Raw genomic sequence first — 60,948 nt, 5'->3', positions numbered from 1 at the left:
TAATGTTTATATACATGTGTAGTGATCTGTATTACTGGGTAGTGGTTTTAATGTTGATATACATGTGTAGTGATCTGTATTACTGGGTAGTGGTTTTTAATGTTTATATACATGTGTAGTGATCTGTATTACTGGGTAGTGGTTTTAATGTTGATATACATGTGTAGTGATCTGTATTACTGGATAGTGGTGTTTTAATGTTTATATACATGTGTAGTGACCTGTATTACTGGGTAGTGGTTTGTAATGTTTATATACATGTGTAGTGACCTGTATTACTGGATAGTGGTTTTTAATGTTTATATACATGTGTAGTGATCTGTATTACTGGGTAGTGGTTTTAATGTTGATATACATGTGTAGTGATCTCTATTACTGGGTAGTGGTTTGTAATCTTTATATACATGTGTAGTGATCTGTATTACTGGGTAGTGGTTTGTAATCTTTATATACATGTGTAGTGATCTGTATTACTGGGTAGTGGTTTGTAATGTTTATATACATGTGTAGTGACCTGTATTACTGGGTAGTGGTTTCTAATGTTTATATACATGTGTAGTGATCTGTATTGCTGGGTAGTGGTTTTAATGTTTATATACATGTGTAGTGATCTGTATTACTGGGTAGTGGTTTCTAATGTTTATATACATGTGTAGTGATCTGTATTACTGGGTAGTGGTTTTAATGTTGATATACATGTGTAGTGATCTCTATTACTGGGTAGTGGTTTGTAATCTTTATATACATGTGTAGTGATCTGTATTACTGGGTAGTGGTTTGTAATCTTTATATACATGTGTAGTGATCTGTATTACTGGGTAGTGGTTTGTAATGTTTATATACATGTGTAGTGACCTGTATTACTGGGTAGTGGTTTCTAATGTTTATATACATGTGTAGTGATCTCTATTACTGGGTAGTGGTTTGTAATGTTTATATACATGTGTAGTGATCTGTATTGCTGGGTAGTGGTTTTAATGTTTATATACATGTGTAGTGATCTGTATTACTGGGTAGTGGTTTCTAATGTTGATATACATGTGTAGTGATCTGTATTACTGGATACTGGTTTTTAATGTTTATATACATGTGTAGTGACCTGTATTACTGGGTAGTGGTTTGTAATGTTTATATACATGTGTAGTGATCTGTATTACTGGGTAGTGGTTTGTAATGTTTATATACATGTGTAGTGATCTGTATTACTGGGTAGTGGTTTGTAATGTTTATATACATGTGTAGTGATCTGTATTACTGGATAGTGGTTTGTAATGTTTATATACATGTGTAGTGATCTGTATTACTGGGTAGTGGTTTGTAATGTTTATATACATGTGTAGTGATCTGTATTACTGGGTAGTGGTTTTTAATGTTTATATACATGTGTAGTGATCTGTATTACTGGGTAGTGGTTTTAATGTTTATATACATGTGTAGTGATCTGTATTACTGGGTAGTGGTTTGTAATGTTTATATACATGTGTAGTGATCTGTATTACTGGGTAGTGGTTTGTAATGTTTATATACATGTGTAGTGATCTGTATTACTGGGTAGTGGTTTGTAATGTTTATATACATGTGTAGTGATCTGTATTACTGGGTAGTGGTTTTTAATGTTTATATACATGTGTAGTGATCTGTATTACTGGGTAGTGGTTTGTAATGTTTATATACATGTGTAGTGATCTGTATTACTGGGTAGTGGTTTGTAATGTTTATATACATGTGTAGTGATCTGTATTACTGGGTAGTGGTTTGTAATGTTTATATACATGTGTAGTGATCTGTATTACTGGGTCGTGGTTTTTAATGTTTATATACATGTGTAGTGATCTGTATTACTGGGTAGTGGTTTGTAATGTTTATATACATGTGTAGTGATCTGTATTACTGGGTAGTGGTTTGTAATGTTTATATACATGTGTAGTGATCTGTATTACTGGGTAGTGGTTTGTAATGTTTATATACATGTGTAGTGATCTGTATTACTGGATAGTGGTTTATAATGTTTATATACATGTGTAGTGATCTGTATTACTGGGTAGTGGTTTGTAATGTTTATATACATGTGTAGTGATCTGTATTACTGGGTAGTGGTTTTAATGTTTATATACATGTGTAGTGATCTGTATTACTGGGTAGTGGTTTCTAATGTTTATATACATGTGTAGTGATCTGTATTACTGGGTAGTGGTTTTTAATGTTGATATACATGTGTAGTGATCTGTATTACTGGGTAGTGGTTTTAATGTTTATATACATGTGTAGTGATCTGTATTACTGGGTAGTGGTTTTAATGTTGATATACATGTGTAGTGATCTGTATTACTGGGTAGTGGTTTTAATGTTGATATACATGTGTAGTGATCTCTATTACTGGGTAGTTGTTTTTAATGTTTATATACATGTGTAGTGATCTGTACTACTGGGTAGTGGTTTGTAATGTTTACATACATGTGTAGTGATCTGTATTACTGGGTAGTGGTTTGTAATGTTTATATACATGTGTAGTGATCTGTATTACTGGGTAGTGGTTTTAATGTTTATATACATGTGTAGTGATCTGTATTACTGGATAGTGGTTTGTAATGTTTATATACATGTGTAGTGATCTGTATTACTGGGTAGTGGTTTTTAATGTTTATATACATGTGTAGTGATCTGTATTACTGGGTAGTGGTTTGTAATGTTTATATACATGTGTAGTGATCTGTATTACTGGGTAGTGGTTTTTAATGTTTATATACATGTGTAGTGATCTGTATTACTGGGTAGTGGTTTGTAATGTTTATATACATGTGTAGTGATCTGTATTACTGGGTAGTGGTTTGTAATGTTTATATACATGTGTAGTGATCTGTATTACTGGGTAGTGGTTTGTAATGTTTATATACATGTGTAGTAATCTGTATTACTGGGTAGTGGTTTTTAATCTTTATATACATGTGTAGTGACCTGTATTACTGGGTAGTGGTTTCTAATGTTTATATACATGTGTAGTGACCTGTATTACTGGATAGTGGTTTTTAATGTTTATATACATGTGTAGTGATCTGTATTACTGGGTAGTGGTTTGTAATGTTTATATACATGTGTAGTGATCTGTATTACTGGGTAGTGGTTTTAATGTTGATATACATGTGTAGTGATCTGTATTACTGGGTAGTGGTTTTTAATGTTTATATACATGTGTAGTGATCTGTATTACTGGGTAGTGGTTTTAATGTTGATATACATGTGTAGTGATCTGTATTACTGGATAGTGGTGTTTTAATGTTTATATACATGTGTAGTGACCTGTATTACTGGGTAGTGGTTTGTAATGTTTATATACATGTGTAGTGACCTGTATTACTGGATAGTGGTTTTTAATGTTTATATACATGTGTAGTGATCTGTATTACTGGGTAGTGGTTTTAATGTTGATATACATGTGTAGTGATCTCTATTACTGGGTAGTGGTTTGTAATCTTTATATACATGTGTAGTGATCTGTATTACTGGGTAGTGGTTTGTAATCTTTATATACATGTGTAGTGATCTGTATTACTGGGTAGTGGTTTGTAATGTTTATATACATGTGTAGTGACCTGTATTACTGGGTAGTGGTTTCTAATGTTTATATACATGTGTAGTGATCTGTATTGCTGGGTAGTGGTTTTAATGTTTATATACATGTGTAGTGATCTGTATTACTGGGTAGTGGTTTCTAATGTTTATATACATGTGTAGTGATCTGTATTACTGGGTAGTGGTTTTAATGTTGATATACATGTGTAGTGATCTCTATTACTGGGTAGTGGTTTGTAATCTTTATATACATGTGTAGTGATCTGTATTACTGGGTAGTGGTTTGTAATCTTTATATACATGTGTAGTGATCTGTATTACTGGGTAGTGGTTTGTAATGTTTATATACATGTGTAGTGACCTGTATTACTGGGTAGTGGTTTCTAATGTTTATATACATGTGTAGTGATCTCTATTACTGGGTAGTGGTTTGTAATGTTTATATACATGTGTAGTGATCTGTATTGCTGGGTAGTGGTTTTAATGTTTATATACATGTGTAGTGATCTGTATTACTGGGTAGTGGTTTCTAATGTTGATATACATGTGTAGTGATCTGTATTACTGGATACTGGTTTTTAATGTTTATATACATGTGTAGTGACCTGTATTACTGGGTAGTGGTTTGTAATGTTTATATACATGTGTAGTGATCTGTATTACTGGGTAGTGGTTTGTAATGTTTATATACATGTGTAGTGATCTGTATTACTGGGTAGTGGTTTGTAATGTTTATATACATGTGTAGTGATCTGTATTACTGGATAGTGGTTTGTAATGTTTATATACATGTGTAGTGATCTGTATTACTGGGTCGTGGTTTGTAATGTTTATATACATGTGTAGTGATCTGTATTACTGGGTAGTGGTTTTTAATGTTTATATACATGTGTAGTGATCTGTATTACTGGGTAGTGGTTTTTAATGTTTATATACATGTGTAGTGATCTGTATTACTGGGTAGTGGTTTGTAATGTTTATATACATGTGTAGTGATCTGTATTACTGGGTAGTGGTTTGTAATGTTTATATACATGTGTAGTGATCTGTATTACTGGGTAGTGGTTTGTAATGTTTATATACATGTGTAGTGATCTGTATTACTGGGTAGTGGTTTTTAATGTTTATATACATGTGTAGTGATCTGTATTACTGGGTAGTGGTTTGTAATGTTTATATACATGTGTAGTGATCTGTATTACTGGGTAGTGGTTTGTAATGTTTATATACATGTGTAGTGATCTGTATTACTGGGTAGTGGTTTGTAATGTTTATATACATGTGTAGTGATCTGTATTACTGGGTCGTGGTTTTTAATGTTTATATACATGTGTAGTGACCTGTATTACTGGGTAGTGGTTTGTAATGTTTATATACATGTGTAGTGATCTGTATTACTGGGTAGTGGTTTGTAATGTTTATATACATGTGTAGTGATCTGTATTACTGGGTAGTGGTTTGTAATGTTTATATACATGTGTAGTGATCTGTATTACTGGATAGTGGTTTATAATGTTTATATACATGTGTAGTGATCTGTATTACTGGGTCGTGGTTTGTAATGTTTATATACATGTGTAGTGATCTGTATTACTGGGTAGTGGTTTTAATGTTTATATACATGTGTAGTGATCTGTATTACTGGGTAGTGGTTTCTAATGTTTATATACATGTGTAGTGATCTGTATTACTGGGTAGTGGTTTTTAATGTTTATATACATGTGTAGTGATCTGTATTACTGGGTAGTGGTTTTAATGTTTATATACATGTGTAGTGATCTGTATTACTGGGTAGTGGTTTTAATGTTTATATACATGTGTAGTGATCTGTATTACTGGGTAGTGGTTTTAATGTTGATATACATGTGTAGTGATCTCTATTACTGGGTAGTTGTTTTTAATGTTTATATACATGTGTAGTGATCTGTACTACTGGGTAGTGGTTTGTAATGTTTACATACATGTGTAGTGATCTGTATTACTGGGTAGTGGTTTGTAATGTTTATATACATGTGTAGTGATCTGTATTACTGGGTAGTGGTTTTAATGTTTATATACATGTGTAGTGATCTGTATTACTGGATAGTGGTTTGTAATGTTTATATACATGTGTAGTGATCTGTATTACTGGGTAGTGGTTTTTAATGTTTATATACATGTGTAGTGATCTGTATTACTGGGTAGTGGTTTGTAATGTTTATATACATGTGTAGTGATCTGTATTACTGGGTAGTGGTTTTTAATGTTTATATACATGTGTAGTGATCTGTATTACTGGGTAGTGGTTTGTAATGTTTATATACATGTGTAGTGATCTGTATTACTGGGTAGTGGTTTGTAATGTTTATATACATGTGTAGTGATCTGTATTACTGGGTAGTGGTTTGTAATGTTTATATACATGTGTAGTAATCTGTATTACTGGGTAGTGGTTTTTAATCTTTATATACATGTGTAGTGATCTGTATTACTGGGTAGTGGTTTTAATGTTTATATACATGTGTAGTGATCTGTATTACTATAAGATAAACTGATAGAAGTCTTATTTACAGTCTAACTTTTTGTATGGATTAACTTAACATGAGCAAGTATTAAATGAATTATATTTTCAATTCTAAACGACAAATTTTCATCTGGTTATTATTTATTAGACTTTAAGATAATATGCCTATTGGGCATCTGACATTGTTCAGTTTGGTTTGCTTTATTTTGTTTACAGCCAGAGTCTTTATAGGGATGTCAGGTGTTGAATGTATAGAGGAAAGCCTGAGTACCCGAGATAAACCAAAGACCTATGATCAGTACCTGGCAATTTGCAATGTGGGTTTCGGACTCGCAATCCAGAAGTGAAAGGTTATAATTAAACAATGTTGGGACACATTAACCACTCGGCCACTGCGGACCCTGATATGACACATTCTGAGTTGTAATAGAATTGTTTGAGAATTATCTAGTACATTTCTAAAGGAATTCCAGAACAATTCAAGACTTTCGACTGCTGACCGGTCAATATTTTTGACCGTTAAGTGGCGAGGAACATCCGCACGCGCCCAAACACTAAACTGATAATTTTTATCGTGATTTGTAAACAGTATCTGTAGCAACGGCTAGATTCAAAGTCAGAAAGGCTCGAAGATATCTTCAATCAGAGTTTGTTGTATCTGATTGAAAACAGGGATTCGGCTACCACGTAAAATGTCATTAAGGGTCTGTATGAAGTCTTACAGCGTACTACGAGGCCGAAGGAACATAAACTTTGGAGTAAGGGATTACTGAAGACTTTCTATGTGTTCCTCAGCCTAATAAAATAGCATATAAGTGAAATCATGTAAAATATTCAGGTAACAAAACAGTTGTTTCATGTCGTATCAGCCTGCGGCCTCAGGAAATAGTTCATCGGAGAAGAGTTTGGACTGTTGACTGATAAGGCATGAAACAACTGTATGATATTAAACGGGGTTAAACAATCGACCTATCTATATATCTAGAGAGAAAATATGGCTGCCTATCTCGTATGTCTTTTCCTATGTCTAATCCAACGTGGAACGCAATAACTATAATCATCACTAATTGATACAATAACCGACCCTATCACATGTAAGGCCAAGGGCCTTTTTACAAGTTATGGTGCTTAAAAACAAAATATGACTAAACTATAATTAACATACTTTAAAAATTAATATATCTGAAATCGATTTAAATACTGAAAATTTGTGATGTTTTAGAACCTAATGGCATTTTGCGATCAACGAATATAAATGATACGTTAAAGAAGGTCGATAAACTTACTACATAACTCCGCCCACATACCAGAGGGCAGCTGTCGTACAGGCTTGATTGACGTATAATCTCATTTCACAAATGACGTACGATTCACCACCGCAAAGCTCATAAATACGTACTGCAGAGTAAGGAGAACACATGTATTTCATTTATATCACCATCATATTTTATTCATTGTACAGTTAACCTCGGTCACAATGTTTATTTGAAAACACTGTTATAAATCCATATCCGTCGTAGACCGTATCAGTATCCATGTACCAATGTCGTCGACTAATTGCCGTTATCTGTCAAACATACAGACAAACGGTTTACCAGAGACAATACAGGTTATATCAATTCAAATGTCTCAACAATCGAACCCAGGGATACCGGACTATACTACCGCGCTAAACCAGTAAACTTAAAGACAGTGTGTCCGAGCGTTATATTAAGGCAATCCTATTACAAGGTTACCAATAGTCAATATTAGTAGCAATGATGAGTCATCCCTTACTTTAGCGTCAATTTAGGGGATACAGGCGCTCTGCGTTTAACAAATGTCAGGAACACACTACAATGTATTAGTTACAAACTATGACAGTCATGGACACACTACAATGTATCAGTTACAAACTACGACAGCCAGGGCCACACTACAATGTATTAGTTACAAACTACGACAGTCCTGGACACACTACAATGTATTAGTTACAAACTACAATAGTCAGAGACACACTGCAATGTATAAGTTACAAACTATAATAGTCAGGGACACACTACAATGTATTAGTTACAAACTACGACAGCCAGGGACACACTATAATGTATTAGTTACAAAACTACTTCAGTCCTGGACACACTACAATGTATTAGTTACAAACTACGACAGTCCTGGACACACTACAATGTATTAGTTACAAACTACGACAGTCCGGGCCGCACTACAATGTATTAGTTACAAACTACGACAGTCCTGGACACACTACAATGTATTAGTTACAAACTACGACAGTCCTGGACACACTACAATGTATTAGTTACAAACTACAATAGTCAGAGACACACTACAATGTATTAGTAACTACGACAGTCAGAGACACAATACAATGTATTAGATACAAACTACGACAGTCCTGGACACACTACAATGTATTAGTTACAAACTACGACAGTCCTGGACACACTACAATGTATTAGTTACAAACTACGACAGTCCTGGACACACTACAATGTATTAGTTACAAACTGCGACAGTCAGGGACACACTACAATGTATTAGTTACAAACTACGACAGTCCTGGACACACTACAATGTATTAGTTACAGACTACGACAGTCCTGGACACCCTACAATGTATTAGTTACAAACTACGATAGTCAGGGACACACTTCAATGTATAAGTTACAAACTACGATAGTCAGGGCAGCACTACAATGTATTAGTTACAAACTACGACAGTCAGGGACACACTTCAATGTATTAGTTACAAACTACGACAGTCCTGGACACACTACAATGTATTAGTTACAAACTACGACAGCCAGGGCCGCACTACAATATATTAGTTACAAACTACGACAGTCGTGGACACATTACAATGTATTAGTTACAAACTATGACAGTCAGGGACACACTTCAACGTATTAGTTACAAACTACGATAGTCAGGGACACACTACAATGTATTAGTTACAAACTACGACAGTCAGGGACACACTACAACGTATTAGTTACAAACTACGATAGTCAGGGACACACTACAATATATTAGTTACAATCTACGACAGTCGTGGACACATTACAATGTATTAGTTACAAACTATGACAGTCAGGGACACACTTCAACGTATTAGTTACAAACTACGACAGTCCTGGACACACTACAATGTATTAGTTACAAACTACGACAGTCCTGGACACACTGCAATGTATTAGTTACAAACTACGACAGTCAGGGACTCACTACAATGTATTAGTTACAAACTACGACAGTCAGGGACTCACTACAATGTATTAGTTACAAACTACGACAGCCAGGGCCGCACTACAATGTATTAGTTACAAACTACGACAGTCAGGGACTCACTACAATGTATTAGTTACAAACTACGACAGCCAGGGCCGCACTACAATGTATTAGTTACAAAATACGACAGTCAGGGACACACTAAAATGTATTAGTTACAAACTACGACAGTCATGGACTCACTACAATGTATTAGTTACAAACTACGACAGCCAGGGCCGCACTACAATGTATTAGTTACAAACTACGACAGTCAGGGACTCACTACAATGTATTAGTTACAAACTACGACAGCCAGGGCCGCACTAAAATGTATTAGTTACAAAATACGACAGTTTGGGCACACTACAGTGTATTCTAACCCGATTCGTTTGCAACGCGTGTTTTGATTGGCTGCGGACCGACTTCTAATCTGCGATAGAACCATGATATATCGTGTTAAGCCCCGCCCCGTTTCTAATCTAAACAATATGGCGTCAAGTTCGACTCGTAGCGAAATTCAACACTGCACCATTTATGATTGATGACCCGTGATATTGGAATCGAAAGTGAAGAAATCGAATAGAATGAATTAACTAAATAAATTTAACAAAAATCGTTAACATCATTATTACCGTCATTTATTGATTGAAACGTTCATTTCATCCGTGTGTAAGCATCTTAGGTCAAGTAAAATCCGAAATGAAATGGAACAAGTGCACACAACTTCACATAACGGTTGAGCCTGTAGAAACACATCAACCCTGACTTTGTTAAAATGCACATGTCGTTAAGCATACTGCGTAAATCCAAATATGTCTTTAAATCTTCGGAAACAGGACTTTCACAACAATCCAAATACCCCGCTTCGTTAACATACAGACCGAGCTCTCGCCAGTATGGGCGTGGCCAATTGACCGACTTTGATAGCATCTCTCAGATTGGTCTATCCGCCACAGTATGACACGTCACTAACGGAGGTCACAGATCTAGAGTACTTAACAGCGTACTTGTAGCGCTGTGAAACAATGTTTCTAAATATATGCGATAGTAAACGTGTTAGAATGGGGATAGTACGTTGTTTTGAGTGGCTATACTGGCGATTAAAACATGAAATTTGGTTTGAACTCGAGACCGTTAGGGTCTCGAGTTCAAACCAAATTTCATGTTCTAATCGCCAGTATAGCCACTCAAAACAACGTACTATCCCCAAATTAGTTACAAACTACGACAGACAGGGCCGCACTACAATGTATTAGTTACAAACTACAATAGTCAGAGACACACTACAATGTATTATTTACAAACTACAATAGTCAGAGACACACTACAATGTATTAGTTACAAAACTACGACAGTCAGGGACACACTACAATATATTAGTTACAAACTACGACAGCCAGGGACACACTACAATGTATTAGTTACAAACTACGACAGTCCTGGACACACTACAATGTATTAGTTACAAACTACGACAGTCAGGGACACACTACAATGTATTGGTTACAAACTACGACAGTCCTGGACACACTACAATGTATTAGTTACAGACTACGACAGCCAGGGCCACACTTCAATGTATTAGTTACAAACTACGACAGTCAGGGACACACTACAATGTATTAGTTACAAACTACGACAGTCAGGGACAGACTACAATATATTAGTTACAAACTACGATAGTCAGAGACACACTACAATGTATTATTTACAAACTACGACAGTCAGGGCCACACTACAATATATTAGTTACAAACTACGACAGCCAGGGACACACTACAATGTATTAGTTACAAACTATGACAGTCCTGGACACACTACAATGTATTAGTTACAAACTACGACAGTCCTGGACACACTACAATGTATTAGTTACAAACTGCGACAGTCAGGGACACACTACAATGTATTAGTTACAAACTACGACAGTCCTGGACACACTACAATGTATTAGTTACAAACTGCGACAGCCAGGGCCACACTACAATGTATTAGTTACATACTACGACAGTCAGGGACTCACTACAATGTATTAGTTACAGACTACGACAGTCCTGGACACATTACAATGTATTAGTTACAAACTAAGACAGTCAGGGACACACTACAATGTATTAGTTACAAACTACGACAGTCAGGACCGCACTTCAATGTATTAGTTACAGACTACGACAGTCAGGAACTCACTACAATGTATTAGTTACAAACTACGACAGTCCTGGACACACTACAATGTATTAGTTACAGACTACGACAGCCAGGGCCACACTACAATGTATTAGTTACAAACTACGACAGTCAGGGACACACTACAATGTATTAGTTACAAACTACGACAGTCAGGGACAGACTACAATATATTAGTTACAAACTACGATAGTCAGAGACACACTACAATGTATTATTTACAAACTACGACAGTCAGGGCCACACTACAATATATTAGTTACAAACTACGACAGCCAGGGACACACTACAATGTATTAGTTACAAACTATGACAGTCCTGGACACACTACAATGTATTAGTTACAAACTACGACAGTCCTGGACACACTACAATGTATTAGTTACAAACTGCGACAGTCAGGGACACACTACAATGTATTAGTTACAAACTACGACAGTCCTGGACACACTACAATGTATTAGTTACAAACTGCGACAGCCAGGGCCACACTACAATGTATTAGTTACATACTACGACAGTCAGGGACTCACTACAATGTATTAGTTACAGACTACGACAGTCCTGGACACACTACAATGTATTAGTTACAAACTAAGACAGTCAGGGACACACTACAATGTATTAGTTACAAACTACGACAGTCAGGACCGCACTTCAATGTATTAGTTACAGACTACGACAGTCAGGAACTCACTACAATGTATTAGTTACAAACTACGACAGTCCTGGACACACTACAATGTATTAGTTACAAAACTACGACAGTCCTGGACACACTACAATGTATTAGTTACAAACTACGACAGCCAGGAACTCACTACAATGTATTAGTAACTACGACAGTCCTGGACACACTACACTGTATTAGTTACAAACTACGACAGCCAGGGCCGCACTACAATGTATTAGTTACAAACTACGACAGTCAGGGACACACTACAATGTATTAGTTACAAACTACGACAGTCCTGGACACACTACAATGTATTAGTTACAAACTACGACAGTCAGGGCCGCACTACAATGTATTAGTTACAAACTACGACAGTCCTGGACACACTACAATGTATTAGTTACAAACTACGACAGTCAGGGACACATTACAATGTATTAGTTACAAACTACGACAGTCCTGGACACACTACAATGTATTAGTTACAAACTACGACAGTCAGGGACACACTACAATGTATTAGTTACAAACTACGACAGTCCTGGACACACTACAACGTATTAGTTACAAACTACGACAGTCCTGGACACACTACAATGTATTAGTTACAAACTACGACAGTCCTGGACACACTACAATGTATTAGTTACAAACTATGACAGTCAGGGACACACTTCAACGTATTAGTTACAAACTACGATAGTCAGGGACACACTACAATGTATTAGTTACAGACTACGACAGTCAGGGACTCACTACAATGTATAAGTTACGGACTACGACAGTCCTGGACACACTACAATGTATTTGTTACAAACTACGACAGTCCTGGACACACTACAATGTATTAGTTACAAACTACGACAGTCCTGGACACACTGCAATGTATTAGTTACAAACTACGACAGTCCTGGACACACTACAATGTATTAGTTACAAACTACGACAGCCAGGGCCGCACTACAATGTATTAGTTACAGACTACGACAGTCAGGGACACACTACAATGTATTAGTTACAAACTGCGACAGTCAGGGACACACTAAAATGTATTAGTTACAAAATACGACAGTTTGGGCACACTACAGTGTATTCTTACCCGATTCGTTTGCAACGCGTGTTTTGATTGGCTGCGGACCGACTTCTAATCTGCGATAGAACCATGATATATCGTGTTAAGCCCCGCCCCGTTTCTAATCTAAACAATATGGCGTCAAGTTTGACTCGTAGCGAAATTCAACACTGCACCATTTATGATTGATGACCCGTGATATTGGAATCGAAAGTGAAGAAATCGAATAGAATGAATTAACTAAATAAATTTAACAAAAATCGTTAACATCATTATTACCGTCATTTATTGATTGAAACGTTCATTTCGTCCGTGTGTAAGCATCTAAGGTCAAGTAAAATTCGAAATGAAATGGAACAAGTGCACACAACTTCACATAACGGTTGAGCCTGTAGAAACACATCAACCCTGACTTTGTTAAAATGCACATGTCGTTAAGCATACTGCGTAAATCCAAATATGTCTTTAAATCTTCGGAAACAGGACTTTCACAACAATCCAAATACCCCGCTTCGTTAACATACAGACCGAGCTCTCGCCAGTATGGGCGTGGCCAATTGACCGACTTTGATAGCATCTCTCAGATTGGTCTATCCGCCACAGTATGACACGTCACTAACGGAGGTCACAGAGTACTCAACAGCGTACTTGTAGCGCTGTGAAACAATGTTTCTAAATATATGCGATAGTAAACGTGTTAGAATGGGGATAGTAAGTTGTTTTGAGTGGCTATACTGGCGATTCGAACATGATATTTGGTTTAAACTCTCGACCTCCATGTTCTAATCGCCAGTATAGCCACTCAAAACAACTTACTATCCCCTAATTAGTTACAAACTACGACAGGCAGGGACACATTACAATGTATTAATTACAGACTACAACATTAAGGGCCGCACTACAAGTAATAGATACATAATGGGTACGAGTGATGTATCGGATATATCACACGAGTGCGTAGCACGAGTGTGATATATGCGATACGTCACGAGTACCCATTTTGTATCTGTTTTATCCAATGACAGCCGAGGTTTTGTCACCCACGTGCCTAGGGGTGGAGCTATAAAATTGATAAAAACCTGTCACTGTGATATGTTTCCCGCCAATTTCTGACACGTTTCATTATGTCACAGTAGCCTATTCATTTCTAGTGAGACTGTCAACCATGGCGGATCAGGTACTGATCATTGATGTCGATGTGTTTACCGACCTCGACCAAGTATGAGTAGGAACTGGAAGATAGTGACACGGTAGCTACTGACATTGGATTATTTGATACCAAGGAATTAACGCAACCAATTGTAAATAAACTGAATGGTAATGTGAAAAACAAGATTGGCGATATGTCGACAGAAGTGAATCAAAATATAGTTAAGCTTTTAGAAAAATAAATTTTAGTGAATGGACCTGAAAAATGACCCGCTTGATGACACAGACTGATTAGGCCTACAGATGGATGTTATCCACGATCCAATAATCAGTCAATCACCAAAGCACGAGTGTGATATATGCGATACGTCACGAGTACCCATTTTGTATCTGTTTTATCCAATGACAGCCGAGGTTTTGTCACCACGTGCCTAGGGGTGGAGCTATAAAATTGATAAAAACCTGTCACTGTGATATGTTTCCCGCCAATTTCTGACACGTTTCATTATGTCACAGTAGCCTATTCATTTCTAGTGAGACTGTCAACCATGGCGGATCAGGTACTGATCATTGATGTCGATGTGTTTACCGACCTCGACCAAGTATGAGTAGGAACTGGAAGATAGTGACACGGTTAGCTACTGACATTGGATATTTGCTATGTGAAAGACTGCAGGATTCGAGGGAAATTACACAAACGGTAACTGCTCCGGAAAGAGGACCTGCGCTACTTCCCTTTACCAAGCAGGTAAGTCTAAAATCATATCGTTTGAACAAATTGTGAAATGAAATATTTTTCGTAAATTTCGACGTTCACGATGTCACGAATCTTTCAAAGTCCATGAAATTGTTTAAATACATTGATGAATCGGTTAATCGGTATTTTTATCCACTCGTCCTGTTATTATTTTCATCACTAATTTGTTTATGATAAGATTTTTGTGCAACGAAAATGTATGATTATATTTGGCGTAATCTGTATAACCATTTTTTTTTTTTTAAATGAATGAAATTTTATATGTAATCATGAATGCGGTTTTTTTTACTGATCTGTTAAAATATACTGAACAGGGTTTTATATTCTGTTTCGTCAGGTTTTGATGAACAACTCAATATGGACAGGACGGAACATCGCAGCACGGCTGTACGTTCATACAAGGTGAAGAAAGAAGACAACAAAGAACATTTCTAAACGGCACTCGTATTTCATTAAATTTTGTTTAAAATGTATTTCCTGTCTTTGTTCATTTGTCACGCCCACATTTGAAATTGGCCCCGCCTCAAGACTGAGGCATGGACCAATCAGACATGCCATGTGATATTTCAGATATCACATATGTGATATTTGAAATATCACATAGTATGCAATATATCGCCAACAAAAGATCAAAGAAAAACCGAGGCGTCATTGGACAATGTATTAGTTACAAACTACAATAGTCAGAGACACACTACAATGTATTAGTTACAAACTACAACAGTCAGGGACACACTACAATGTATTAGTTACAAACTACGATAGTCAGGGACACACTTCAATGTATAAGTTACAAACTACTACAGTCAGGGACACACTACAATGTATTAGTTACAAACTACTACAGTCAGGGACACACTACAATGTATTAATTACAAACTACAACAGTCAGGGACACACTACAATGTATTAGTTACAAACTACAATAGTCAGAGACACACTACAATGTATTAGTTACAAACTACAATAGTCAGGGACACATTACAATGTATTAATTACAGACTACTACATTAAGGGCCGCACTACAATGTATTAGTTACAAACTACAATAGTCAGAGACACACTACAATGTATTAGTTACAAACTACGACAGTCAGGGACACACTACAATGTATTAGTTACAAAACTCTTACAGTCAGGGACACACTACAATGTATTAGTTACAAAACTACTACAGTGCCAGTATTCTCTGACAGGAGTGACATTTGGCAGTCTGAATATCTACAAAGTTTTGCAATATACAATGCACACCTAGATTGTGTTTATGATTTATTTTCTTATATATTGTTCACAAAAGAGTTAAGACGTGCTTGTTATCACAATTCTGTGAGATACTCCCAGTGATAGTTAACATGCTAACTAATAACCTGGTTATTTGTGCCATGGCATGTTATGAAGAACATGTGTATATTACTTATATTCCCTCCGCTGGAATATCATTTTGGATATATATAGGGGATCTTACATGAGTGGCTATGTCATAGTGATTTTTCTAAACGAACTTCGATAATCTTACACCGCCACGCGTGAAAGATTCTATTTATGATATAACTAAGGAAGCTACGGAAGCCAAATAGGACCAATAAAAAAAATTAACTTAGCAGGTACATGTATCATTAAAAAAATAAATAAAAAAATTTCGTATATACGAGTTTATTTCTCGTATATACGAGCTTCTTCAGTTCTCGTATATACGAGATTATTTCTCGTATATACGAGATTATTTCTCGTAATAACGAGTTTCTTTCTCGTATATAAGAGATTATTTTTCGTATTACATGTAACAGTGTGCTCCATCATGAAGTCGGAACTAATTTAGTACAACTCTACGGAATGGCAGTTGTAACCGACATTGTGGAATGTTGCTCTTACAAGGGATTTAGTAACGATGATATACTGTCGTCTTTGGCGATTTCGTCTTACTGTGTTATTAGAAGATAGACACAGAAAAGGTTCTTATGACAGCAACATTTGTCAAGAATGAAAAAAACACTCATATACATAGACATATCTACAACGCGTTAAACATAACATTAAGATTTAACGAGTCCTTTAAATACGTATAGATATATGAAACAAGGTATTCGATTGTTTCTGTAATATTAGTCATTTTAACGCGTTAAAACAAAAGCTACGACTTTAAACGCGTTAAACGAACAAAATTAAACGCGTTAAAATTCCAAGAAAACATCGTGTTAAGATTTACCGCGTTAAATGTGTTAAACACGTTAAATGCTAACGCGTTAAATGTATCTCGTTTTTGACATGAACGGCCTTTTATAGAATACGATCTGGAAATGAGATTTGAGGTTGATGACTTTGGCGAATATTGTCGACAAGAAGTCGGAATCCAACAATATAAGTTTAAGCTTTTAAGAAAAATAAATTTTAGTGAAATGGACCCTGAAAATGACCGCTTGGATGACACAGACTGATTTAGGCCTACAGATGGATGTTATACACGATCCAATAATCAGTCAATCACCAATACACAAAATATAAATGTATTTACCATTCCTTACTCTTTACTTTAAAAAGGAACACCGCATCAACATTAGTTTTTTTGTAAAATAATATGTAATTTTATTCGCAAATTAATATTCAAATAAACATACCAACAATACTACAGTTCTGGATACTCTGGTTTGTGTGACAAGACGATACACACGTACAGTAAAGTTATTCATTGTATTCTATACAAAAACCCGTTTTAAGTCATGAAGGGCACTACTTTCAAAAAGTAAAAAAAAAAAAGTAATGTATTTGTATTATATAGATTCATGGTGTGATCTACAATAGACTAAATCTCTCTCGTATAAAAACCAGTGTTGGAACCTACAACGTACTTCAGCAGATGCAGATCAATTTTAGACAATTCTTTAAGTGGATTTCCAACGTATCCATTGCTGTTTTGGCTAGTGAGAATTCAAATTCTTCAGCATTTATTTCACATCATGTACGAATTGCATTTTAAACTTCTATTACTAAAAGTATTGTAAGCGAAATAAATATTTGTGTGCAACAAACCATGCCATCATAATAAAGAATATAATATTAATGTAAGTCATTACATATGTTGTAACGGCCCGTTATAATAGAACATTATTCTTACGTTATGCATGTTATATACGACCCGTTGAAATAGAAAATAATAAATTTTACATGTTATATACGACCCGTTATAATAGAATATTAGTTAGATGATACTCGTCGTATTTGGCCCGTTATAATAGAAAATAAGTAAGATGTTACATGTTGTATACTGCCCGTTATAAAAGAAAATTGTCCCTGGTTTCGGTAGCACTTAACTTATTCACAAATATAACTCAAAACGTTTATCCAGCACTTACATGATTTTTGCCTAATTTGTATTAATTGCAGGCACGTGTTCACGTTTTGTTTCTATATATTTTCTTTCTGGTGGCTCTGATTCCATTAAACATGTGACGTCACAGGACATAGGTCACCGAAACGAGGTAAACGACTTTTTGCTTCAGGTGTGTTTTCGAGAAAAATCGCAATTACTCTAAAACTGAAGTCATGCGGGTGCAGTCACTGTATAATACGATTTACATTTTGTTAATTCTATCATAAATGTAAATTGTGATTTTTTCCATCATCATTGCGTTTTTCCTAAATATTTGCTGTTATCTTACATTTTTTTTTATGTTTGACGGGAGAAGACGGACCATACGTTTTTAGCTTCGTGTCTGATCCCACTTGTAGATTTGAAGAATTTTTTCAGCCGTTCCGTTGTCCGTCTCCGTGATTTAATGAAACCAAACAAATACGAGTTATCCTCCTTCATACTGTAAATAAGGCGGAAACGTACACACACCTTGTAGTGTGAATAGTGTCTAACGCTATTTCGTGATTATTACTTAAATTGTTTCAGTTGTTGAAGTTAAATTCTTGAGGGGTAATTATCGAACCGCAAAGAAGACGTTTAAGACGGGACGGCAGGCTACAATTGTGTATCTTATGTTTGGGTGACAGTGGATCGATATTCTTCACAGGGTGGCCTCACCTCGGGTAGGGAGAATAACAAAGAACGGAATGCGGATTTAATCTTGATAGCGTTTTGATTTACTGCTCCGTTAAGACTGCAATAATACCTAGAGTTTTTATTTATGTCAGATTGTGAAGCTAATGCAGATAAGTTAGTATGTGTGACACGGAATGTAGTGAGCGACACGTGGACATCGTAATCGTCGGGGCCGGACTGTCGGGACTGACGGCTGCTTACCACATTCACAAAACAGACCCGGGCCTTAACATATGTCTACTTGAAGCAAAGGGTTTGTAAATAAAATTAATTGCATTTCGATATGGAACATGATGTATATTTCTTGTACACACATAGATGACCAAGCTCCATATCGGGGTTTCTATACTGTGAGCACGGGGACCTCTTATCTGAAACGATAGATAGTTAACCTCAAAAAACTCACTTCATTTATTTTTTATATAACGCACGGGCCGCACTGATATTTCAGTGATGTTTTAACTTAATGATTGTGTCTGAATACCGCATGGTTATTTCAAACACCTCTGCACAGTTTGGCCAGTCGGAGTAAATTTTCAGATTTGACTTTCAAAATCACTTTTTCTCGATTACAAAGCAATTTTCCCTGGAAATCTTATGTTGTAGGGAAATTTACCATACCATACATTCAGTCATACACAATGTAAAGAAAGTTACACAATACAAAGTCGTACAAAAATGTGGGAAAGTTTCCTTATACAAAGTCATACACAAAGTAGAGAAAGTTACACAATACAAAGTTTCCTTATACAAAGTCATACACAAAGTAGAGAAAGTTACACAATACAAAGTCATACAAAAATGTGGGAAAGTTTCCTTATACAAAGTCATACAAAAAGTAGATAATGTTACCCAATACATTGTACAAAGTCATACAAATGTAGAGAAATTTACCCAGTTCATTGTACAAAGTCATACACAAAGTAGAGAAATTTACCAAATACACTGTAAAAAGTCATACACAAAGTAGAGAAGTTTACCCTATACAAAGTCATACACAAAGTAGAGAAATTTACCCGATACAAAGTCATACACAAAGTAGAGAAATTTACCCAATACAAAGTCATACACAAAGTAGAGAAATTTACCCAATACAAAGTCATACACAAAGTAGAGAAGTTTACCCTATACAAAGTCATACACAAAGTAGAGAAATTTACCCAATACAAAGTCATACACAAAGTTGGGAAATTTACCCAATACAAAGTCATACACAAAGTAGAGAAATTTACCCAATACAAAGTCATACACAAAGTTGGGAAATTTACCCAATACAAAGTCATACACAAAGTAGAGAAGTTTACCCTATACAAAGTCATACACAAAGTAGAGAAATTTACCCTATACAAAGTCATACACAAAGTAGAGAAATTTACCCAATACAAAGTCATACACAAAGTTGGGAAATTTACCCAATACAAAGTCATACACAAAGTAAGGGAAATTTACCCAATACAAAGTCATACACAAAGTTGGGAAATTTACCCAATACAAAGTCATACACAAAGTAGAGAAGTTTACCCTATACAAAGTCATACACAAAGTAGAGAAATTTACCCAATACAAAGTCATACACAAAGTTGGGAAATTTACCCAATACAAAGTCATACACAAAGTAGAGAAATTTACCCTATACAAAGTCATACACAAAGTAGAGAAATTTACCCAATACAAAGTCATGCACAAAGTTGGGAAATTTACCCAACACAAAGTCATACACAAAGTAGAGAAGTTTACCAAATACAAAGTCATACACAAAGTAGAGAATTAATGGTAAAATCAACACACTTTAGATATACATCTATAAGGTTTAAACTTAAAGCACATATTGTAAATTCCATTACCCTGGGGTCGCACGTTTCCCCGAGGGGCTGATGGGCGGGGTCAGTATTGGTCGTGTTAACTGAAAGATATTAAAACTCATGATCAGCTGCCCGTTAAAGGCAATGGGCCTCTTGGTTTTTTTTGGTTTTTTTTTTTTTTTGTTCTCAAAAATCTTATATGAAATAAAAAGTGATTTAAGATACAATATGTAGGACTTATTTTACATTTCCACTCCTCAAAAAGACAGGGTCGGTGGCAGAACGCTGACGTTACCGTTGAAGACTAAAAATGGAACTACAGACGATTTTGATCTTGGTGGTCATTGGGTCGGAAGGTAAATGATCTTATACGTATTTGTACTGATCTTATACGTATTTGTACTGACCTTATACGTATTTGTACTGATCTTATACGTATTTGTACTGATCTTATACGTATCTGTACTGATCTTATACGTATCTGTACTGATCTTATACGTATTTGTACTGATCTTATACGTATTTGTACTGATCTTATACGTATTTGTACTGATCTTATACGTATTTGTACTGATCTTATACGTATCTGTACTGATCTTATACGTATCTGTACTGATCTTATACGTATCTGTACTGATCTTATACGTATTTGTACTGATCTTATACGTATCTGTACTGATCTTATACGTATTTGTACTGATCTTATACGTATTTGTACTGATCTTATACGTATCTGTACTGATCTTATACGTATCTGTACTGATCTTATACGTATCTGTACTGATCTTATACGTATTTGTACTGACCTTATACGTATTTGTACTGATCTTATACGTATTTGTACTGATCTTATACGTATTTGTACTGATCTTATACGTATTTGTACTGACCTTATACGTATCTGTACTGATCTTATACGTATCTGTACTGATCTTATACGTATCTGTACTGATCTTATACGTATTTGTACTGATCTTATACGTATTTGTACTGATCTTATACGTATTTGTACTGATCTTATACGTATCTGTACTGATCTTATACGTATCTGTACTGATCTTATACGTATCTGTACTGATCTTATACGTATCTGTACTGATCTTATACGTATCTGTACTGATCTTATACGTATTTGTACTGATCTTATACGTATTTGTACTGATCTTATACGTATCTGTACTGATCTTATACGTATCTGTACTGATCTTATACGTATCTGTACTGATCTTATACGTATTTGTACTGACCTTATACGTATCTGTACTGATCTTATACGTATCTGTACTGATCTTATACGTATCTGTACTGATCTTATACGTATTTGTACTGATCTTATACGTATCTGTACTGATCTTATACGTATTTGTACTGATCTTATACGTATTTGTACTGATCTTATACGTATTTGTACTGATCTTATACGTATTTGTACTGATCTTATACGTATTTGTACTTGTTCGTTTCACTGACGATCGATAACTGGATGTATTCAGGCCAAACTGGCAACACCAGAAAAAGACATTCACAAAATATATATACCAAATTAGACAACAACAAAAAATGGTAAAATTTCTTACCAGTACCACAATATATATGTTCATAACATTAAGATATAATTAATTTTTCTTTGTTTTCATGGTAAATACTCCAATGTGATTGGTCGAAAAATTCTTGTCATTCTTCTTTGAAAGAAATTCCGAGAACGGCGCGAAAAATGAGACGTCACAATACGAAAATTGACGTTGCGTATTGATTTGAGAAAAAGAATCACATTTAAAACCAGAAAAATTGTACATAAAACATGTTTTAAATTAGGAAATCATTTTCAAAAATTAATTATAAGCGTTGATGTCAATTTGTTTTTAGTTTCATCGGGGTATGAAACAAATTTTGTTTACAAACTTCTGTAAGAATCCGCTGCGCTACGCGGATTCTTACAGAAGTTTGCAAACAAAATTTGTTTCATACCCCGATGAAACTAAATAAAATGACATTAATGCATAAATATATAGTATTGGTTGTTAACAAATCATATTTTATGGTAAAGAGCAATTAATGTACATAATCCAATGTCAATAGCAGAGAAACAGAGAACGTTTCCGTTGAAGTAACGTTACATAACCTATTATGTAATTGTTTAAAATCTACACAATCAGTATAAGTGAAACTGTAAACTGTTGATCACAGGCGTGGCAATAAGGTTGGTCCTTATTTCATTACAAGAGGCATATAGGGTCTGTATCCTTCACCTGGCTATTATAGTGATTATGTCAAAACACTACATTTTTACTTAATGACCATCTCATTTTATTCCTACAGAAGAAGGATTGCTTTACTTTCCCTATTTGGCGCCGTCCTACGGAACTTTGGTGGACAAAACCCTAGTTAATTTGACTTTATAGAAGTTATATCGATCACGAGTTTTCAGGGATTGTCCCTCCGCTTCGTTCTAAGTTTCCACCATAAAATGAACATTGTCTAAACTAAGTGTAAGCCGAGTTTATATCGAAAGAACTTTTTTTTTGTCGATCTCTGTTACACTATTGTATGAAAACATTTTCTCAGAAAGACAATTATAGAAATAAACCGTTTCATATGTTTCACGATGTGACCGATATCAACACAATGATCATGATAACTCGGAAGAGGACACCCTCCTCCTCTCGTCGGTATACAGGCAGATTCTATTAATCAGCCATCAATGATCGCTATGAAACATAACCTAATGGTCTATACAAACTGATAACTCTTTTTTTTCGCCTGTGATACGATAGAGAAGTTACTTATTACAAAATAATATATGACGACCAGTTTAATTTTATTTGACGTTCTATCATTTATAGAGGATTCATTGGCTTAAAAACAACCTCATTTTGTCTGAACTCGGACACTCTTGTTGGTTGGATATAAGTGGAAGATGTTTGTCTAAGTACTTGGAGAAAAACAGGTTTTTGGTCGAGATATCCACATTTCCGATCTCTTACAAGTAAAATTGATACATATTAGATACTGTTGTTACAAAGCAAGAACTCAACTTTGAGTGTGTGAGAGTTGAACGGAGGCATTCCTTGTACGTGTATGTTTCCTTTCTTAGACCACAGAAAGCCATCATGGAACTGTTGGACGAGCTCGGCCTGGAGACATACCCACAGAGAACAGAAGGCACGTACCTTTTACAGATCGGCGGGAACAAAATAACATCCTATAGCTCTGACATCCCCTCTCTACCAGTCCTCTCCCTGCTCGACCTCAAAGTCTTCACCGATAAGGTGAGTTTATGTCCCGTAACCTAATAGCAGATTTCATTGGACGATATTGATAAAATGGCTGTAAATCCCGCTTAGCTCTGACGAGAACAGCTGAAATACTGAAAAATAAGACCAAAGGGGAACATTGTGTTGTGTGATGTGTTTGAGTAGGGAAACACGCTTGTTTATCAAATTTAAACGTGAGGTGCCCATGAGTATTTTCGGCCACCTGGGTTCTAAAAACACATCTGCATATGCTGATAGATGGCTCTTTCATTTACGGGTAAACTAAGATTCAAGATAATTGACCCTTGTGAAAGAACTTGGTTGTCCTTCATCCTAGTATATTGGCCAAATACCACGGTCCTAGACATAAACTGCAAAGCGTCATAGCTATTAACATCAAATCGATCCAATTGAGGAAATTGCTGAAGATTTTAGTGAATTAAAGCTCACGTAATACCAAATTTTATCAAAATCCGTTCATATACACCCAATTTATGCGAACAAGATTGAATGGTTATGAAACTACAGAGGGCCAAAAATCTGTAAGTTACATCGAATCAGTCCAATTGTTGAACTCAACAGACCTCTTAACTATATAAATCTACATACCAATTTTCATCAAAATCCTTTCATATTTGTTCAAGTTATCTTGTTCACAAAGTCCAATGGTAATAGAACTACAAAGGATCATACATCTGTAAGTTATAATTAGATCGAACTGATTGTCGAACTCGTCTAAGATCCTATTAATATAGTCTGCATACCAAGTTCATCAACATCCGTTCATATTTATTCCTAAGTCACTGTGTTCACAAGAAACATCACTGCCGAGGTCCTTTTCAATATATCACCATACGCCTTCGTCTCAGTTGACCTAAGCATTCAGATCTGATCAAGTATAGTCGACTATTGTTTATGAATAGATTGAGAAATTCCGGAAGACTGTAGATCCCGCCCATCCGTACCGATGTCCAAAAGGCGAGGAGTGGGACAACACCAACCTCGAAACATTCCTACAACATAATCTGTGGACGAAAGGTAATGTTGCCAATATTTATCCGCGCCATTAAATAGTCTATCGACATGTATTACGTGTAATTACAATCCGGCGGAATGACGTTGAATGCTGTAAGAGTATCTATATAGTATTCCAAAATAAGTTTTGGTATTGTTTATCGCCATATCAAAATTATAAGGGTATTTAAGGTTTTTACTTGAAATGGGAGGATGTTGATGACTGCCTGGGACTGTCTTTTACGGTCATGTCCAGTTAGATGTTTTCCGGTCCCTTATGGTACCATGAAAAGCTTCCTCTTAATTCCTCTACAGTGCTCAGCGTTGAGACTAAATCCGTACTCTTCGCAGTGTGACCGAACGCCCAACTAAATGCCAAATATCTGGCGTCCTATCATCAGCTATTATCATTTAAGAACGCCATTCCATATGTTCGAGCTGCATGGGTGTTGTTGTTTTTTTTTGGGGGGGGGGGGGGGGGGGGGGGGGAGACTGGTTTGAAAGGCAAAACGTGATTTGCCGTATAATAAGGAACTTCTCTAGTTTATATTTGTAATGTACTAACAATTCCACACAATTTATATCACATATCAGAGTGCCGACTAAGACGATTATCTTAAAGTCTGGGAAATCTTAACAACCAATGTGATATCCATATCCTAATTTCAAATTGATCCTTGACTACTTTCTTTCATTAATATTCTCCACCGCTTATATTTGGTACAATAGCTGTATACCTTAACATACGTTTTGTAAGGTATTCGCTTGATGAAAGATACCAATGCAAACTCCGCATACGGAAAAAAATAAGGAGCTAATATGAATTGAAAATTAGCCACCAGAAGGTGACAAGTGTATTACAACAGTCGAAATAACCTGGAGAGGATTGTCTTTTTAGTATTTGCTTAAACAGCTATTTCCCCTTTTATTCAATGCGTTTTGAAAAGTATTCTCTTGATTAGAAATATTCTTATAATTTATATTGTAACTTTTCAGTCTGATTTTCGATACATAACCCAAGGAATGACCTACCGATTATTTTAATCTGATTTGATGAAAGAAATCGATCGACAAATTGACAAGTGCTCGCCCAGCTATTTCCCATCTACCATCATCACTTACAATATAGGGTAAAATGTTCCAAACTTTACAAAGAACTATGTTGCATGTACAGGGACGTAAGTTTTCGACATTTTTGAAACGTCGTGATAATCCGAATGTTCTTCTCCTTTTAGAACTCTGTCTGTTATAGACAGCAGACACCACTTTAACGTGTTTAGTTAAACAGACAAGTAACACTCTTTTGACACATTTGTCGGAAAACAACAGCCTCAAAAGCAGTTAAACAGAGGGACAAATAGTTGTATAAAATCCGTTTTATATTCATGAAAATCGGAACCGAGAAACGAATATTTCGCATTCCAATGTCACCTATCGACATCATATGTAAGACGTTCCGCTACAGAAAACAACTTTAAGAGCGGGAGAGTTTTGTTCCGCTACACTAAACAAGCGGGAGAGTTTTGTTCTGCTACAGAAAAACAACATTGAGAGCGGAAACTTTTGTTCCACTACAGGAAAACAACAGTGAGAGAGAGAAAGTTTTGTTCCACTACAGAAAAACAACATTGAGAGTGGGAGAGTTTTGTTCCACTACAGGAAAACAACAGTGAGAGCGGGTTTATTTGAATAATAAGGGAGTTACACGAGGGAGTTACACGAGGGAGGATGTTACACGATGAAGCTACATGAGGGAGTTACACGAGGGAGTTACACGAGGGAGTTACACGAGGGAGTCACACGAGGGAGTTACACGAGGGAGTTACACGAGGGAGTTACACGAGGGAGTTACACGAGGGAGTCACACGAGGGAGTTACACGAGGGAGTTACACGAGGGAGTCACACTAGGGAGTCACACGAGGGAGTTACACGAGGGAGTCACACGAGGGAGTCACACTAGGGAGTCACACGAGGGAGTTACACGAGGGAGTTACACGAGGGAGTCACACGAGGGAGTCACACTAGGGAGTTACACGAGGGAGTCACACTAGGGAGTCACACTAGGGAGTTACACGAGGGAGTTACACGAGGGAGTCACACGAGGGAGTTACACGAGGTAGTTACACGAGGTAGTTACACGAGGTAGTCACACGAGGGAGCTACACGAGGGAGTCACACTAGGGAGTCACACGAGGGAGTTACACGAGGGAGTTACACGAGGGAGTCACACGAGGGAGTTACACGAGGGAGTTACACGAGGGAGTCACACGAGGGAGTCACACTAGGGAGTTACACGAGGGAGTTACACTAGGGAGTCACACTAGGGAGTCACACTAGGGAGTTACACGAGGGAGTTACACGAGGTAGTTACACGAGGTAGTTACACGAGGTAGTCACACGAGGGAGTCACACGAGGTAGTTACACGAGGGAGTTACACGAGGTAGTTACACGAGGGAGTCACACTAGGGAGTCACACTAGGAGTTACACGAGGGAGTTAACCGAGGGAGTCACACGAGGGAGTCACAGAGGGAGTTCACACGATGGGAGTCACACGAGGGAGTCACACGAGGGAGTTACACTAGGGAGTTACACGAGGGAGTCACACTAGGGAGTTACACGAGGGAGCTACACGAGGGAGTCACACGAGGGAGTTACACGAGGGAGTCACACGAGGGAGTTACACGAGGGAGTTACACGAGGGAGTCACAACGAGGGAGTCACACGAGGGAGTTACGCGAGGGAGGTCACACGAGGGAGTCACACGAGGGAGTTACACGAGGGAGTACACGAGGGAGGCACACGAGGGAGTTACACGAGGGAGTTATGGGAGGTGTTACACGAGGGAGTCACACGAGGGAGTCACACGAGGGAGTTACACGAGGGAGGATGTTACACGATGAAGCTACACGAGGGAGCTACACGAGGGAGTTACACGAGGGAGTCACACTAGGGTGTTACACGAGGGAGTCACACTAGGGAGTTACGCGAGGGAGTCACACGAGGGAGTTACACGAGGGAGTCACACGAGGGAGTTACGCGAGGGAGTCACACGAGGGAGTTACACGAGGGAGTCACACGAGGGAGTCACACGAGGGAGTTACACGAGGGAGTCACACGAGGGAGTCACACGAGGGAGTTATGTGAGGGTGTTACACGAGGGAGTCACACGAGGTAGTTACACGAGGGAGTTACACGAGGGAGGATGTTACACGATGAAGCTACACGAGGGAGCTACACGAGGGAGTTACACGAGGGAGTCACACTAGGATGTTACACGAGGGAGTCACACTAGGGAGTTACGCGAGGGAGTCACACGAGGGAGTTACACGAGGGAGTCACGCGAGGGAGTCACACGAGGGAGTTACACGAGGGAGTTACACGAGGGAGTCACACGAGGGAGTCACACGAGGGAGTCACACTAGGGAGTCACACTAGGGAGTCACACGAGGGAGTTACACGAGGGAGTTACACGAGGGAGTTACACTAGGGAGTCACACTAGGGAGTTACACTAGGGAGTTACACGACGGAGTCACACGAGGGAGTCACACGAGGGAGTCACACGAGGGAGTCACACGAGGGAGTTACACTAGGGAGTCACACTAGGGAGTCACACTAGGGAGTCACACGAGGGAGTTACACTAGGGAGTCACACTAGGGAGTTACACGAGGGAGTTACACGACGGAGTTACACGACGGAGTCACACGAGGGAGTCACACTAGGGAGTTACACTAGGGAGTCACACTAGGGAGTCACACGAGGGAGTCACACGAGGGAGTCACACGAGGGAGTTACACGAGGGAGTCACACGAGGGAGTCACACGAGGGAGTTATGTGAGGGTGTTACACGAGGGAGTCACACGAGGTAGTTACACGAGGGAGTTACACTAGGGAGTCACACTAGGGAGTCACACGAGGGAGTCACACGAGGGAGTCACACGAGGGAGTCACACTAGGGAGTCACACGAGGGAGTCACACGAGGTAGTTACACGAGGTAGTCACACGAGGGAGTTACACGAGGGAGTCACACGAGGGAGTCACACTAGGGAGTTACACGAGGGAGTTACACGAGGGAGTCACACGAGGGAGTTACACGAGGGAGTTACACGAGGGAGTCACACGAGGGAGCTACACGAGGGAGTTACACGAGGGAGTCACACTAGGGAGTTACACGAGGGAGTCACACGAGGGAGTTACACGAGGGAGTCACACGAGGGAGTTACACGAGGTAGTTACACGAGGGAGTCACACGAGGGAGTCACACGAGGGAGCTACACGAGGGAGTTATGGGAGGGAGTTACACGAGGGAGTTACACGAGGGAGTTACACGAGGGAGTCACACGAGGGAGTTACACGAGGGAGTTACACGAGGGAGTTACACGAGGGAGTCACACGAGGGAGTTACACGAGGGAGTCACACGAGGGAGTTACACGAGGGAGTTACACGAGGGAGTTACACTAGGGAGTCACACTAGGGAGTTACACTAGGGAGTTACACGACGGAGTCACACGAGGGAGTCACACGAGGGAGTCACACGAGGGAGTTACACAAGGGAGTCACACTAGGGAGTCACACGAGGGAGTCACACGAGGGAGTCACACGAGGGAGTTACACTAGGGAGTCACACTAGGGAGTTACACGAGGGAGTTACACGACGGAGTTACACGAGGAGTCACACGAGGGAGTCACACTAGGGAGTTACACTAGGGAGTCACACTAGGGAGTCACACGAGGGAGTCACACGAGGGAGTTACAGGAGGGAGTTACACGAGGGAGTCACACGAGGTAGTTACACGAGGTAGTTACACGAGGTAGTCACACGAGGGAGTCACACGAGGTAGTTACACGAGGTAGTTACACGAGGTAGTCACACGAGGGAGTTACACGAGGGAGTCACACGAGGGAGTCACACTAGGGAGTTACACTAGGGAGTTACACGAGGGAGTCACACGAGGGAGTCACACTAGGGAGTTACACTAGGGAGTTACACGATGAAGCTACACGAGGGAGCTACACGAGGGAGTTACACGAGGGAGTTACACGAGGGAGGATGTTACACGATGAAGCTACACGAGGGAGCTACACGAGGGAGCTACACGAGGGAGTTACACGAGGGAGTCACACGAGGTAGTTACACGAGGTAGTTACACGAGGTAGTCACACGAGGGAGTCACACGAGGTAGTTACACGAGGTAGTTACACGAGGTAGTCACACGACGGAGTTACACGACGGAGTCACACGAGGGAGTCACACTAGGGAGTTACACTAGGGAGTCACACGAGGAAGTCACACGAGGGAGTCACACGAGGGAGTTACAGGAGGGAGTTACACGAGGGAGTCACACGAGGTAGTTACACGAGGTAGTTACACGAGGTAGTCACACGAGGGAGTCACACGAGGTAGTTACACGAGGTAGTTACACGAGGTAGTCACACGAGGGAGTTACACGAGGGAGTCACACGAGGGAGTCACACTAGGGAGTTACACGAGGGAGTTACACGAGGGAGTCACACGAGGGAGTTACACGAGGGAGTTACACGAGGGAGGATGTTACACGATGAAGCTACACGAGGGAGCTACACGAGGGAGTTACACGAGGGAGTTACACGAGGGAGGATGTTACACGATGAAGCTACACGAGGGAGCTACACGAGGGAGTTACACGAGGGAGTCACACTAGGGTGTTACACGAGGGAGTCACACTAGGGAGTCACACTAGGGTGTTACACGAGGGAGTTACACGAAGGAGTCACACGAGGGAGTTACACGAGGGAGTTACACGAGGGAGTCACACGAGGGGGTTACACGAGGGAGTTACACGAGGGAGTCACACGAGGGAGTCACACTAGGGAGTCACACGAGGGAGTTACACGAGGGAGTCACACGAGGGAGTCACACTAGGGAGTTACACGAGGGAGTCACACGAGGGAGTCACACGAGGGAGTCACACGAGGGAGTCACACGAGGGAGTTACACGAGGGAGTCACACTAGGGAGTCACACTAGGGAGTCACACGAGGGAGTCACACTAGGGAGTCACACTAGGGAGTCACACGAGGGAGTTACACGAGGGAGTCACACTAGGGAGTCACACGAGGGAGTCACACGAGGGAGTCACACTAGGGAGTCACACTAGGAAGTCACACTAGGGAGTCACACTAGGGAGTCACACTAGGGAGTCACACTAGGGAGTTACACGAGGGAGTTACACGAGGGAGTCACACGAGGGAGTTACACGAAGGAGTCACACGAGGGAGTTACACGAGGAGTCACACGAGGGAGTTACACGAGGGAGTCACACTAGGGAGTCACACTAGGGAGTCACACGAGGGAGTTACACTAGGGAGTCACACTAGGGAGTTACACGAGGGAGTTACACGAGGGAGTCACACGAGGGAGTCACTAGGGAGTTACACGAGGGAGTTACACGAGGGAGTCACACGAGGGAGTCACACTAGGGAGTCACATGACGAAATTGGATTTCGGATTGGAAAAAAAATACAAATGTCTTTAACAAGTAAAAATACTCGTGTGCATGTCTTTAATATAAACATATCAATGTTCGCGCGAATAGTTCAGGTTTATGTACATATTATCTATAACGAAACGTACACAGGTAGTGCATTTCTTATATTAACCAGGCAGGATATGATAGCGTAGTATCCTCGTCACTTTCTGTTCCGGATCATTCCTTACTGGAGTTCTTACTATCCACAGAAACTAAATCACTCTTATCAAACCAAGTAGATAATTACTTGGAAAACAAAGCCCCAAGACGTTTCAAGAATGATACAATACCGAATAGTGATGATATTTTAGAAGACGAATCTATATGAATAAATAAATAAATTTAGAAGCAATAGAAAAATTCGAGACTGGTCAGTAATCGGCAAAACGTAAATAAGGCATACTGTGGTTTTAAAAATCTTATTATCGAGGGAATGGAAAATAAGTGTAGGGAGATAAAACCGAAAAATAGTAAACAGACTTATAGTTATCGCAAGCCATACTGGAATGAGGTCTTACAGAATAAACGTGAAAATGTGTGCGAGGTAGAAAATAAATGGTAAAGGTGCATGAACCGAGAAAAAAAACTAGATTTCGTTCGATATTCTTACATACTTGGAAATGAAATAAAAAAAGATTTTATCAACGAAGAAAGCAAGACAAAATTCATGATTTAAGTGTACATGGTAATGCCCGTGAATTCTGGAAGTACAGACTGTATATTGGAAATGTTGGTCTGGCAAATGAACGTAAAATGACCATATATTCCAAATTCGTGATTCCGATGGGAATACGATATCTGACAAGGCTAAAGTACTCTATAAATGGAAAACGGACTAATAATAGCGCAGATGGGATGGACTGTTTTGACGACGAATTTCTTCAACAACTACGAGAATAATCAGATCACAATCTAACTCTCAATAACATTGATAATTCAGTGTAAAACAGGGAAATCAGTGTTACGAGGAAGTTAAAAGGCTGTGTTCAGAGCAAATATGAAAAAACCCCGTTTGTATCGATGAACTTCAAAGTGAGATTCTACGAAATCAAACTAGCATTGACTTACTTGATAAATCATTTCATATTGTTTTAGTGAAGGCTAAGTACCTGTAGAGTGGCACCAATCCCCAAACCAAAGACCGATACCTTGGATTCCATTTACGTATAGGCCTATTTCTCTTAAATCGATTCCGTGCAAAATATATTCGGTCATTTTAAATCAACGACTCTGTAAATGGCTGGAACAGAATTGACTTCGACTGTAAACTTAAAATAGAAGAATACAGCAAAAGGATACATTCGTGGGTTTTATTAATGAAAAGCGAGCTGTAGTCCTTGTTAAGAAAACGAGTGGTGAATACAGGTTTGCTATCGATTACAGAAAAGTAAATCTAGTAACGAAACCAATGATTTCTCCCATACCACGCTTTGAGGACATATAAGATATCATAGGGCAAACCAAAGCAAATTTGTATTCAAGTCTAGACTTAAGAGCAGGTTTCTGTCACCTGATAATTTTTAAGATTACCAGGATTCAAACTTCTTCTTATCATCCCCAAACAAACGCTACATGTGAGCGTATAAATGGCAATATAGCAAATTGTTTCAGACGTTTCCGTATTGAAAAACAGACAAATTGGCATAACATTTTACCTAGCATCATGCTAAGTTACAGGGCAGTGCCTTCGACACAGTCAACGCAATTCTCGTCCATCTTTCTCTTATTTAGAAGAGAATGTCGTATTCCTATAGATACTGTTCTTACACCTACTTCAGTGGGAAAAACAGCAGAGTCACATCTGACTAAGATATTAGAAAATCCTGAGACATATGAACAGATAACTAAGGACAATATTTTGAAAGCGCAGGCGAAATGCAAAGAGAATCATGATAAGAATGATAAAAGCCATAATTCAGAATAGGAGAGAGGGTTTTGTTGCATTTCCAACGAGTTCCTGTCGGTTTATCGCCGCAAGTATGCCAGAAATGGGTAGGTATATTCTACATCACAAATACCATGGCCAACCAAAGATTCAGGATCAGGAACTGCCAGAAAAATAAAGTAGTCCAGAACTAAGGCCTATAAATCCTAAAATGAAAATAAAGAAGCCAATCCTGAACTCATTACTGACTCAGATGTTGAAGCATAGCAACAAAGCGAAAACACTGAGAATGCTAGTCAGACTCAAAAGTCTGATAACACTGTCAGTGAATCTAACAGTGAGCAGCCAGAATCTGGAGGCAGTGACAGTGTTTGCCTGACTGTTGGCAGAATTCTGTGTTGTAAGCCTAGTGGCAAAGTAAAATGGTACCGTGTCAAATGAAAGGAAAGAGGAGAAACTTCTTGGGTGAAAGAGGAAGACTTACCTTCTCATTTAATAAGGAAATTCCATATTCAACAGACACAGAGGTACGCTTAAGAAATGAGCAGAAAGAAAATGGAAAAGTAGGTTGTATAAAGTAGTACAGAACAAAAATATGCAATGTATATATTAATGCCATTCCTCTGTAGGTTACATGTATAATGGAGTTATAATTGACAAAACATCCAGTTAGGATGGGCAAATAAGTATGTAGGTACATGTATATGTTTAGTACATGTAGGGCACCAGAAAATGTTAATTAACTTTATATCCTTTTCTTATACTGATCTATCTTGACCTTTAGCAACTTGAGTTTTGAGATGTCTAGCAGTTACAAAACTGTTCATGAAACTTGCTAGCAAAATATTTGGAAACTTGGAATGACTTTAGTTTTTTTAACTGTTTAGATTTTAGTATTTTGAGCATTGCTATAGATATGGATTTATTTTGTTAAGAATACGATAGCGAGATCCCTTCGAATATTACATTATTTAATGTATTGTATAATTGTGCTGGTATAAATACTCAAATGGTTATAATTAGAACATTTCCAGGTACAGGGGTGTCTGTAATTGGGATACAGGAGATATCGACTAACCAAAGTACAGTGAAGGTGTACGGTTAACTTGCAAGCTAGCAGTAGCAAGAAAAGAAAGTTTGAGTTTAGCACCTCAGTTATGTTCATGGGTTTAAAAAGGTCTAGTGGGATACACATTTTTACAAAGGTAGAAAATGTATTATTAATATAGGCAACTACAATGTTTAAAGTGTTACTTAGACAACACAAATAACATTGTTCTGTAGAGCCAAACAGCTAAAGGAAATAACCAGATAAAGCTGTAGTGTAACATTTTATTCAATAGATAGATGAACAATTACTCTTGTTTCGGAGATGGTTTAGTAATTGTCCTATCATTTAGTTCTATCGCTTAAAATCTATTTTGCTTAAGACTGTTGCATGAAACTTACAATTTGTGTGCAATTTGTTGATAATCAATGAAACTTGCGCGATTTCAACTGTGACAGCTTTAAATATGTGTGTGGTAATAGGGCAACATTGGACTGGTGTGATATTTTGGTGACAAGTTATAACTATCGTGTGTCACATAAGGTGACATCATCATGAGGCACACTTACATACAGTACTAATTATGGCCGACACCATCAGCTGGTGGCCCAGTAGGCACCTCTACCTACATATGTATACATTGGACAGGCTTATCCTGTTATCTATATACATATATGTAATGTTTATTTACATAACATTATTTAGACTATTTCTATCTGTCATATTCACCGCGATTTACTGTGATACAAACTAATGAAAATTGAAATTGCTGGTCCTTTTTTAAACGCTATAAAATCGTTATATACATCTACGAGGAGTGCTCTAAAGCTAGGAAATTCTTTAACTGATTTCTTCACTTCGGGATGAAACAAGGATGTCAGTTGTATCCGACACTTTTAGGTCATGTGACCAAAACTGTCAGAAGGACTTGAATAGCCATCGTGCTTCGTCCGTCGCCGTGCGCCGTCTGTAATCTTTTAACATTTTAAACTTCTTCCAAGTTCCACCAGTGCTATTGAGCTAAAAACTTGCCAGAAATGATCTTGATATGATCCTAACCAAGTGTTGTTATTTTTCGGGTCCGTCCGAAATCCAAGATCGCCGCCATAGCCGTTATCCTGAAAACACTTTTTAAACTTCTGCTCAAGTTCCACCAGTGTAATTGAGCTGAAACTTGCCAGAAAGGATCCTGAGATGATCCAAACCATTTTTGGGGGTCCGACTAAAATTCAAGATGACCGCCATGGAAGCCATCTTGAAAACACATTTTAAAATTCTGCTTCAATTCTACTGGTGCCATCGAACTGGAAATTGATGAAGATGTTAAGAAAAAGGAGTCAACAAAGTGTTGTTATTTTTCGGCCTCGTAAAAACTTTGACATGGCAGCCACGGCAGGCATTTTGTAACATGCTTGCGCAATCATGGTTTTCCTGAACAACTCCTATTTCAAACTTCTTCTCAAGTCCCACCAGTTGGATTCAGCACTAACTTACCTGAAATGATACTGTAATAGTCCTTACTCAGTTCTGTTAATTTTCTGGTCGGTCCAAAATCCGCAATGGCCGCCATGGCCAACAGTGCAAATCTATATACTTGCTACTGCGTATGTATACTACAATAGTACACTAGCCTTTATATTCAGATGACCGTTAAGGCCCTTTGGGCTCTTGTTTCTATATACACTGTATAAGCTTACGGCATTGTCGAGGAAATCAATTCTCTGAACTGTGGAACGAGTATAAACGGACAAAATCTAGTAATACAATTATATGCAGACGACATTGCATTAATTGCTGAAGATAAAACAAGTTTACAAAAAAAATATTAGATGTGGCTTACTCCTGGTGTCTATAAATACTGAAAAAAAACCAAAGTTTTACACTTTAAGAGAAATGCTTGCCCAGATTTAATTTCATGTACATATTTAAATGCGGAGATCAACATATTGACTATGAAACCTCATATCGTTATTTAGAATTAACGTTCAATGAATTTATGGACTTCAAGTTCACAGTAAAAAAAATATCACTAAAGCAGCGAGCAGGGCGTTGTCTATTATATATACAAAGTTCCTCTCAAGTGAAGGTTTTTCGTTTGATGTGTTCGAAACATTATACGGTACTCTCGTGGAACCTGTACTCTAATAGGCGCATGGATATTTGGAATATCAAGTTACTATGTAAACAAATGTTAGCAATAGGTATCATAGAGAAATTTTGTCTAATTTTGGAAGTGGTTCTCTGCCATTAGCTATTGCAACTGGAAGATACGTCAGGCCTAAAATATCTTTACAAGAAAAGAAATGTAAATATTTTACATCAAATTGGTTGAAGTTTTTATTGATTGTGATATTCTGATAATATTTCAATATCTATTCAAGTTGGACTCAATGAAACTACCAAACTTAATCTCTTTCATTTGCTCATGAATTCGACCAGATTAACACTGATTAGTGCGTATGAATACATGTTTAAATCCTTCCGCGGAACGATTTCATTTTTTTCTACATTGTTTTTTATAAACATGGAATAATTATTAAAATTATCAAATTTATCATGTATTCTTGTATTTTAAGAAAGACCAGATTTAAGTAGTACGGATAAAAAATTATCTTTCTTATGAAAGAAGATTATTTACCAAAATATGTCGCAAAATCATCATTTTATGTGTATCAGCGAAGACAGAACTTTTATCAAATGTTTGTTAAAGTGGTTATCATAATAAAATATAACATGTAACGTAAGTGTCTGATAAGCCAAATGTGTCTGGGTATTGATTATTTCAGTGTTTTAATGAAACTATATATTTTATGCATACTGTACATTTGTATGTATCAATACGTAATTTTGATAAACATATCTGAATCTGAATCTGAAACTATCGGTATAGAACGGTTTGTGTCGCGAAGATGACAGAAGCCTGGCCAACCGAACGTGAAATTAACACCTGTGTCGATTGTCCTCGTAACCTTTGGGTATACGCGTGTAGCATATGTAGGTAAAATGATGCATTATACATACGTCTAAGGATCGTTAGAATTTAATTGCGTACTAATCAAAACTGTCAAGTTAAATCACCACGCATCATCGAGGCGGTACGGTCTTTTAACAAACACTAAACAAGTAAACTAGTAAGCCGGATGTTCTAATTCATATGAAGTACCGTGTGGGCTAATTTGGCAGCGGACAAATACGCACGTGATAAGGAAATTTGGGATAGATCAGGTCTCACCATAAGATGCAATATCGATGTCCTGAATACATTCGGTAGTAATTCGCTAATGTTTTAAATTATTGTTCTTATTTTAATTAGTTAAACTGCTCTAGTTTGCAATAAACACCCCTTATCCTGTCCCAAAATACAGAGGTGTAGTGTCAGGCTGGTGTAGCTCAGTGCCGATCGATGTCAGCATTGCGAAATCAGAAGTGAACTGAAATAAATCATGGCATACGTTTTGAATCAGTATAATAACTTATTTCATGAGTCGAATTAGATAGGTCCGGTAACCTATGAATTCATTAACTTCCATACTACCATACTATTCACACGCATTTCTTCAAAAAACGTTATCTGATCAATATTACCCCGAATCATGACCTGTCAAAATAGCTCACCGGTTTAGGGAGGGCTCGGTTTCAATAAAACCGAGCCCTCCCTAAACCGGTCTAATATCTATATAACGTGCGTGATCTGTTTAGAGAAATTTCATTGTAACATTGTCCTGGTATTCTGTTGATACTCGTTCTCTGTTTTTTTACAGATATATTTTGACCTTTTTTAAAGAATATGTCATGTTTCATTTAAGCGGCCAAAGAATATATGCGGGTAACCATTCGGAGTATTTCGTCCATGGAACCTTCCCAGCAGTCCGTGCTGTCTCTCATGATGTCGGTAGCGGGGTCTGGGGGTTTAGAACCGATGCTCGAGACAACAGAGGACTCGGCGCAGGGGTTAAAGGTCAAGGTTAGTAAATCAAAGTATCAAATGAAAAAAAACATATATAGAGGATATGTAACAGTTTCTCATATACTTCACTGGGTTATCTGGCGGTTGCTAGGGGAAAATAAATCGATCTTACACAGGGGGTGGGGGTCGGGGGTAAGGACAGCCGACACGCGCTATATGACGCTGGTCACAATAACGTAACGTCATCATACCAAGTCGTAAATGACGACGTCATAATTGTTTATGCAAGGAGCATTGAAGATGGAGCGATGAAAAACTGTCATAAAAACTTAGATTTGGTTTCAAATACGTGAGAAAGATAATCAAGCATGGGTCTGTTCAACGAAAAAGGATATCTCAACCCTCGTGTATGAGTTTGGCTGGCTAACACTCGGCAAGCCTCGTGCTGCCTGGCCAAACTCTTACACTCGGGTTGAGATATCCCTGTCCACGGAACAGACCCATGATATATTCTATTACAGTAGTCTCCAATAACATATTTCAGTGATGAAAAAAAAAATCAAAATATTAGCCACACAAGTGTAATATATTTGGTATTACTGAAGGTACAGCTAAATATTTTGTTTATTACATTTTAAAGCAAAATATACCGAGGCAGCTCAATCTTCCCCAGAATTTATTGCGGTCCCCTGTCAACGGCTCACAAATGTATGCCAAAGCATGACGTTATTTATTCTCTCTTGCATTATATGACGTCATATCACATGACGGAGAGCTATTTGCAAATCTTAGTTTTCCCCATTGTCGTTTGTAAGAAGTGTTCTGATTTGTCAAACCAGCAAAAGTGACTAGTGAAAAATATCAGAAGGAGTGTGGTAAAATGAAATAAATAAGCATATTTACAACAAACAAAAACTCGTTTCATCATTCGTTGGTTAGAATATGGATATATTTTTGTTTGTGCGGTATGTAACGTCCTCGTAACTGCAAGGACTGCGTCATGTGATGGTCAGGGGTGCAAATATATACACTTATAAGCTCACCTGGTCCAAAAGACCAATGTGAGCTTATGCCATACCGTGGCGCCCGGCGTCCGGCGTCCGTCTGTCCGTCAACAATTGAGTTATTTGACTTCTTCTTCATAACCGCTGATCGGAATTTGGTCAGAAGCATTCTTACGGGTAGGGGACTCAAAATTGTACAAATGATGGGGCTGACCTCCTGGGGGACTCTGGGACGGGGCCAAAAGGGGTCAATTTGGCTATATTGATATAAACGACTTCCTCTCTGAAACCCAACAATATATATCGCTCATATTTCTCTGGTAGCATCACTATTGGGTGGGGATTCAAAATTGTACAAATGGCAGGGCTGACCCCCAAGGGGCCAGAGGGGCGTGGCCTAAAAGGGGCAATTTGCCTATATTGATATGAACACCTTCTTCTCTGAAACCAAGCAATATATATTGTTCATATTTGACTGTGAGCATCCCTTTGGTGTCGGGATTCAAAATTGTACAAACATTTGCGTGGTAGCATCCCTATGGGGTTGCCCCAAAATTTAATTTAATTTCATGCATTAATACATTTTTTGGCACAAAAACCTCATATGATATATTGACATAGCAATACCAATGACAAATATACTTAAGCATCATTCTTATTTCAAATCTCATGAAAACCAGGTGAGCGATACAGGCCTTCTGGGCCTCTTATATACATAGAGTTTATTGAAATCCTGCCTGTCTTAAAACAAAAGACATACGAAGCATGCTATAATTCGTTGACGGAGTTTTCTTAATACATGTGTGTTTGAGAAATTAAGTCAAAGTAGCTTTAAAGATATGATTAAAGGATTTTTTTATAAGTTTATTACATTTGTACTTTGAGTCTGTTCATGCCCTCTCGGAATCAACTGGTAGTCCGAACATTTACAAGGTACATCATCATTGTTTATGTGTATATTGCCGTCAAGTTCGAATGAAAATCACACCTGAAACAAAGAAAACTTGATTAAACATGTAATTTTTAATCACAATAATATAAAAGGAGATACAATGTACATGTAAATAGTCATCAATTGTTCCAATTTACTTTGGTGACAAGCACATTTTATGATATATACATTTTTAAACATATCAACCTGGCCTGTGCATGCCACAGGTGCTTGGGGTAAGATATTATATATATACATATTATGTATATGTACTCTATCCTTTTATTACTGTATAAAATGTGCATGCTTGTTTTTGAGCAGTTTCTTGAACATTACAAAGAATAATATCTTAATAATTATCAGGATTGCAAGCAAATTTAATACATATATCAATAGCAGTATATCGTTCATATTTTACGCATCCAAAACATGAAATGGTATATGGTGCATGTATATACAATAATGTATTATCAGTAGACGATAGTTTTTGGTTTATACGCACTCGCCTACCATTGCTTTGTTGTGCAGCTTCCCGTTTCTTTATCGATGCCGCTGGGCGTAGTTTTTCATTGAAGTTATTCCATTGGAATAAAGTTGGAATAGCACTCGTTCCCTCAAAGTGCCGACTACATATCCTATGCCATGACTCTGGTTCATAATCAGCTGGTCGTCTGATCATGGATAACCATTTTTGCCGGAGTTTTAGATTATAATCTTTGAAGGAAATGAGTGAAACTTGATATTCATCATGAATGGATACCGACTGACCTTTTTCCTCTTGTCGGACATGCAACCGGGAACCGCACACCAGCTTTTTGGCATTTTGTTGGACCGTTTTGTTTGACAACTCAATCTCTGTGTTAACACTTGCGTTAACCGGAAGTTTACATGCCCCCCTAAACAACGTAATCACGTGACTTGCGTATCTAAAATCCGGCCGAATCCGGAGAGGAAAAGTATCTCGGAAACGGCGTATTATTAATAGACACTATGTTTGAACTACTACGCTATAAGCTATCTCATAAGAATTAATTTCCTCGGGGTTTCTCCTCTCAGTGGCACAGGCACATATTTCACATACCTCACATATTTTATGCTTCACATATTTCACATGCTTCACGTGTTTCATGTTACTTTTCATATACAGGGTGGAACTCAGCAGATTTCGAAAATACTTGCGGACAAAGTAGGTGTGGACAAAGTTCTACTGAACCATCCGGTGGGGAAAATTAGCCAGGTTTGTATAAAAAGTACTACATGTATTAATGCATTTTACGGAGAGCGACCATTTTTTAACGTCAGGGTGCCTTTGGCACCTGCCGTTATAGGCGTGGTGGGAAAATGTTGTTACTGACAGATCTGTTCCGGCTAACTATTCCTCTTTTCTGTCATACAAATGATATACATCCGCAGCCTAATATAGTTCCTATTTTGATAGCAATTATTGACTCAATTTAAGTGATGTAAACCGTGTTTACTGCAATTATTTAAAATGAAATGTGAATATTTGGTGTTCTAGACTATTTTAGAGTATAAATATCAACCCTTTTCCTCGTCAGTATATGCAATTTTGTTGGCGTAGGATTACGTAGTTCTGTCTCGATACTGCCTTGAAAACGAAAGTAGAAAAATCAGTTTGATCGTCGTGGAAATTTACTTGCATTCACAGAGAAACTTTCCACATCTGTTCATCCTGAGTTCATATGCAGGAACATCTGATAGCTTAAAACCAATCCTATTTACGTAGTCAAATGCACCCGAGCATTCCACGAGATAACTTCAGCTGTCACGTGACTCATCACTAGTCAGCCAAAATGGCGGTTATGTCTACTGTAACTAAACCAACGACCGTTCGCAGTTTCATATTCATTTGTATGTCGCTAGAATACGCAAGAAATATGACCAGGAATTGAGGGCAAGTTGTAACAAACTACATTGCCGTTTTTCGAGAGGATTTTATTAAATAAGGTTATTATTTTTGTTTGAAATGAATCTAATGATTGTGATCCGTGACTGATGTACTGGCGTCGGTGTCAAAACTAGATATGTCTCGTCGGACAACGCGACCGCAGTTTTCTATCGGAGTGAAAATGTGTTACTACGAGTCATAAAATAGATGTTTGATAGGTCTTATTAATGACTTATAGTATAAATAAAATTAAAAAAAAAAATTCGGCTGTTTACATCTTGGATTTTATCTTTAGACCGATTTGTCGTTCAGTTGATTCTTTTTCAAAGTTTACAAGCAGCTTTACTGATTCAGGAGTATATCAATAATCTTCCACAAGCATTAAAGAAATGGGGAAAGAACTATACTCAGCTATTGTAAAGTTGTCAGCTAATATATATGTTATACAAGTTTTCTTGAATATATATAGAATAGGAATACCAGGGCCAGATGAAGACATTTCATCTGATACAAATGTAACTGTCTGACTATAAAATCCAATTTTAAATTTCTTATATGACCTCAGACCCTGACGTTTCTCAGGGCCTTTGGCCCTTTGATTATAAATTTTGGTACAGAACAAACACACGGATCGATAGTTTAGCTCATATTCACTCATTTTTGTCGAATTAAAGTTTCAGTGACCGTGAAAATTTTCAATTGGTATATATGTGTTCATTTTATAATACATAATGATAATGGTGACATTAAAATGTATACAGTAATACATTGCCATAAATAAATATTATAGGTGTAATATTTGGCACGGAAATAAACTAAAAGAAAACGCAAGTAGAAATTGTCTGGTGTATGAGAAGTAAAGGTGTTATAGAATATAGTATTGGTGTTAGTGAATGATAAGAAATACCACGCTGTCGTATGTGGAAATGCCATCCGTGTACGATTAGTACTCCATTAAATTTCAATTTGTTGTGACCTCTCCCCGACAGTAAAATCATGGGACGGAAAATATCTCATGAAAAATGGACACTGTCCCTCAAATACGTATCTGTATACTTATGTGTATACGTTTTTATTGTTTACGTCGGACCAGGATTAGCTACTGTCCAAAAGTACTGGTGTTGGAAGGTAGTAATATGCGAAAAGAAGAATAGAATTTGGGAATGTCAAGTTATATTAAACCATGATAATGGCTAACCGCGCTAGAGTTATTGACACACATACAATCGATAAAGAATGAAATGTTGATTATGTTACAGGATGAAGATAAAGTGATCGTCTGGTGTCAAAATGGTCTACAAGTAACAGGCCAGCGACTTATCCTCGCCACTCCACCTCCAGCTGTAGGTAGGTAAACACGGATATAAGTTTATCAACAGTTGGTATATATTATACCACATAACCTTATATAATCATATTATTTTTATTGTTTTAATATCAGTTTTCATTCTGTCAAACAGTTGGGGAATAACATTATTTTATATGATGTGTAACGTCATCGGTTAACCTGACATAATAACCTAAATACTACATTTTGAATAGTATTACATCTACTTTGATTTTTTTTCTTTTAGATAAAATCACATTTGAACCTTTACTTCCGGTTGAGCGAAAAGAAATCAACAAGAGATACGTGTTCGGAGATTACATCAAAATCATTGTGACGTATGAGGAGGTAAAGGCTCTAGTCATGAGTCATGGAAGGATGACATTTAGATTTGTTTCCTTTGTATTGTTTAACGTGTGTGGTGAACGTATAAAGTGTATGTGTGTAGTTTATGTGTGTAGTGTACGTGTGAAATGTATGTGTGTAATGTATGTGTGGTGAAACCGTGTAATGTATGTATGTAGTATATGTGTGATGTGTGTAGTGTGTGTGTGTGTAGTGTATGTGTAATGTATGTATGTAGTGTATTTGTAGTGTGTGTGTGTAGTGTATGTGTAATGTACGTGTGTAGTGTATGTATGTAGTAAATGTGTGTAGTGTATGTGTGTAGTGTATGTGTAGTGTATGTGTGTAGTGTATTTGTAGTGTGTGTGTGTGTAGTGTATGTGTAATGTACGTGTGTAGTGTATGTATGTAGTATATGTGTGTAGTGTATGTGTGTAGTGTATGTGTGTAGTGGATGTGTAGTGTATGTGTGTAGTGTATGTGTGTAGTGTATGTGTGTAGTGTGTGTGTAGTGTACGTGTAATGTACGTGTGTAGTGTATGTATGTAGTGTATATGTGTAGTGTATGTGTGTAGTGTATGTGTGTAGTGTATGTATGTAGTGTATGTGTGTAGTGTATGTATGTAGTATATGTGTGTAGTGTATGTGTGTAGTGTATGTGTGTAGTGTATGTGTGTAGTGTATGTGTAGTGTATGTGTGTAGTGTATGTGTAGTGTATGTGTGTAGTGAATGTGTGTAGTGTATGTGTAGTGTATGTGTGTAGTGCATGCGTGTAGTGTACGTGTGTATTGTATGTGTAGTCTATGTGTGTAGTGTGTGTGTGTGTAGTGTGTGTGTGTAGTGTATGTGTAATGTATGTATGTAGTATATGTGTGTAGTGTATGTGTGTAGTGTATGTGTAGTGAATGTGTGTAGTGTATGTGTAGTGTATGTGTGTGTGTGTAATATATGTATGTAGTATATGTGTGTAGTGTATGTGTGTAGTGTATGTGTGTAGTGTATGTGTGTAGTGTATGTGTAGTGTATGTGTTTAGCGTATGTGTGTAGTGTATGTGTGTAGTGTACGTGTGCAGTATATGTGTGTAGTGTATGTGTAGTGTACGTGTGTAGTGTATGTGTGTAGTGTATATGTGTAGTGTATGTGTAGTGTATGTGTGTAGTGTGTGTGTGGTGTATGTGTGTAGTGTATGTGTGAAGTGTATGTGAAGCGTATGTGTGTAGTGTATGTGTGTAATGTACGTTTGTAGTATATGTGTGTAGTGTATGTGTAGTGTATGTGTGTAGTGTATGTGTAGTGTATGTGTGTAGTGTATGTGTGTAGTTTATGTGTAGTGTATGTGTGTAGTGTACGTGTGTAGTGTATGTATGTAGTGTACGTGTGTAGTGTATGTGTGTAGTGTATGTGTGTAGTGTATGTGTGTGGTGTATGTGTGTAGTGTATGTGTGTGGTGTATGTGTGTAGTGTATGTGTGTAGTGTATGTGTGTAGTGTATGTGTGTAGTGTATGTGTAGTGTATGTGTGTAGTGTATGTGTGTAGTGTATGTTTGTGTTTTAGAGTCTACAGTTTATTCATGTTTTCCTCCTCGTGATACAGCGAGGATGACTGTGTAGTACACTTATACTTAATATCACTGGGGAAATAACGTGACAAAGAATTTTGACTTAAACTAACTGTTTGTTGGTTGTTGAAGGATTTTTGGACCAGAAAGGGCTTTGTTGGCGAGATAGAAACGAATGGTGGACCGAGCACTGTACCCGGATGTGATAATGGGCCTATCACAGTTACACTGGACGCCACGTCTCATACAGGGAGCCCCGCGCTCGTGGTGTTTATAGCGGGAATACAAGCCCGTCAATGGGGGCAACAAACGGTTAGTCTCCATTTATCCCAGTACTCATATTAAAACACGTCTTCATGTTAACCATCAAATAATTTTGGATTGTTTATCTACAGCTATCGTCATTAAAACTATGTCATGAAAGTGATGGGGGGGGGGGGGGGGGGGGGGGGGGGGGGGGGGCCTCATACAAATATATCTTCACCTCAGTAATCAGTACAGTTTTGTCTAGAAACCCATGACATAGCATATGGACCAGCTCTTGCTATTTGGAAGGCTGTTAATTGCGTTAAGTGATGTTTGGCCGGACACACCCAGCAGGACATTCCACATGGTCACATCATACTTATCATTCTTATAGATGTCTAGACTCTGGTACATGATTGTGCAGTCAGAGGACAAAAACTAAAACCTTTCTCACAGGGGCGAACACTCAATTAAAGGCCAAAATTGAGGCAGTGTCAAGAGAGACATTAGGAAAATGAAGTTTTTTTTAGAAAGAAACTATATTGAAGCCAAATTTAGTCGTCTCTTACGACAATGCGATAGGGGGCAGCAAGTGCAATTATCACGCCCTGCCTGTGCAGCGTCTGGGTGATGACCACCAAAATCTAATCAGATGTAAGATCTCATGTTGTGATGGACAGAATCTGTTAAGGAGATACATGATAACGTTTAAACAAGCATTTGATTAACCCACCATCTATCTATCAACATATTATGGACTGTTCAAATCGCCTTTCGTCCGTGGCCTGTCGTCAGTCTGTACTCACTCAACATCCTTTTAGGGTGCAATCACCGATTTATTGGGTCAAAATATCTTCGTCGCCTATAAGAGACGAATTTTAAAGTATTGTTATTTTTTACCCATAAATCAACTTTAAAGAGCACTGCGCATGTGCTTTTTTAGCGACGGAATGAAAGGAAATAAAAACAGAATTTGAAATTCTGATCGACTTGTGCTGTTGACAGACAAAACACTTCGCCGCCCCACAAGTCGACTTTAGCCGTTCGTCCGTCCGTTTGTCCGGTGAACAATCCTAGTTTTCTAAATTTTGAGTGTGATATGGAATCTTGGATATTGACATTTAAATTGGTTATTGCTTTCCTTGAGAAGAAGTGGGATGATTTTTCTCAAAATGTAATGATAGGTTCCCCTAGTTCAAAACTGAACAAAGAGTCAGCTGACCAAAGATAAAGGTCATGGTGGCAAAGGTCCTTTTTTTAACAGTTCGTTGATGAACATTTTATGAAGGAAGCAAAGCAAGGCAAAATTAAACAAGGAGTCGATTGACTAAAGGTCAAGGTCACTGGGTTAGAGGCTGAGGTAAGGTGTTGTATATTTTACTTAGGGACATTTTGACTAGTGAACATTTTGTAAAGACATCATGAGGCAACGTTTTTTTCAGAATTAAACAAAAAGTACCTGACTTAATGTCAAGGTTATTTGGTCAAATTTAATCGAATTAAATGTAATGGTCGTATTTAGTATATTTTACTGATGACCATCTTATTATGACATAATTAAGTTAGTCAGAATTCACGACGACATAAGCTTACTGAAAGCTACCGGGTCAGAGGCAAAGGTCACATTTTGTGTCTTTTCTTGACGGACATTTTGTGATGATACCATGCACAAAGTCTGTCCTAAAATTTATTAGAAAACATCCCAAATTAAGTCGCCTCATTGAATGAGCAGCAGGTACAATGTATTATTAAGGACACTTTCGTACGTATGGTGAGTGATGGTCGTAAAGATAAACGTCCTACCAACAGGGGGGTCTCCCCTGTGTGCGAGCTGATTGGTTGATGCTGTGTAAAGAACATGTATGAGATATGCACAGATACTATGAATAATAAGTGCATCCGTCACGATTGCCTAACAAATCACGTTTAGGTTCGGTAGCACGCGACATTGCGTTCTAAAATATTAATTTAAAAGACATAGTCCTACCCTACCCAACATCGTTATTGGAATGGTTTGGTATGGTGTTGTTTAACGTCCTATCAACAGCTATGATCACTTAAGGACGGCTTTCTCTGTGTGTGAGATACATACGTGTAGTGCGTGTGGTCTGGGAGGTTGTGGTATACATACAGATTGTTTTTTTTTTTTTTTGTGTGTGTTTTTCCATACCTGCATCGATGTGTATTTACATTGGGGTAACTTACACATTGATTCATGTTTACAATAAGAAACCATGGCCTTTAATGAATTACCATATAGAGTTGTGGGTTTAGTAGAGCTGGCATATCATATCGGAAGCAGTAGCTAGCGCTGCTGGCGTGGTCATTTTTAATTTTGGATGAAACGTGCATCGAAGTTCTGAAGCTAAGTGTATATTCTAAGGTAAATTATGAGGTAACGAGTAGAGAAGAGACCATACTGAGATCGCTGGTCTCATTATACTGACATCGCTAGACTCATTATACTGACATCGCTGGTCACATTATACTGACATCGCTGGTCTCATTATACTGACATCGCTGGTCACATTATACTGACATCGCTGGTCTCATTATACTGACATCGCTGGTCACATTATACTGACATCGCTGGTCATATTATACTGGCATCACTGGTCGCAATATTCTGACATCGCTGGTCTCATTATACTGACATCACTGGTCCCATTATCTGACATGGCTGATCACATTATACTGACATCGCTGGTCTCATTATTCTGACATGGCTGGTCACATTATACTGACATCACTGGTCTCATTATTCTGACATCACTGGTCGCATTATTCTGACATCGCTGGTCTCATTATACTGACATCACTGGTCTCATTATTCTGACATCGCTGGTCTCATTATACTGACATCTGACGAACCAGTCATATCACTACGAAAAGTAACTTCCGTTTTAGAGATTCTTGTATTACTCGGCTAGGGGATAGAATCCGAATTCAGATTGTCAGGTGCAAACGCTCAGCTAAATGTCAAACTGTAGGATTGTCAAGGAGATATCAAGAAGAATAAAATTGTTTACAATTAGGAGAAATGACAAGTTTCAAAATGGAGTTTCTTCTTACGATCATGAAATGGTAAAATTCCTACGCCCTACCCGCAATGCATGATCAATGGGATAAATATTAGATGTTTTTGTTTCTTTCTAGCCCGGACATTATCCTGACCCAGTAGAAATATTTGTGCCTTTTTTACAATAGTATCTCTATATCCTTTCTTCGTTGACATACAGGCAATATAGAAGCTTTGGCTTCAGTTTACAAATTCATCCTGTCTCGAACAATAAGTGGATAGGACCCGTAAATAGATTAAGAAGAACAACACACATTTTGCGTACTTGTTTTATATCAAGCACACATTACCTTTTGCTGTTGTAATTTGCACCAATAATATCAAACTAAGTTCTAATCTATTTATCTTTATTAATATACAGATAAGGATTTCATTTCTTTATAATATTTACACTACAGAGACGTTACATGAGAGACACTAAACAATAACCCTCTCTAGATCATCAAAGTGAAGACATTGTCCCAGACTGTATTTAACGGAAGCGTATTAGGGCCACATTTAAAAAAAATTTAATTTTTAATTTCCACACTTTGATGTGTAAATATACACTTTAATGTGTAAATTTGACACTTTAATCTGTAAATTATACACTTTAATCTGTAAATTATACACTTAAATGTGTAAATTATACACTTTAATCTGTAAATTATACACTTAAATGTGTAAATTATACACTTTAATCTGTAAATTATACACTTAAATGTGTAAAAATTTACACTTTAATCTATAAATTTTACATTTTAATCTGTAAATTATGCACTTAAATGTGTAGATTTTACGCTTAATCTGTAAATTATACACTTTAATCTGTAAATTTTACACTTTAATGTGTAAATTATACACGTTAATTTGTAAAATTTACTCTTTGGCTTTTACTTACTTTAACCCTCGATAAAATACTCAATTTCGCCTCATGTATATTGCTTTCAACAAGGTCAAATAGCCTATCTTCTGATCTCGAAGACCTCTCAGAGTATCGAAATGACTCAATGAAAGGCCAAAGATTAAATTTTACGGATTAATGTGTAAAATTTATAGATTAAAGTGCATAATTTACAGATTAAAGTGTAAAATTAACAGATTAAAGTGTATAATTTACATATTAAAGTGTATAATGTACACATTAAAGTGTGGAAATTAAAAATAAAAAAGTTTACATGTGGCCCTAATACGCTTCCGTAGTATTTACATAAAAACAGTCATAACTCTACTGAAGGTATCGTGTTGTCGTGTTGCAGGAAGAGGTCAGACGCACAGCCGTGTTACAGTCTCTGTCAACTTATTATGGAACAGAAGCATTGGAGCCTCTCGATTACTGCGAGAAAGATTGGAGTAAAGAGGAGTTTATCGGTGGCGCGCTGGCATCGTTAGGGACAGGGGCCATGAAATATTTTGAAGAAGGAATAGGAGGAAAATTTATGCGGTAAGCAATGTGCATTGATGGCTCTTATTGCAGGATGATAGAAAGGTATACCCATCCGAAAGTGACGAGGGCTTTCTCGTAGGAAATTGCGCATCTTATGGTAGATTTGCATTCATAATTATACCCCTAAAACCAGGGTCATAACTTGTAAAATATACAGCAAAATAACAAAACTGATTCATTCAGATTAGCAAACCAATGTTTATTAAAAACAGCCAGAAACCGACAGATCTATACCAATAAATACATTCAGAAACCGACAGGTATGTACTAATATAATAATAAATTAATGAAAACATCCAGAAACTGTGAGGTGTGTTTTTATCAGTTTGCCAATAATGAAAAAAAAACTATAACAATTTCATTGTAGAATGTTAAGTATGGAAAACGATTAAATACCAAAACATATTTAAATCAACGTTATCAACTTGTTTCCCCGGATGTAAACATATGATTGTTTGTTACAGTTCCATCATACACGTAGTATGTTATAATAGCTTTCATATTTGGACCAATTATCACTTTATTTTGAATACGGGACATTGTCGGCATTGTGATCAATTTTACGTTGTACTGTTTTTGTCTGCAGTTTTAAATTCATTTTTAACCATAGTTTAAAAAAAAAAAAAAAAAAACTAGCTGGGTTGTCATCAATCTGTTTTTGTTTCTTAGAATACACTTCGCCGGAACTGAGACAGCCCTTGAATGGGACGGAAACATGAGTGGAGCAGTTGAGGCAGGCAAACGGGCTGCCAATGAGGTCTTAAATATATTACAGTCTGGCAAATGAAACGATTTCGTGAAAGATATTAGGTTCTTCAATATGCACGTTGATCAAAGAAATCATTTAAGTGTGCACTTTGAAAAAAATGGATTTTTCTCGGACTCTTTTGTTAAGTAGACTTTAAGAGACTAAAACAGATCTTCTGGCCGGTTGCAAAACTGTGATAATTAGTTTAATCAACCTTCTAGTTTTTCCCTCTCTGTCCTATGTTTTTATATTTTAATTCCAGACTGTGTCGACATTTGTCGATGGGTAGACTTTAGAACAGAGTGTATTGACAGTTGTCGATGGGTAGACTTTAGAACAGACTGTGTTGACATGTGTCGATGGGTAGACTTTAGAACAGACTGTGTCGACATTTGTCGATGGGTAGACTTTAGAGAACAGAGTGTATTGACAGTTGTCGATGGGTAGACTTTAGAACAGAGTGTATTGACATTTGTCGATGGGTAGACTTTAGAACAGACTGTGTCGACATTTGTCGATGGGTAGACTTTAGAACAGACTGTGTCGACATTTGTCGATGGGTAGACTTTAGAACAGACTGTGTCGACATTTGTCGATGGGTAGACTTTAGAACAGACTGTGTTGACATTTGTCGATGGGTAGACTTTAGAACAGGCTATGTTGACATTTGTCGATGGGTAGACTTTAGAACAGAGTGTATTGACAGTTGTCGATGGGTAGACTTTAGAACAGACTGTGTCGACATTTGTCGATGGGTAGACTTTAGAACAGAGTGTATCGACAGTTGTCGATGGGTAGACTTTAGAACAGACTGTGTTGACATGTGTCGATGGGTAGACTTTAGAACAGAGTGTATTGACAGTTGTCGATGGGTAGACTTTAGAACAGAGTGTATTGACAGTTGTCGATGGGTAGACTTTAGAACAGCTATTTAAAACGTGCACATTTTTCGATGGGTAGACTTTAGAACAACTTGTCGACATTTTTTCGATGGGTAGACTTTAGAAACAGACTGGTGAATTTGTGATGGGTAGACTTTAGAACAGCTGTTAAAATTTGTGAGGGGTTTTTTTGAAATTTTGAAGGGGGGGAAAAGAAAGGTGTTGCATTTGTCGAAAGGGTAGACTTTAGAAAAGGTTTTGCATTTTTGATGGGTAGACTTTTAAAAAAAAAAGTTTAATTTTTCGATGGGGAGACTTTAAACAAGTTGACATTTTTCGAGGGTAGATTTTGAAAAGATGTTGACATTGCGTGGAGACTTAGAACAGACGTTCGACTTTGTCGTGGGTTTGAAATTTGAAAGCGTTTTTGTAAATTTCGAAATTTTTCGATGGGTCTTTTGAAAAATGTTGACTTTTTCGAGGGTAGATTTAAACAGACGTGTCGATTTTTGATGGTAGATTTAGAACAGGGAAAGGGAGGGGGGTTTTAAAAGTTGTCGATGGGTAGACTTTAGAACAGATGTATTGACATTTGTCGAGGGTAGACTTTAGAACAGGCTATGTTTGACATTTGTCGACTGGGTAGAGCTTTAGAACAGACTGTGTACGACATTTGTCGATGGGTAGACTTTAGAACAGCCTAGTGTCGACATTGTCGATGGGTAGACTTTAGAACAGACTGTGTCGACATTTGTCGATGGGTAGACTTAGAACAGACTGTGTCGACATTTGTCGATGGGTAGACTTTAGAACAGACTGTGTCGACATTTGTCGATGGGTAAGACTTTAGAACAGACTGTGTTGACATTTGTCGATGGGTAGTAGACTTTAGAACAGGGCTATGTGACATTTGTCGATGGGTAGACTTTAGAACAGAGTGTGTATTGACAGTTGTCGATGGGTAGACTTAGAACAGACTGTGTCGACATTTGTCGATGGGTAGACTTTAGAACAGAGTGTATTGACAGTTGTCGATGGGTAGACTTTAGAACAGACTGTGTCGACATTTGTCGATGGGTAGACTTTAGAACAGAGTGTATCGACAGTTGTCGATGGGTAGACTTTAGAACAGACTGTGTTGACATGTGTCGATGGGTAGACTTTAGAACAGACTGTGTCGACATTTGTCGATGGGTAGACTTTAGAACAGAGTGTATTGACAGTTGTCGATGGGTAGACTTTAGAACAGAGTGTATTGACAGTTGTCGATGGGTAGACTTTAGAACAGGCTATGTTGACATTTGTCGACGGGTAGAGTTTAGAACAGACTGTGTCGACATTTGTCGATGGGTAGACTTTAGAACAGAGTGTATTGACAGTTGTCGATGGGTAGACTTTAGAACAGACTGTGTCGACATTTGTCGATGGGTAGACTTTAGAACAGACTGTGTCGACATTTGTCGATGGGTAGACTTTAGAACAGACTGTGTGACATTTGTCGATGGGTAGACTTTAGAACAGACTGTGTCGACATTTGTCGATGGGTAGACTTTAGAACAGAGTGTATTGACAGTTTGTCGATGGGTAGACTTTAGAACAGAGTGTATTGACATTTGTCGATGGGTAGACTTTAGAACAGAGCTATGTTGACATTGTCGATGGGTAGAGTTAGAACAGACTGTGTCGACATTTGTTCGATGGGTAGACTTTAGAACAGACGTGTCTGACATTTGTCGATGGGTAGACTTTAGAACAGACTGTGTTGACATTTGTCGATGGGTAGACTTTAGAACAGACTGTGTCGACATTTGTCGATGGGTAGACTTTAGAACAGACTGTGTCGACATTTGTCGATGGGTAGACTTTAGAACAGACTGTGTTGACATTTGTCGATGGGTAGACTTTAGAACAGACTGTGTTGACATTTGTCGATGGGTAGACTTTAGAACAGAGTGTATTGACAGTTGTCGATGGGTAGACTTTAGAACAGACTGTGTCGACATTTGTCGATGGGTAGACTTTAGAACAGAGTGTATTGACAGTTGTCGATGGGTAGACTTTAGAACAGACTGTGTCGACATTTGTCGATGGGTAGACTTTAGAACAGAGTGTATCGACAGTTGTCGATGGGTAGACTTAGAACAGACTGTGTTGACATGTGTCGATGGGTAGACTTTAGAACAGACTGTGTCGACATTTGTCGATGGGTAGACTTTAGAACAGAGTGTATTGACAGTTGTCGATGGGTAGACTTTAGAACAGAGTGTATTGACAGTTGTCGATGGGTAGACTTTAGAACAGGCTATGTTGACATTTGTCGATGGGTAGACTTTAGAACAGACTGTGTCGACAGTTGTCGATGGGTAGACTTTAGAACAGACTGTGTCGACATTTGTCGATGGGTAGACTTTAGAACAGAGTGTATTGACAGTTGTCGATGGGTAGACTTTAAACAGGCTGTGTCGACATTTGTCGACGGGGTAGACTTTAGAACAGGTGTATTGACAGTTGTCGATGGTAGACTTTAGAACAGACTGTGTTGACATTTGTCGATGGGTAGACTTAGACAAGGCTATGTTGACATTTGTCGACGGGTAGACTTTAGAACAGAGTGTATTGACAGTTGTCGATGGGTAGACTTAGAACAGATTGTATTGACAGTTGTCGATCAGGTAGACTTTAGACAGACTGTATTGACAGTTGTCGATGGGTAAGACTTTAGAACAGACTGTGTCGACATTTGTCGATGGGTAGAATTTAGAACAGACTGTGTCGACATTTGTCGATGGGTAGACTTTAGAACAGAGTATTGACGTTGTCGATGGGTAGACTTTAGACAGAGGTATTGACGTTGTCGATGGGTAGACTTAGAACAGACTGTATTGACAGTTGTCGATGGGTAGACTTTAGACAGACTGTGTCGACATTTGTCGATGGGTAGACTTTAGAACAGACTGTGTCGACATTTGTCGATGGGTAGACTTTACAACAGAGTGTATCGACAGTTGTCGATGGGTAGACTTTAGAACAGGCTATGTTGACATTTGTCGACGGGTAGACTTTAGAACAGACTGTGTCGACATTTGTCGATGGGTAGACTTTAGAACATAGCGTGTCGACATTTGTCGATGGGTAGACTTTAGAACAGACTGTGTCGACATTTGTCGATGGGTAGACTTTAGAACAGAGTGTATTGACAGTTGTCGATGGGTAGACTTTAGAACAGAGTGTATCGACATTTGTCGATGGGTAGACTTTAGAACAGAGTGTATTGACATTTGTAGATGGGTAGACTTTAGAACAGAGTGTATTGACAGTTGTCGATGGGTAGACTTTAGAACAGGCTATGTTGACATTTGTCGACAGGGTAGACTTTAGAACAGACTGTGTCGACATTTGTCGATGGGTAGACTTTAGAACATAGCGTGTCGACATTTGTCGATGGGTAGACTTTAGAACAGGCTATGTTGACATTTGTCGACGGGTAGACTTTAGAACAGAGTGTATTGACAGTTGTCGATGGCTAGACTTTAGAACAGACTGTTGACATTTGTCGACGGGTAGACTTTAGAACAGGCTATGTTGACATTTGTCGACGGGTAGACTTTAGAACAGAGTGTATTGACAGTTGTCGATGGGTAGACTTTAGAACAGACTGTGTCGACATTTGTCGATGGGTAGACTTTATAACAGACTGTGTTGACATTTGTCGATGGGTAGACTTTAGAACAGACTGTGTCGACATTTGTCGATGGGTAGACTTTAGAACAGACTGTGTTGACATTTGTCGATGGGTAGACTTTAGAACAGACTGTGTTGACATTTGTCGATGGGTAGACTTTAGAACAGACTGTGTTGACATTTGTCGATGGGTAGACTTTAGAACAGGCTATGTCGACATTTGTCGATGGGTAGACTTTAGAACAGACTGTGTTGACATTTGTCGACAGGTAGACTTTAGAACAGAGTGTATTGACAGTTGTCGATGGGTAGACTTTAGAACAGAGTGTATCGACATTTGTCGATGGGTAGACTTTAGAACAGAGTGTATTGACATTTGTAGATGGGTAGACTTTAGAACAGAGTGTATTGACAGTTGTCGATGGGTAGACTTTAGAACAGGCTATGTTGACATTTGTCGACGGGTAGACTTTAGAACAGACTGTGTCGACATTTGTCGATGGGTAGACTTTAGAACAGACTGTGTCGACATTTGTCGATGGGTAGACTTTAGAACAGACTGTTGACATTTGTCGACGGGTAGACTTTAGAACAGACTGTTGACATTTGTCGATGGGTAGACTTTAGAACAGAGTGTATTGACAGTTGTCGATGGGTAGACTTTAGAACAGACTGTGTCGACATTTGTCGATGGGTAGACTTTAGAACATAGCGTGTCGACAGTTGTCGATGGGTAGACTTTAGAACAGGCTGTGTCGACATTTGTCGACGGGTAGACTTTAGAACAGAGTGTATTGACAGTTGTCGATGGGTAGACTTTAGAACAGACTGTGTTGACATTTGTCGATGGGTAGACTTTAGAACAGAGCTGTATTGACAGGTTGTCGATAGGGTAGACTTTAGAAACAGACTGTAGTTGACAGTTGTCGATGGGTAGAACTTAGAACAGACTGTGTCGACATTTGTCGAGGGTAACTTTAGAGACAGACGTGTTGACATTTGTCGATGGGTAGACTTTAGAACAGAGTGTATTGACAGTTGTCGATGGTAGACTTTAGAACAGACTGTATTGACAGTTGTCGATGGTAGACTTTAGAACAGACTGTATTGACAGTTGTCGATGGGGTAGACTTTAGAACAGACTGTGTCGACATTTGTTCGATGGGTAGACTTTAGAACAGAGTGTAGTCGACAGTTGTCGATGGTAACTTTAGAACAGCTAGTGTATGACATTTGTCGATGGGTAGACTTTAGAACAGGCTATGTTGACATTGTCGACGGTAGACTTTAGAACAGACTGTAGTCGACATTTGTCGATGGGTAGACTTTAGAACAGAGCTGTGTTGACATTTGTCGATGGGTAGACTTTAGAACAGACTGTGTTGACATTTGTCGATGGGTAGACTTTAGAACAGACTGTGTCGACATTTGTCGATGGGTAGACTTTAGAACATAGCGTGTCGACATTTGTCGATGGGTAGACTTTAGAACAGAGTGTATTGACAGTTGTCGATGGGTAGACTTTAGAACAGAGTGTATTGACAGTTGTCGATGGGTAGACTTTAGAACAGACTGTGTCGACATTTGTCGATGGGTAGACTTTAGAACAGAGTGTATCGACAGTTGTCGATGGGTAGACTTTAGAACAGAGTGTATCGACAGTTGTCGATGGGTAGACTTTAGAACAGACTGTGTTGACATTTGTCGATGGGTAGACTTTAGAACAGACTGTGTTGACATTTGTCGATGGGTAGACTTTAGAACAGGCTATGTCGACATTTGTCGATGGGTAGACTTTAGAACAGACTGTGTTGACATTTGTCGACAGGTAGACTTTAGAACAGAGTGTATTGACAGTTGTCGATGGGTAGACTTTAGAACAGAGTGTATCGACATTTGTCGATGGGTAGACTTTAGAACAGAGTGTATTGACATGTAGTATGGGTAGACTAGGGGTAGGACTTTTAGAACAGGCTATGTTGACATTGTCGACGGGTAGACTTTAGAACAGACTGTGTCGACATTTGTCGATGGGTAGACTTTAGAACAGACTGTGTCGACATTTGTCGATGGGTAGACTTTAGAACAGACTGTTGACATTTGTCGACGGGTAGACTTTAGAACAGACTGTTGACATTTGTCGATGGGTAGACTTTAGAACAGAGTGTATTGACATTTGTCGATGGGTAGACTTTAGAACAGACTGTGTCGACATTTGTCGATGGTAGACGTTAGAGACATAGCGTGTCGACAGTTGTCGATGGGTAGACTTTAGAACAGGCTGGTCGACATTTGTCGACGGGTAGACTTTAGAACAGAGTGTATTGACAGTTGTCGATGGGTAGACTTTAGAACAGACTGTGTTGACATTTGTCGATGGGTAGACTTTAGAACAGGCTATGTTGACATTTGTCGACGGGTAGACTTTAGAACAGAGTGTATTGACAGTTGTCGATAGGTAGACTTTAGAACAGACTGTATTGACAGTTGTCGATGGGTAGACTTTAGAACAGACTGTGTCGACATTTGTCGATGGGTAGAATTTAGAACAGACTGTGTCGACATTTGTCGATGGGTAGACTTTAGAACAGAGTGTATTGACAGTTGTCGATGGGTAGACTTTAGAACAGAGTGTATTGACAGTTGTCGATGGGTAGACTTTAGAACAGACTGTATTGACAGTTGTCGATGGGTAGACTTTAGAACAGACTGTGTCGACATTTGTCGATGGGTAGACTTTAGAACAGACTGTGTCGACATTTGTCGATGGGTAGACTTTACAACAGAGTGTATCGACAGTTGTCGATGGGTAGACTTTAGAACAGGCTATGTTGACATTTGTCGACAGGTAGACTTTAGAACAGACTGTGTCGACATTTGTCGATGGGTAGACTTTAGAACAGACTGTGTCGACATTTGTCGATGGGTAGACTTTAGAACAGACTGTGTTGACATTTGTCGATGGGTAGACTTTAGAACAGACTGTGTCGACATTTGTCGATGGGTAGACTTTAGAACATAGCGTGTCGACATTTGTCGATGGGTAGACTTTAGAACAGAGTGTATTGACAGTTGTCGATGGGTAGACTTTAGAACAGAGTGTATTGACAGTTGTCGATGGGTAGACTTTAGAACAGACTGTGTCGACATTTGTCGATGGGTAGACTTTAGAACAGAGTGTATCGACAGTTGTCGATGGGTAGACTTTAGAACAGAGTGTATCGACAGTTGTCGATGGGTAGACTTTAGAACAGACTGTGTCGACATTTGTCGATGGGTAGACTTTAGAACAGACTGTGTCGACATTTGTCGATGGGTAGACTTTAGAACAGACTGTGTCGACATTTGTCGATGGGTAGACTTTAGAACAGACTGTGTCGACATTTGTCGATGGGTAGACTTTAGAACAGACTGGTGTCGACATTTGTCGATGGGTAGACTTTAGAACAGACTGTGTTGACATTTGTCGATGGGTAGACTTTAGAACAGACTGTGTTGACATTTGTCGATGGGTAGACTTTAGAACAGAGTGTATTGACAGTTGTCGATGGGTAGACTTTAGAACAGACTGTGTCGACATTTGTCGATGGGTAGACTTTAGAACAGACTGTGTTGACAGTTGTCGATGGGTAGACTTTAGAACAGACTGTGTCGACATTTGTCGATGGGTAGACTTTAGAACAGACTGTGTCGACATTTGTCGATGGGTAGACTTTACAACAGAGTGTATCGACAGTTGTCGATGGGTAGACTTTAGAACAGGCTATGTTGACATTTGTCGACAGGTAGACTTTAGAACAGACTGTGTCGACATTTGTCGATGGGTAGACTTTAGAACATAGCGTGTCGACATTTGTCGATGGGTAGACTTTAGAACAGACTGTGTCGACATTTGTCGATGGGTAGATTTTAGAACAGAGTGTATTGACAGTTGTCGATGGGTAGACTTTAGAACAGAGTGTATCGGACATTTGTCGATGGGTAGACTTTAGAACAGAGTGTATTGACATTTGTAGATGGGTAGACTTTAGAACAGAGTGTATGACAGTTGTCGAGGGTAGACTTTAACAGCTATGTTGACATTTGTCGATGGGTAACTTAGAACAGACTGTGTCGACATTTGTCGATGGTGGTAGACTTTAACAGACTGTGTTGACATTTGTCGATGGGTAGACTTTAGAACGCTATGTTGACATTTGTCGACGGGTAGCAGACAGAGTTTGACAGTACGAGGAGACTTTGAAAAATTTACTTGTCGACGGGTAGACTTTAACAAGGCTATTGACATTTTCGATGGGTGACTTTAGAACAGATGTGTTGACATTGTCGATAGGTAGACGGTTTAGAACGATGTGTCGACATTTGTCGATGGGTAGACTTTTATAACAGATGTTGACTATTGTCATGGTACTTTAGGTAAGACTTGCACATCGATGGTGTAGACTTTGAAAGTGTGACATTTTGACGATGGTAACTTTGAACAGGTGTTGAACTTAGTACAGGATTGTAGACTTTAGACGACTGTGTAGACTTTATGGAGACTTTAGAACAGGCTATGTCGACATTTGTCGATGGGTAGACTTTAGAACAGACTGTGTTGACATTTGTCGACAGGTAGACTTTAGAACAGAGTGTATTGACAGTTGTCGATGGGTAGACTTTAGAACAGAGTGTATCGACATTTGTCGATGGGTAGACTTTAGAACAGAGTGTATTGACATTTGTAGATGGGTAGACTTTAGAACAGAGTGTATTGACAGTTGTCGATGGGTAGACTTTAGAACAGGCTATGTTGACATTTGTCGACGGGTAGACTTTAGAACAGACTGTGTCGACATTTGTCGATGGGTAGACTTTAGAACAGACTGTGTCGACATTTGTCGATGGGTAGACTTTAGAACAGACTGTTGACATTTGTCGACGGGTAGACTTTAGAACAGACTGTTGACATTTGTCGATGGGTAGACTTTACAACAGAGTGTATTGACAGTTGTCGATGGGTAGACTTTAGAACAGACTGTGTCGACATTTGTCGATGGGTAGACTTTAGAACATAGCGTGTCGACAGTTGTCGATGGGTAGACTTTAGAACAGGCTGTGTCGACATTTGTCGACGGGTAGACTTTAGAACAGAGTGTATTGACAGTTGTCGATGGGTA

General features: G+C 38.4%; 1 protein-coding gene and 1 long non-coding RNA gene across 3 annotated transcripts; both read left to right on the top strand.

Moving 5' to 3' along the window:
* The first annotated feature begins 15,082 nt into the window (after positions 1 to 15,082).
* LOC117315933 lies at positions 15,083 to 15,657 on the top strand. The gene is made up of 2 exons (XR_004529787.1): positions 15,083 to 15,175; positions 15,522 to 15,657. It is a non-coding gene; the product is annotated as an uncharacterized LOC117315933 (long non-coding RNA).
* A 3,354-nt stretch (positions 15,658 to 19,011) lies between these two features.
* LOC117315972 (probable flavin-containing monoamine oxidase A) lies at positions 19,012 to 51,556 on the top strand. Of its 2 annotated transcripts, XM_033870451.1 has the most exons (12): positions 19,012 to 19,216; positions 19,322 to 19,482; positions 21,297 to 21,387; positions 24,126 to 24,300; positions 25,209 to 25,323; positions 38,551 to 38,708; positions 41,734 to 41,823; positions 43,755 to 43,842; positions 44,070 to 44,170; positions 45,861 to 46,040; positions 50,292 to 50,476; positions 51,149 to 51,556. In XM_033870451.1, the coding sequence occupies exons 2-12, from the start codon at positions 19,350 to 19,352 to the stop codon at positions 51,264 to 51,266; spliced, it is 1,434 nt and encodes a 477-aa protein (XP_033726342.1). In that variant the 5' UTR covers positions 19,012 to 19,216; positions 19,322 to 19,349; the 3' UTR covers positions 51,267 to 51,556. The 2 variants fall into 2 exon arrangements, with proteins under 2 accessions (XP_033726342.1, XP_033726341.1); XM_033870450.1 differs by having other exon boundaries at positions 19,012 to 19,482.
* Positions 51,557 to 60,948: the final 9,392 nt, after the last annotated feature.

This window comes from Pecten maximus, chromosome 17, assembly GCF_902652985.1.
Source record: "Pecten maximus chromosome 17, xPecMax1.1, whole genome shotgun sequence".
NCBI classification, from domain to species: Eukaryota; Metazoa; Mollusca; class Bivalvia; order Pectinida; family Pectinidae; genus Pecten; species Pecten maximus.
Note: the sequence above shows the minus strand (reverse complement) of the source record. Positions and strands in the feature narration are given on the sequence as shown.

Bases quoted from the DNA above. Each gene is read 5' to 3' on its own strand.
- LOC117315972 (XM_033870451.1), top strand. From the start codon at position 19,350: ATGTGTGACACGGAATGTAGTGAGCGACACGTGGACATCGTAATCGTC. The intron at 41,824-43,754 runs GTTTGTATAAAA...ATTATGTTACAG, and splicing joins CGGTGGGGAAAATTAGCCAG to GATGAAGATAAAGTGATCGT. The intron at 44,171-45,860 runs GTAAAGGCTCTA...TGGTTGTTGAAG, and splicing joins TCATTGTGACGTATGAGGAG to GATTTTTGGACCAGAAAGGG.